General features: G+C 49.6%; 1 protein-coding gene, 2 non-coding genes and 1 pseudogene across 3 annotated transcripts; all 4 read left to right on the plus strand.

The window, feature by feature from the left end:
* Positions 1-41,179: 41,179 nt before the first annotated feature.
* Positions 41,180-44,751, plus strand: LOC100279903 (AT-hook motif nuclear-localized protein 14). Its single transcript, NM_001152855.1, has 5 exons — positions 41,180-41,589; positions 41,686-41,753; positions 42,550-42,672; positions 42,772-42,921; positions 43,330-44,751. Exons 1-5 carry the CDS (start codon positions 41,184-41,186, stop codon positions 44,302-44,304), a joined length of 1,722 nt encoding a protein of 573 aa, NP_001146327.1. The 5' UTR covers positions 41,180-41,183; the 3' UTR covers positions 44,305-44,751.
* Positions 44,752-49,899: 5,148 nt separating this feature from the next.
* Positions 49,900-50,081, plus strand: LOC111590207 (small nucleolar RNA Z112). The gene has a single exon (XR_004852918.1). It is a non-coding gene; the product is annotated as a small nucleolar RNA Z112 (small nucleolar RNA).
* Positions 50,082-50,137: 56 nt separating this feature from the next.
* Positions 50,138-50,278, plus strand: LOC111590217 (uncharacterized; annotated as a pseudogene).
* A 203-nt stretch (positions 50,279-50,481) lies between these two features.
* LOC111590246 (small nucleolar RNA SNORD14) lies at positions 50,482-50,599 on the plus strand. Its single transcript, XR_004852945.1, has one exon. It is a non-coding gene; the product is annotated as a small nucleolar RNA SNORD14 (small nucleolar RNA).
* Positions 50,600-60,948: the final 10,349 nt, after the last annotated feature.

Here is a 60,948-nt window from a genome sequence, read left to right on the forward strand (position 1 = left end):
TTAGCTCCTGCTGCTGAAGAAATGACTGCAACTGGCCTTGCTGACATTGATCCCAATGGGTGTTCTCCGCCTGCTGCTGACCCTAATGAGGATGCTGTTTGTGCTGTTGCTGTGGAAGATGAAGAGGAAGAGAACGAAACTCCATTAACTCGGAAAAACAGTCGGCGGTTCGTTGCTAGCGGTGGTAGTAGTGGGGTTCCTTCTCCTGCCTTGTCTGCTCTTATTGGTCTGCAAGAACTGTCCATGGCCAATTTTGATCAAGCTCTAGAGGATATGGTCCCTGAGAACTTGCTGTTGGAACCTGCAGACGCTGATGCAACAGAAACTTGTGCAGCCGTGCCAGATGCTGGGTTGAGGTCGTCCCGTGCCTCGTCGACCTTAGAGCACGATCTCGAGGGCCGGGATGATGACTTGGATCGTCCTGATCCTGTGGAAGTAGCTGAAGGCCCGTCGACCTTAGAGGTGGTCACGGCAGAGAGCTTGGATCCTTTGAATAGTGCTGACATGTGCCCAGCCCCCGAGGGTGTCGCCGGGGAGGACTCAACTCAGGCGAGGAGTGTAGGCCACTACCCAGCCCCCGAGGGTGTTGCCGGGGGTGACCCGGCTCAAGTGGGCAGTGCCAACCTTGACCCAGCCCCCGAGGGTGTCCGAGCGGGGTCTCCCTCCTGCACTTCTATGGATGTTCATGTGGGTTCACCTCCACATTCTGGCGGCATGACGGTGGCTCGGACTCCGGATCAAGGGGTCGCTTTGGAGGGCAGCATCCCCACTGGTCTGGAGTTGAACTCTGCTGAATGTACTGAGCTTGTTCCTGCTGGTCTACTGCGAGCTGCTTCGGGTGGTGGTCTGATACCTGATTATCAGCTGATTTCTCCTGACCTGGGGATCCCTTCGTTCTTTTCCAACCTCCAGGTGCTGTGCCGTGCTTTAATTTGATCTCTATGTTGCATGAATTGCTGTCATTATGCTCATCTGTTCTTCTCGTCAGGCTTTGGTGAATGGATTGGCCAGTCAACTGAAATCACAGGGTGCTTCTACCCCAGAAGTGGCATCATCTCTCGAGCGTTGGAATCCAGTGTTGCTTCGTCGTCGTGTATCTGAGTTGGAGGCCACCAATGCTGGTCAGTGTCCTTTCTTCTTCTTCTTTATTCTTGCCCGTAGGTTGTTTTACCTTCTGACCTCATTTTGTTTGAATACTTCTTGATAGGGATGACTCGGCAGATCACAGTTCTTGAAGAAAAACATTCTCAAGATCAAGCTGAAATGACTCGACGATGCGCTGACTTCGAGGAGAAGTATTCTCAAAGTCAGATCGAGTTGAGTCAGGTCTCTGCGGCTTTGGATGATGCTAACGCTCTGAGTTCTTCTCTTCATGTCCAGCTTAACTCTGAGAAGGTAGCTTACGAACCTGTGCTTTGCCTTATCATGCTCTTGGATTCTGAATGAGTTTGATTTTTGCTTGTAGGAAGAAAAATGTATCCTTGCTGCTTCTCGCGACAACTTGGACAGATTGTACCGAGATTCCAGTAGCTCGCTGACCATCTTGGAGAGGAGCCACCGCTTTACGATGGAGGAGCTTGACAATCAGCGCCGTCAACTGCAAGAATCTTCGGACGAAGTGGCCCGCCTTACACAGTTGCTATCAGCAAAGGATGCCACCATCAAGGAACTCCGAGCTTCCAAGAAAACCATTGCCCGGGAGTTAGAAACTGCTCAGCAGGCTGTTAAAGTTGCTGAAGAAGCTGCTGTCACTTTCAAAGCTCAGCGCGATAAGGCCCTGGACAAGGCCATTCGGGCGGGACGAATCTTGATGAGAAGACCTGGTGTGGTTGTCCCCGAGGATATAAGAGCCGACGTGGTTGCTGCCCCTGATTCCTCGAATCGCCCTTCTTCGTCAGTCGTTCCTGAGAGAGACATTGGAAAATAAAGAAACAGTTCGCGTGCTCTGAGCGCGCAGTTAGCATGAGCAAGCATTCATTTAGAGGACATAAGCTTATCATTCGAATGTTATGATTTCTTTCTTATCGTATCAGAATTTATTAGTTTGCAAATTTGTGGTAATGCTACATGATAATTATGAAGTTTGTTTGTGGGGTATGGAGATCATCCCTTGAACTGCATAAGCGTGAGTATGCTATACTGGTTCAAGCCATCAATTACTTTTAGCCGGTAACTTCCGTTAGTAGGGCATAGTGGTCACCCCCGGTAGGGTAAGCGTGAGCACGTTGCACCGCCTTAAGTCGTTGCCGACTTAAGTCGATTGCTCCGTTTGTAGGGCATAGTGGTCACCCCGAGTTAAGTAAGCGTGAGCATGTTGCACCGCCTTAAGTCGTTGCCGACTTAAGCCGATTGCTCCGTTTGTAGGGCATAGTGGTCACCCCGAGTTAAGTAAGCGTGAGCATGTTGCACCGCCTTAAGTCGTTGCCGACTTAAGCCGATTGCTCCGTTTGTAGGGCATAGTGGTCACCCCGAGTTAAGTAAGCGTGAGCATGTTGCACCGCCTTAAGTCGTTGCCGACTTAAGCCGATTGCTCCGTTTGTAGGGCATAGTGGTCACCCCGAGTTAAGTAAGCGTGAGCATGTTGCACCGCCTTAAGTCGTTGCCGACTTAAGCCGATTGCTCCGTTTGTAGGGCATAGTGGTCACCCCGAGTTAAGTAAGCGTGAGCATGTTGCACCTCCTTAAGTCATTGCCGACTTAAGCCGATTGCTCCGTTTGTAGGGCATAGTGGTCACCCCGAGTTAAGTAAGCGTGAGCATGTTGCACCGCCTTAAGTCGTTGCCGACTTAAGCCGATTGCTCCGTTTGTAGGGCATAGTGGTCACCCCGAGTTAAGTAAGCGTGAGCATGTTGCACCGCCTTAAGTCGTTGCCGATTTAAGCCGATTGCTCCGTTTGTAGGGCATAGTGGTCACCCCGAGTTAAGTAAGAATGCAAGTCAATCAAGTATCTTTGAAATCTCTCTTTATTGATGACATATTTCCACTTTACAGAGTACATGGCCGCCCCGGCTGCTTTGAAGTACAGCTAGGGGTAAAACTTTCTGAGGTGCTCTATGTTCCAAGAGTTCCCGACTTCTGTACCATCCGTCTGGGTGAGGCGATACGATCCGGGCCGAGTGACCTCTGCTACTATGAAGGGTCCTTCCCATAAGGGTGATAGCTTGTGTCGTCCCTCCCCCGTTAGAATTCGGCGGAGGACGAGGTCCCCTACTGAAAAGAACCTTTGCCGCACAGCCTTATCGTGATAGCGCCTTAGAGTCTGCTGGTATCGCGCTGATTGTATTACTGCATTCAGTCGTTCTTCCTCAAGTATATCAATATCCTCCAGCCTGGTGGCCTCAGCTTCCGCTATGCTTTCGAAAATCAATCTTGGCGCCCCAAACTTGAGATCAGCGGGTAGCACTGCTTCCGACCCATAGACCATGAAAAAAGGAGTGTTTCCATGCAGGGCCCGGCTAGGTTGAGTTCTCAAGCTCCAAACAACATAAGGCAATTCTCTTATCCATTTTCCTGCGAATTTTTCATTTTTATCAAAGACCCTTTTTCTGAGTGCCTCCAATATCATTCCGTTGGCTCGCTCAACCTGCCCGTTGGCTCTCGGATGGGCTACAGATGCATACTTGATCTGAATGCTTTTTTGCTCGCAGAAGTCAAAGAATTCTGAACTGGTAAAGTTGGATCCCAAGTCAGTGATGATACTGTTTGGTATCCCAAATCTGAATATTATGCTTTGTATGAATTCCACGGCTTTAGCAGAGGTTAAAGAGGCAATGGGCTGGAACTCTATCCATTTAGTGAACTTGTCAATTGCCACCAATACATGGGTGTATCCTCCTTGAGCTTTCTTGAAAGGTCCAATCATATCCAATCCCCAGCATGCAAAAGGCCAAGTTACTGGTATGGTTTGTAGCTGCTGTGCTGGCAGGTGCTGTTGTTTTGACAGGTACTGGCAAGCTTCGCATCTCTGAACTAGCTCAGCTGCATCATTCTTTGTTGTCGGCCAATAGAATCCTGACCTGAAAACCTTCCCGACTAATGTTCTGGATGCTGCATGTATTCCGCACTGCCCTGCATGGACTTCCTCCAGAAGCTGCTTCCCGGTGGACGGGAGAACGCACTTCATGAGGATGCCTGACGCGCCCCTCCGGTATAATACCTCCCCAATGAGTGTGTAGTGAGCTGATTGTCTGGCAATGCGCTCTGCTGAGTTCTTGTCATCTGGCTCTTCTTCATTCTTTATATACTTAATAATCGGTTGCCTCCAGTCATCAGAGTCTGACTCGGGTTGGTCTATGATGTTGCACTCTTCTATTTGATCCATCGAGATGCTCGGCTGAAGGATTTCTTGCACGAAGACCCCGGGCGGGACTTGAGTTCGACCGGATCCGAGCTTGGACAGTATATCAGCCGCCGTGTTCCGATCTCTTTCTATATGATGAAACTCCAGACCCTCGAATTTATCTTCTAGCTTTCGGACGGCGGCGCAGTATCTCCCCATTGAGTCACTTGAACAATCCCATTCCTTGTTTATCTGACTGATGACCACCAGAGAATCCCCATATACCATCAGTCTCTTGACACCCAGCGATATGGCGATGTTTAATCCGTGTATCAAAGCTTCATACTCGGCTGCGTTGTTAGAGGCTGGGAATAACAATTGGAGAGCGTACTTGAGGTGTTCGCCTCCAGGTGCAGTGAAGAGAATTCCTGCTCCTGCTCCCTGCAGCTTCAGCGAGCCATCAAAATACATTCGCCATACTTCTGCGGTTTCTGGATTATCCGGCACTTGCTGTTCTGTCCACTCTGATACGAAGTCGACCAGTGCTTGAGTTTTGATGGCAGTGCGAGGTCGGAACTCGATATCATGGGACCCCAACTCGCAAGCCCACTTGGCTATTCGGCCAATGGCTTCCTTGTTGTGAAGAATGTCCCCTATTGGAAAACCAGTAACTACTATGACTTTGTGGTCGTCAAAGTAGTGACGCAACTTGCGGGCAGTTAGAAGTACTGCATATAATAGCTTCTGAACTTGAGGATACTTTTTCTTCGATGGGCCTAGAACCTCACTGATGAAATAGACGGGATGTTGAACCGGGTAGGCATGCCCTTCTTCCACTCGCTCGACTACCAACGCGGTGCTTACCACGTGAGTCGTGCAAGAGATATATAACAGCAAATCTTCAGCCGGCTGAGTCGGCGTAGCTCGCCGGGGCGGTTTCAATACTGGCGGTGTTGTCAGGAATTTCTTCAGTGCGTCTAGAGCTTCTTGTGCCTCTGAAGTCCATTGAAACTTATCCACCTTCTTCAGCAGTTTATAAAATGGCAGACCTTTTTCTCCCAGCCTGGATATGAATCTGCTCAGGGCTGCCATACATCCAGTGAGTCGCTGAACCTTCTTCTGCGATCGAGGAGCTTCCATCTTCATGATGGCTTCAATCTTATCTGGATTAGCTTCAATTCCCCGGTGGCTGACAATAAATCCGAGTAACTTTCCTGCTGGTACCCCGAAGACGCATTTCTCAGGATTGAGCTTCCATCTATATCTTCTCAAGCTGTTGAAAACCAGCTGTAAGTCTTCGATGAAGTTTTCTGGGTTCTCCGTTTTGATCACCACATCGTCCACGTAAGCTTCCACACGCTTGCCCCAGTGATCGGCTAAGCATGTTTGAATAGCTCTCTGATAAGTCGCTCCAGCGTTTTTGAGGCCAAACGGCATGGAGGTATAACAGAAAGCACCGAATGGGGTGATGAACGCCGTTTTTTCCTCGTCTTCTTTTGCCAAACTAATCTGATGATACCCGGAATAGCAATCTAAGAAAGACAGCATCGAACACCCAGCGGTGGAATCCACCACTTGATCTATCCTTGGGAGCCCGAAGGGATCCTTCGGACAGTGTTTGTTGAGATCAGTATAGTCGACGCACATGCGCCAATCCACTTTATTCTTTTTGAGTACAAGAACAGGGTTGGCTAACCACTCGGGGTGTAATACTTCTCTAATAAATCCGGCCGTGACCAAGCGAGCTAACTCGGCACGAATGGCCTCTCTCTTGTCGGGCGTGAAACGACGCAGCTTTTGCCGGATTGGCCTCGCCTGGGGATAGACCTTCAATTTGTGCTCGACCAGTTCTCTTGGGACTCCCGGCATATCCGCAGGTTGCCACGCGAATACGTCTCGGTTATCTTGCAGGAACTGGACGAGCGCGCTTTCCTATTTGTCACTCAAACTGGAGCTGATGATGGCCGTCTTGCGCTCATCAGCGAAGCCCAGGTTGATCCGCTTGGTGTCTTCAGTCGGCCGCATAGAGGTCGCGGCCTGAGCTTCGTTTGCCGGCACGGCGAGGTCTTCATCAGGCTTAGAGTTCGCCGGTGTAGAAGGAATCGCTGATGGCTTGGTGGTGAGGGCTGCTTGGATGGCCACTCGGAAACATTCTGCGGCGCCTTGGAAGTCGGCGCGCACAGTTATGATTCCTTGTGGTCCTGGCATCTTCAGTATCATGTACGTGTAGTGTGGAATGGCCATGAACTTGGCCAGCCCTGGCCTCCCGACGATGGCGTTGTACCCGCAGTCGAAGTTCGCCACCTCGAACCTCAGGAACTCGGTTCTGTAATTATCTGGAGTCCCGAAGGTGACCGGCATGTAGATGTGGCCCAGCGGATACTCCCCTTCCGTCGGCACGATGCCGAAGAAAGGAGTGTCTGACTCGTGGAGCTCTTTGAGGTGAACTCCCAAGCCTTGAAGCGTACGGGGGAAGGTGACGTTGATGCTGCTCCCCCCGTCCACTAGCACCTTCTTCACCCGGCTCTCTCGGATCACCGGATCGACGAGGAGCGGGTATTTGCCTGGGTGGTCGAAGTTGAGCCATTGATCCTCCCGAGTGAACGTGATTGGGTGCTCCGACCACCGGTACGGGGCGGGAGGGCCGGTGGTCGCCACCAGTATCTGGCGGTCGTTGAGCTTTTGTTGTCTCTTGTTCTCCTGCGACCCATGCCCGCCGAAGATGACGTTGACCTCCCTGTCAACGCGCGGGAAAGCTCCACCTCCCCCCTCCTCCGGCTGATGGGGTTGTCGTGGTTCATCTGGTCCTCCCCTCGGCGGAGGAGGTGGTAGAGGTTGGAAGGGTCGGCCATGCCCGACGGAGTGCTTGAAGTCCCGGCAGTTGCGGAGAGTGTGGCACATATCCTTGTGGTATGGGCACTGGGCGTCGAGGATGTCGTCCAGCGTGCGTTCGCCTCCACGAGGTCCTCCTCGGGCGCGAGAGGCGGGTGGTCCGGCGGCGTGTACCTCTTCGCGAGGCCTCTTCTCCCAGCGCTTGTCGGGCGGCTGGTTCGCGTCGCGTCGTGGTGCCGCTGGTACGGGTTTTGCTCCTCCGATGAGGTCCTGGGCCCGCTCGTCAGCGGTGATGTAGAGGTCGGCTTCCCGGAACAGCTCCTCGGAGGTGGTTGGCGCCTTTTGCAGTATGGTTCGGACGAAAGCCGAGTCATTAGATCCTCTGTAGAAGTCCTCGATCACGGCCGCCTCCGTGACCTCGGGGATGCGGTTTCTCATGGTCTGGAACCTTTTAAGGTATGACCGGAGAGTCTCATCTCCCCGGCGCTTGATGGATTTGAGGTCCCATGGTTGCGCTGGCTTGTCGGAGAGAGACTGGAAGTTGGCGGTGAAACGTCGGCTGAAGTCTCCCCAGTCGTCGATGCAGTGTCGGGGTAGATGCCGTAGCCACTGCAGTGCGTCTTGCCCGAGGACGATGGGCAGATACGCAGTCATGACGTCCTCAGATGCCCCGGCAGCCCGAGCGGCGGTGGTGTAGACGGCTAACCAGCCCCCTGGGTCCTGCTTAGGTTCATATTTGTCGACATTGGATACCTTGAAGTTTGGAGGCCATTGGATGGCCCTAAGGCGCGGAGTAAGAGCAGATACTCCGCACGTGTCCTCCTGTCGTCGAGGATGTCGCCTGTCCCGGGGAGGGGAGTGGCGGTGGTGGTTCCTCGACCGTCCCCGGGTGGTTCCACCAGTTGAAGCCGTTGCCGACTCAGTTTGGGTGGCCTGGCTTTGAGTCGGGAAGCCATGATCTCGGTCATACTCCTCCCGACGGCGAATTTCGTTCTCGTGCCGCCGTTCGCGCGAAGCATTGATAGAACTTCGCGCGTCTCGGCGACTGTTGATGGCGTGTCGCAGATCGTTCGGCGGATGGGCGAGCGGTAGAAGATGATTGGCTGCCTGAGTGAACAGGCGCCGGTATCCCTCGGCATCGGGGGTCCGAGGAAGTCCGTCGGCTATCCGGGCCAGAACGCCTCCGACTTCGCTCGGCGTATTCATAGCTCGGGCGAAGTCGGGGTTCAGGTTGCGCCCGAAGAGCGGATTCTCGCGTCGTTGCCTTGCATCTTGCTCGGCTTGCTCCTGAGTCCGACGGCGATCTCGTCGTCGGGTGTTCCTTCGTTCCCTGAAGACGCGTTCTTCCGGAGTTTCTCCTATCTCTGAGACCTCGTCTCGCGAGACAGGCTGCTCCGGATCCCGTTCTCCAGCTGCGTGATGTCGTCGAACGTTCCTGCGTCGGTTCCTTCGTCGGCGGGATTCTCGCTGAGGCGGTTCTTCTCCGGGCGCAGTCGGTTCATCGTCGGAGACGGCGGGCGATTCTGCCCTCCCGATGAAGAGGACGTCGGGGTAGAACGGCATTGCCGCCGCGGCGAATTTCTTTCCGTTCTCCTTTGAGGTCGGAGGAACGGGAAGAATGACTGGCCTCTCCCTGATCTCCTTCCTTCTCATGACCTGTGTCCATTCTTTCGTCGGGGAAGTAGACAGCGGAGTCTTCCGGGTCAGCGAGCTTCTAGCTCCAGCCCCCCCGGAGGCGATCTTGTTCCGAAGAGCCGGAGGTAGCGTTTTTCCAGCATTTTCGGAGTTTGTTGGAGGAGACTTCTGTTCCGGTAGATCCGCGAGGCGGTGTAGAATTCCCTCTTCGTCCGCCACGGATGAGATTGTTCCGAAGCAGAATGTGGATCCGGGACGCATGGTAATCTTGCTGTGGAAGGTGACGGCCATTGAGCTAGCTTGGATCGTCGACACACCCCCTACCTGGCGCGCCAGCTGTCGGTGTTTTGGGTCCGACCGCACACCCGGGGTTGCCCCTCAAGGTGCTTTTAGGAGTAGGACGGTGTCGACGACTGTAGCAAAATGGTTCGTGCCGATCGCACGAGGGACAATGGACAAGGTTTGCAGGTTCGGGCCGCTTAGAAGTGCGTAACACCCTACGTCCTGGTGAGTATATGAGCGTGGTTACAAGAGGATTCTCTGGATAGAGGGCGCAGAGAGTTTTTGTGGGTGGCTAAGTAGAATAGGGTCGATCGATCTGAAGGGGTGCCCCCTAGGCCTTATATACTCGGCCGTGGAGCATTACATATGATATGATAGCAACAAGTAGCTGAAAGATAGTGAACTTCTTGAGCTTATCCCTACGTAACCTCCGCCGGCTTATCCTCGCATGGCTCCGTTGCATGGGGGCTTCAGCGCGGGAAAGTCGGGTCTCTGTTTGTGATTCATTCGTTCGACGTTGTGGGCCGCCTGTGTTTGCACTAATCAGTCCCGCGTCCTCTTTATTGGTTGTCTTTCCCTAGGCCCACGAAAGAATGACCTTACGAATTATTGGGCCCTTGGGCTTTTCGTGAGGCCTTTTACTTCTTTAGTGGACCCAGGGGATATCTATCCCCCACATGGAGCCTGAGGACGACGCCGAGCCGGGCCACGGGTTTCACGCCGTTCTTCCTGGTCTACGGGGCCGAGGCCGTCTTGCCCACAGACCTGGAATATGGCTCACCGAGGATGAGGGCCTACAACGATCAAAGCAACCAAGCTAGCCGAGAAGACTCGCTGGACCAGTTGGAAGAGGCTCGGGACAAGGCCTTACTACACTCGGCGCGGTACCAGCAGTCCCTGCGACGCTACCACGCCCGAGGGGTCCGGTCCCGAGACCTCCAGGTGGGCGACCTGGTGCTTCGGCTGCGACAAGATGCCCGAGGGAGGCACAAGCTCACGCCTCCCTGGGAGGGGCCATTCGTCATCGCCAAAGTTCTGAAGCCCGGAACGTACAAGCTGGCCAACAGTCAAGGCGAGGTCTACGGCAATGCTTGGAACATCCAACAGCTACGTCGCTTCTACCCTTAAGATGTTTTCAAGTTGTTCATATACCTCGCACCCACGCAAAGTTTAGTCATCAAGGAAGGGTCGGCCTCGCCTCGGCAAAGCCCGATCCTCCCTCGGGGGCTAAAAGGGGGGGAACCCCCTCTGCGTTGAAATTTTCCTCGAAAAAAGATCTCTTCTGCCAGAATATCTTTCGTGCTTTTTGACTGCTTCGAAAAGTGGATGCTGAAAACGACGGAGTACACGTAAGCAGCCAAGGCTGACCGAGCTGAGGGACTCCTACGCCTCCGGGATACGGATACCTCACTCATCACCTTCTGCAATAAGTAACTCGCGTTCGGATAAAGTGATTCCGCGGACCGAACAAGTCTTCACGTCCGGAAGTTCTTCTTCCGAAGTGATCCTTCGAGCCTTCTCGACCGAGTCGGTGACAGAGCCTCATGGATGGGTAAAAGTGCGCGTAAGCGGCAAGGCCGACCGAGCCGAGGGACTCCCACGCCTCTGGGATACGGATACCTCACTCATCACCTTCCGCGAGAAGCAACTCTCGCTCGCACAAACAACCCTGTTACCGACAAAAAAGTCCAGATACTCGAAACAAGAGGAAAAGAGACACAACTTTACAACACAGCGAGGGTGTGTGTTCTTGCCTCGGCGACCGCAGAAGGCACACGCTACAAGACAATCTGATCCTGCAGGCTCGGGTCTTGACGCTGGAAGGGGGCAGCAGCACCCTCGGCATCTACGACAACTTCGGCGAGGTTCGACCTAGCCTCGGACGGCGACGCGGTCCGAAGACCTCCACTCCGAAGGACGACGTCATCACCACGCCCGGGCCATCGCCGCCAGGGTCTTCTCCGGGAATCCGGCCCGAGCAGGCGGCTCGGCTGGTCACCTCTGGGGCCTCGGCCAACCATCTTCCAAGGGCGCCAGCCCGACCCGAGGCCTCGGCTGGTCAACTCCGGCGTCGGTCCCGCTAACGAACAACCCGGCTAGGCTCCGGCCAACCAGGTTTTCATTTTCGAGCCAACTCCGCCTCTGTTCATGCTGATATCGCTACCCCTGGCCTCGGCTCGTCGAAGAGCGACCAAGGGGTCCCTTTAACTAAGCTAGAGGAGCCTCAGACAACAAGGCCGACCGAGCCGAGGGACTCCTACGCCTCCGGGATACGGATACCTCACTCGTCACCTTGACACGGGGCGACTCACGCTTGGTGAAGCGGTTCAGGCAATCAACAGACGAGTTTTAGTGCTCAAAAATGAGGAAAAAACACGGCTCCGTGCCAAAATTACATACATGTTCAGGCCTCGACAGCCACGATGAACAAAAACACTGGCATTCAAAGTGCCATTACAAACGGAACTCCGGTTCCCCCTCCGCAGGTACGAACAACCCCACTCCATGGGGGAGGGCCTGCGGAGCAACATAAGACTGACGAGCGGCTCGCCGCCGCCCGCTCTGACTACGACGGCAACGACCCCCGCTCGGGTGGCCGAACTGCAGCAGTGCAGGCCTCAAGGTGGGCGCTGCTGCAATCTTGCCCAGGCCCACGCGTCATGCAACCGGCGCGCCGGATGCTTCATGCAAGCAACTGCACCGCCACTTGCGCCACCACCGCGCCTCCTCGATTGCGGAACCAATACCGCGACTCGAGGCGACCCAGCGCATGACCCAGCAGCGCCAGCCTAGCGCGGCAGTCAATGCGGTCAAAAATGGGCCGGCAGTAATGACGGTGGCAGGCGGGCGGGAGCAGCGGTCACGTCGTCAGCCTAGCTCACGTCCCATCCGGGGGCAGCAAGAGAACCCCCTCTCACGGCGTGAAGACAACGCGCCCGTGATCCGTTCCTCGAACGGCTCGCGCACGCGCAACGGCCGTCCCGCCAACCACTCGCCCCGTCGCATTAACTCTGCGGCGGGACAGGCGGCACCTCTGGCAGGAGAAGCGGGCGACGCTTCGCCTTCGCCGAAATAACCGCGCCAAAAAAGGTACGCCGCGTCGTTCGATTTCGTATCCTTTTCCTTTTTTCCTCTTTTTCTCTCTCTTGCAACAGGGACCGAGAAAGGGGGATACCCCGAAAAGGATCCTTCCCCGTGAAGGAACCGGGCTCCGAGCCTCCCTACTGATCAGAGGTTCGAAGGCTGGCCCCCCGAAGGGTTCGACAGCCGCCTCAGATCGCGTGGGCCCTACACCCACTACTGGTCAGAGGTTCGAAGGCCGGCCCCCCGAAGGGTTCCACAGCCGCCTCAGGCTACTCGGGCTCCATGCCCATTACTGATCAGGGGTTCGAAGGCTGGCCCCCGAAGGGTTCACAGCCGCCTCATACGCCGAGCGAGGGATGACCATGGGTACGTTCGATACATAACCAAGGCTCGGGCTGCGCTCCCGAGGTACCCTAGGACATTTCTGAGACCAGCGGGAGCGATCTTGTAACAGAATCCCATCAGAGGGAGGCATCGAGCCCTCGGACCCCGTCGCCAGGGGACCGGGTCTGGCAGATCACCCGCAGGTACTTTTGGGCGTGCCTCTGGGCCCCTAGCCGACCCCTAACGAACGGGGCACGGACGTCCACTCGTTACCTGCTTGCAGCTCACCGGAGACACCATGTTCGGCGCCCATCGAGGGCAACATGGCGCTTTCCCCCCTCCTCCTTGCGGAACGGCGACACAGGGGCGTAAATAAAAAAGTCGAGTCTGTCCCTGATCGCCCTCTCGCCCTGTGCAGAGGCTCGGGGGCTGCTCTCGCAAACCCGGCTCCGGCCGAACCGTTGACAGCGTCAACATACCAGCCCGAGAACTTGGGCCCCGACCGTACACCCAGGCTACGGCCAGCTCGCATGAGGGAACAACCAGACCAGCCGAAGCATTACCCAAGGCATTAAGACCTCGAAGGAGTGAAACCACTCCTCCGAGGCCTCGGGGGCTACACCCGGCGGGTGCGCTCGCGCGCACCCACCGGAACAAAATGCAACCGAGAAAGGCTGGTCCCCTTGCAAAAAAGTGCGACGAAAGCCTCCAAGCGAGTGCTAACACTCCCTTCGAGGCTCGGGGGCTACTGTCGGGGACCATAATTAGGGGTACCCTCAAGACTCCTAATTCTCAGCTGGTAACCCCCATCAGCATAAAGCTGCTAAGGCCTGATGGGTGCGATTAAGTCAGGGATCAGTCCGTTCGAGCGACTCGATCATGCCTCACCCGAGCCTAGCCTCGGACAAGGGCAGCCGACCCCGGAGGATTTCCGTCTCGCCCGAGGCCCCCCTTCCGATGGCGAACATATCTCCGGCTCGCCCGAGGCCCTGCCTTCGCTAAGAAGCAACCCTGACTAAATCGCCGCACCGACCGACCAAGTCGCAGGAACATTTAATGCAAAGGTAGCCTGACACCTTTATCCTGACGCGCGCCCTCCGGCAGAGCCGAAGTGACCGCCGTCACTTCGCTGCTCCACTGACCGGCCTGACAGAAGGACAGCGCCGCCTGCGCCACTCCGACTGCAGTGTCACCTGACAGAGTGAGACTGACGGGCAGTCAGGCCCTGCCAAAGGCATCATAGGAAGCTCCGCTCCGCCCGACCCAGGGCTCGGACTCGGGCTAAGCCCCGGAAGACGGCGAACTCCGCTCCGCCCGACCCAGGGCTCGGACTCGGGCTAAGCCCCGGAAGACGGCGAACTCCGCTCCGCCCGACCCAGGGCTCGGACTCAGGCTTAGCCCCAGAAGACGGCGAACTCTGCTCCGCCCGACCTAGGGCTCGGACTCGGGCTAAGCCCCGGAAGACGGCGAACTCCGCTCCGCCCGACCCAGGGCTCGGACTCGGGCTAAGTCCCGGAAGACGGCGAACTCCGCTCCGCCCGACCCAGGGCTCGGACTCGGGCTCAGCCCCAGAAGACAACGAACTCCGCTTCGCCCAACCCCAGGGCTCGGACTCCGCCCTGGCCTCTGCCGACGACCTCCGCCTCGCCCGACCCAGGGGCTCGGACTCGGCCTCAGCCATAGAAGATAGACTCGACCTCGGCTTCGGAGGAGCCTCCACATCGCCCAACCTAGGGCACAGGCCAGCCACGTCAACAGGAGGCGCCATCATCACCCTACCCCGAGCTGACTCGGGCCGCAGGGAACAAGACCGGTGTCCCATCTGGCTAGCTCCGCCAGATAAGCAATGATGGCGCCCCGCATACTCCGTGACGACGGCGGCTCTCAGCCCCCTTACGGAAGCAAGAGGACGTCAGCAAGGACCCAACCGCTCCGACAGCTGTCCCTCCGCCAGGCTCCGTCGCTCCTCCGACGGCCACGACATCACACCAGCTAGGTGCCAAAATCTCTCTGGCTGCCACATCGGCATGTACTTAGGGCGCTAGCTCTCCCCCGCTAGACACGTAGCACTCTGCTACACCCCCATTGTACACCTGGATCCTCTCCTTACGCCTATAAAAGGAAGGACCAGGGCCCTCTTAGAGGGGGTTGGCCACGCGGGGACGAGGACGAGACAGGCGCTCTCTTGGGGCCGCTCGCTTCCCTCTCCCGCGTGGACGCTTGTAACCCCCTACTGCAAGCGCACCCGACCTAGGCGCGGGACGAACACGAAGGCCGCGGGATTCCCACCTCTCTCACGCCGGACTCCGGCCGCCTCGCTCCTTCCCCCCTTCGCGCTCGCCCCCGCGCTCGACCCATCTGGGCTGGGGCACGCGGCGACACTCACTCGTCGGCCCGAGGGACCCCCCGGTCTCGAAACACCGACAGCCGGCTACACGCATAGTGTCGCTTCGTCTCCAGTCCACCCTCCTGGTAAGCACCTTCGCTCCACCACCAGCAGTATCTCAACACCACATGACACAGATTCTACTCAAGACTCTACCCATCCATATATCGCTATTCTGACCACTAAATATTTGTTGGTATACTTGTGAGAGCACCTAGAGGGGGGTGAATAGGTGATCCTGCGAAAACTTAAAACTTAAAGACACAAAACTTGATTAAGTCTTAGCACAATAAAATCAAGTGGCTAAGGACCAAGCTCTTGTGAAACACAATAGTCACAGTGAGAACAAGCACAAGAGACACGATGGTTTATCCCGTGGTTTGGCCAAGTATAACACTTGCCTATTCCACGTTGTGGCGTCCCAATGGACGAGTGTTGCACTCAACTCCTCTCAAGTGATCCAATGATCAACTTGAATACCACGGTGTTCTTCTTTCTTTACTCTTTCCCGTTTGCGAGGAATCTCCACAACTTGGAGTCTCTCGCCCTTACAATAAAGATCAAAGTGAAAGCAATAGAGTAAGGGAGGGAAGCAACACACACAAAACCGCAGCAATACGCACACACACAGCCAAGACTTGAGCTCAAATGAATAGCACAAAGTTCACCACTAGAACAGAGCTCAAATCACTAAGAAAGTCAATCGAGTGCGCGAAGACGGAGTGTGAATGATTAAGAATGCTCAAAGTATGCTTGGATGACTCCTCCATGCGCCTAGGGGTCCCTTTTATAGCCCCAAGGCAGCTAGGAGCCGTTGGAGGCATTCTTGGAAGGCAATTCTTGCCTTCTGTCGGGTGGCGCACCAGACATCCCCTGTTCACTGTCCGGTGCAGATCGCCTTCCTAAATTGGCGCAGCCGACCATTGAAGATTTGGAGCCGTTGGCACACCAGACAGTCCGGTGCCCCCATCAGACCGTTGGCTCGGCCACGCGTCACGCGCGGATTGCGCGGCCGACCGTTGGCTCACCGGACAGTCCGGTGCACCACCGGACAGTCCGATGAATTTTAGCCGTACGCCGCCGACGAATTCTCGAGAGACCGGACAGTCCGGTGCACCCAGACTGCACAGAGTCTTGGCTGTTTCAGCCAAGTCTTTTTCCTTTTGTATTTGCTCTGATTCTAGCACTTAGACAAATATGTTAGTACACAAAAACCAATGTACTAAGTCTAGAATCATACCTTTGTGTTGATTTGCACTTCATCCACCATTTGGCACAATTTAATACTTGAACCATTTGTGTTGGGCACTTAATCACCAAAATACTTAGAAATGGCCCAAGGGCACATTTCCGTTTCAATCTCCCCCTTTTTGGTGATTTTATGCCAACACAACAAAAAGCAACACATAAACGTGCAACATTAATGCAAATAAGAACAAGAATTGTTTTTTATTCAAATTTGGCATATTTGGATCATTCTTTGCCACCACTTGGTTTGTTTTTGCAAATCAAATTCAATTTCCTATCTCTAAGTCAAACACACTTGTTGAGGCATAAAGAGAGGTATTCCAAGAGAAATTGATCAAAGATTCAAAAACTCCCCCTTTTTCCCATAATCAAACATTCTCCCCACAAGAGACCAACTTTTGACAAAAAGAGACAATAAGAGTATTTTGACAAAACAAAAGTTCTTACTCTACTATTTTCAAAATTCTCAAGTGGTAGCTGATCCATTTGCTTGCTTTGACCTTAATTTCTCCCCCTTTGGCATAAAGCACCAAAACGGGATCATTGTTGGCCCTTTAACCCCATTGCCTCACCAAAATTGTCAATTAAGAGCAAAAAGGCAATAAGAGCAAGGAGATGAACTTGGAGTAAATTACCCTCTTATCAGAGTGCAGTGGAAGTCTTTCATGGTCCAAGTCCACCTTTCCCTTTCAATCCACTTTTGAGACTAAGACAAGTAAACTCAAACACAAGGTTAGTCTCAAAGTGTCAAGTTGTAGCATGCCTCCCCCTAAATAAGTGCATCACTTGCAAATGGACTTGTGAGGTCCGAGGATCATGTGTACAACTTGAGCACCATAAATAAGCAACAATATGCATAAAGGAACATGATCAAAGGCATAAATACATGTATGCTATAGATCAATCCAAGTTACGCGAATCTAAGACATTTAGCTCACTACGCAGCCTGCAAAAGGTTGACTCATCTAGAGGCTTGGTAAAGATATCGGCTAGCTGGTTCTCGGCGCTAACATAAAACACTTCGATATCTCCTTTTTGCTGGTGGTCTCTCAAAAAGTGATGCCGGATGTCAATGTGCTTCGTGCGGCTGTGTTCAACAGGATTATCCGCCATGCGGATAGCACTCTCATTATCACATAGGAGTGAGACTTTGCTCAGATTGTAGCCAAAGTCCCTGAGGGTTTGAGGGTTTGCCTCATCCAAAGTAATTGCGCGCAACACTGTCCTACGACAACATACTCGGCCTCAGCGGTGGATAGGGCAACGGAAGTTTGTTTCTTAGAACTCTAAGACACCAGGGATCTTCCTAGAAATTAGCACGTCCCTGATGTACTCTTCCTATCAACCTTGCATCCAGCATAATCGGAGTCTGAATATCCAATTAAGTCAAAGGTAGACCCCTTTGGATACCAGACCCCGAAGCAAGGCGTAGCAACTAAATATCTAAGAATTCGCTTAACGGTCACAAGGTGACACTTCCTTGGATCGGATTGAAATTTAGCACACATGCATACGCTTAGCATAATATCCCGTCTACTTGCACATAAATAAAGCAAAGAACCTATCATAGACCGGTATGCCTTTTGATCAACGAACTTACCTCCTTTGTTGAGGTCGACGTGTCCGTCGGTTCCCATTGGAGTCTTTGCGGGCTTGGCGTCCTTCATCCCAAACCGCTTGATCAAGTCTTGCGTGTACTTCGTTTGGGAGATGAAGGTGCCGTCCTTGAGTTGCTTTACTTGAAACCCAAGGAAGTAGTTCAACTCGCCCATCATTGACATCTCAAATTTTTGAGTCATCACCCTGCTAAACTCTTCACAAGACTTTTGGTTAGTAGAACCAAATATTATGTCATCGACATAAATTTGGCACACAAATAAGTCACCTTCACAAGTCTTAGTGAATAAAGTTGGATCGGCTTTCCCAACCTTGAAAGCATTTGCAATTAGAAAGTCTCTAAGGCATTCATACCATGCTCTTGGGGCTTGCTTAAGTCCATAGAGTGCCTTAGAGAGCTTACACACGTGGTCGGGGTACCGTTCATCCTCAAAGCCAAGGGGTTGCTCTACGTACACCTCCTCATTGATTGGCCCGTTGAGGAAAGCGCTCTTCACATCCATTTGGAACAACCTAAAAGAATGGTGAGCGGCATAGGCTAACAAAATACGAATAGACTCTAGCCTAGCCACAGGAGCAAAAGTCTCCTCAAAGTCCAAACCTGCGACTTGGGCCTAACCTTTTGCCACAAGTCTCGCCTTGTTCCTTGTCACCACCTCGTGCTCGTCCTATTTGTTGCGGAACACCCACTTGGTTCCCACAACGTTTTGCTTGGGACGTGGCACCAGTGTCCAAACTTCATTTCGCTTGAAGTTATTAAGCTCTTCCTGCATGGCCAACACCCAGTCCGGATCTAGCAAGGCCTCTTCTACCCTGAAAGTCTCAATAGAAGAGACAAAAGAGTAATGTTCACAAAAATTAACTAATCTAGAGCGAGTAGTTACTCCCTTGCTTATATCACCCAATATCTGGTCGATGGGATGATTCCTTTGAATCGTCGCTCGGACTTGAGTTGGAGGGGCCTGTGGTGCTTCTTCCTCCATAACATGATCATCTTGTGCTCCCCCTTGATCATACGCCTCTTCTTGATGAGCCTGTCCATCATCTTGAGTTGGGGGGTGCACCATTGTTGAGGAAGAAGGTTGATCTTGCTCCTTTTGTTCCTGTGGTCGCACATCTCCAATCGCCATGGTGCGTATTGCGGCCGTTGGAACATCTTCTTCATCTACATCATCAAGATCAACTTGCTCTCTTGGAGAGCCATTAGTCTCATCAAATACAACATCGCTAGAGACTTCAATCAAACCGGATGATTTGTTGAAGACTCTATACGCCTTTGTATTTGAGTCATAACCTAACAAAAACCCTTCTACAGCTTTGGGAGCAAATTTAGAATTTCTACCTTTCTTTACTAGAATATAACATTTACTCCCAAACACACGAAAGTATGATATGTTGGGTTTGTTACCGGTTAGGAGTTCGTACGACGTCTTCTTGAGGAGGCGATGAAGATAGACCCGGTTTATGGCGTGACAAGCCGTGTTCACAGCTTCCATCCAAAACCGTTCGGGCATCTTGAATTCACCAAGCATCGTCCTTACCATGTCTAAAAGTGTCCTATTCTTCCTCTCTACCACACCGTTTTGCTGTGGTGTGTAGGGAGCGGAGAACTCGTGCTTGATTCCTTCGTCCTCAAGGTGCTCTTCCACTTGAAGGTTCTTGAACTCGGACCCGTTGTCGCTCCTTATCTTCTTCACCTTGAGCTCAAATTCATTTTGAGCTCTCCTTAGGAAGCACTTGAGGGTCCCTTGGGTTTCAGACTTTATCCTGCAAAAAGAATACCCAAGTGAAGCGGGAAAAGTCATCAACAATAACAAGACCATACTTACTTCCCCCGATGCTGAGGTAGGCGACGAGTCCAAAGAGGTCCATATGCAGTAGCTCCACGGGTCTTGATGTAGTCATCACATTTTTGCTATGATGAGAGCTTACCACCTGTTTACCTGCTTGACAAGCTGCACAAGGTCTATCTTTTTCGAAAGTTACATTTGTTAGACCTAACACATGTTCTCCATTTAGAAGTTTGTGAAGGTTCTTCATCCCCATATGTGCTAGGCGGTGATGCCACAGCCAGCCCATGCTAGTCTTAGCAATTAAGCATGCATCTAGACCGGCCTCCTCCTTTGCAAAATCAACTAAATAGAGTTTGCCGTCTAGTACACCCTTAAAAGCTAATGAACCATCACTCCTTCTAAAGACAGACACATCTACATTTGTAAATAAGCAATTATAACCCATATTACATAATTGACTAACGGACAACAGGTTATACCCGAGCGATTCAACTAAAAACACATTTGATATAGAATGCTCCGATGAAATAACTATCTTTCCTAGTCCTTTAACCTTGCCTTGATTCCTGTCACCAAATATGATTGATTCTTGGGAATCTTTGTTCTTGACGTAGGAGGTAAACATCTTCTTCTCCCCCGTCATGTGGTTTGTGCATTCGCTGTCGATAATCCAGCTTGAGCCCCTAGATGCATAAACCTGCAAGGCAAATTAGGCTTGGGTTTTAGGTACCCAACTCTTGTTGGGTCCTACAAGGTTAGTAACAATAGCCTTAGGGACCCAAATGCAAGTCTTGTCTTCCTTGCATTTGGTCCCCACCTTTTTTGCAATCACTTTTTCATTTTTGCATGAGAGAACAAATTTAGCATTGCAAGCATGAAAGACAGTGGTAGATCCATTACACACTTTCCTAGGAGCATGAGACACAAAATTTCTCGTAGGCCTACCATTAAACTTGGAACTTGATGCAATCATGGCATGTGAGTCAAAAGCATTATAACTCCTATTATAATGAGCATTTCTAGAATATTTCCTATCATGGTACATGAAAGCATGGTTCTTTTTACTATTACTAGTCATAGGAGCCTTCCCTTTTTCCTTGTTGAAAATGGGAGCCCCTTGACTTGTTAAGTTCTTGGCTTCCCTCTTAAAGCCAAGCCCATCCTTAATTGAGGGGTGTCTACCAATAGTGTAGGCATCCCTTGCAAATTTTAGTTTATCAAAGTCATTCTTGCTAGTCTTAAGTTGGGCATTAAGACTAGCCACTTCACCATTTAATTTTGCAATAGAAGTAAGGTGTTCAACACATGCATCAACATTAAAATCCTTACACCTATTACAAATTACTACATGTTCAATACATGAGCTAGATTTATTTGCTACTTCTAACTTAGCATTTAAGTCATCATCGACACTCTTCAGACTAGAAATAGACTCATGACAAGTAGATAATTCACATGAAAGCATTTCATTTCTTTTAACTTCTAAAGCAAGAGACTTGTGTGCACTTACAAATTTATCATGCTCTTCATATAAAAGATCCTCTTGCTTTTCTAGCAATCTATTCTTCTCATTTAACGCATCAATTAATTCATTGATCTTATCAATTTTAGTTCTATCTAAGCCTTTGAATAAACTTGCGTAGTCTACTTCATCATCACTAGATTCATCATCACTTGAAGAAGCATATGCAATAGTATTTCGAGTGCTTACCTTCTTCTCCTTTGCCATGAGGCAGGTGTGATGCTCGTTGGGGAAGAGAGACGATTTGTTGAAGGCCGTGGCGGCGAGTCCTTCGTCGTCGGAGTCGGACGAAGAACAATCCGAGTCCCATTCTTTTCCAAGGTGTGCCTCACCCTTAGCCTTCTTGTAAACCTTCTTGTTCTCTCTCTTCCCATTCTTTCCTTGTTCCTGGTCACTATCATTATCGGGACAGTTAGCAATAAAGTGACCAATTTTACCACACTTGAAGCAGGAGCGCTTTCCCTTCGTCTTGCTCTTGTTGGGATGCTCCTTGCGACCTTTTAGCGACGTCTTAAAGCGCTTGATGATGAGGGCCATTTTATCCTCATTTAGCCCGACCGCCTCAACTTGCGCCACCTTGCTAGGTAGCCCCTCCCTGCTGCTTGTTGCTTTGAGAGCAACGGTTTGAGGCTCATGGATCGGCATTGGGCCATTCAACGCCTCATCAACATATCTTGCCTCCTTGATCATCATTCGCCCGCTTACAAACTTTCCGAGTATTTCCTTGGGCGTCATCTTGGTGTACCTAGGATTTTCACGAATAGAGTTTACAAGATGAGGATCAAGGACAGTGAAGGACCTTAGCATAAGCCGGACGACGTCGTGGTCTGTCCATCTCGTGCTTCCATAGCTCCTGATTTTGTTGACCAGGGTCTTGAGCCTGTTGTACGTTTGAGTTGGCTCCTCCCCCCTGATCATTACGAACCTTCCTAGTTCGCCTTCCACCAACTCCATCTTGGTGATCATGGTGGCGTCGTTCCCCTCATGTGAGATCTTGAGGGTGTCCCAAATTTGCTTGGCATTATCCAAGCCGCCCACCTTATGATACTCTTCCCTGCACAAGGATGCTAAAAGAACAGTGGTAGCTTGTGCATTTTTGTGAATTTGTTCATTGATAAACATGGGATTATCTGTTCTATCAAATTGCATTCCATTTTCTACTATCTCCCATATACTTGGATGAAGAGGGAACAAGTGGCTACACATTTTGTGACTCCAAAATCCGTAGTCCTCTCCATCAAAGTGTGGAGGTTTACCAAGAGGAATGGAAAGCAAATGAGCATTGGAATTTTGCGGAATACGAGAATAATCAAAAGAAAAGTTTGAGTTGACCGTTTTCTTTTTCTCGTCGTTGTCATCTCTTTGGGAAGAAGAGGATTCGTCGCTGTCGTAGTAGACTATCTTCTTGATGCGCCTCTTCTTCTTCCCATCCTTCTTCTTATGACTTGAGCCTGAATCAGTGGGCTTGTCGTCTTTTGGCTCATTGATGAAGGACTCCTTCTCTTTGTCGTTGATCACCATCCCCTTTCCCTTAGGATCCATCCCTTCGGGCGATTAGTCCCTTTCGTTAAGAGAACGCCTATGATACCAATTGAGAGCACCTAGAGGGGGGGTGAATAGGTGATCCTACGAAAACTTAAAGACACAAAACTTGATTAAGTGTTAGCACAATGAAATCAAGTGGCTAAGGACCAAGCTCTTGTGAAACACAATAGTCACAGTGAGAACAAGCACAAGAGACACGATGGTTTATCCCGTGGTTCGGCCAAGTATAACACTTGCCTATTCCACGTTGTGGCGTCCCAATGGACGAGAGTTGCACTCAACTCCTCTCAAGTGATCCAATGATCAACTTGAATACCACGGTGTTCTTCTTTCTTTACTCTTTCCCGTTTGCGAGGAATCTCCACAACTTGGAGTCTCTCGCCCTTACAATAAAGATCAAAGTGAAAGCAATAGAGTAAGGGAGGGAAGCAACACACACAAAACCGCAACAATACGCACACACACAGCCAAGACTTGAGCTCAAATGAATAGCACAAAGTTCACCACTAGAACGGAGCTCAAATCACTAAGAAAGTCAATCGAGTGCGCGAAGACGGAGTGTGAATGATTAAGAATGCTCAAAGTATGCTTGGATGACTCCTCCATGCGCCTAGGGGTCCCTTTTATAGCCCCAAGGCAGCTAGGAGCTGTTGGAGGCATTCTTGGAAGGCAATTCTTGCCTTCTGTCGGGTGGCGCACCGGACAGTCCGGTGCACCACCAGACATCCCCTGTTCACTGTCCGGTGCAGATCGCCTTCCTAAATTGGCGCAGCCGACCATTGAAGATTTGAAGCCGTTGGCGCACCGGACAGTCCGGTGCCCCCATCAGACCGTTGGCTCGGCCACGCGTCACGCGCGGATTGCGCGGCCGACCGTTGGCTCACCGGACAGTCCGGTGCACCACCGGACAGTCCGGTGAATTTTTGTCGTACACCGCCAACGAATTCCTGAGAGCGGCCAGATGACCAGACGCCAGCCTGGCGCACCGGACACTGTCCGGTGTACCACCGGACAGTCCGGTGCACCCAGACTGCACAGAGTCTTGGCTGTTTCAGCCAAGTCTTTTTCCTTTTGTATTTCCTCTGATTCTAGCACTTAGACAAATATGTTAGTACACAAAAACCAATGTACTAAGTCTAGAATCATACCTTTGTGTTGATTTGCACTTCATCCACCATTTGGCACAATTTAATACTTGAACCATTTGTGTTGGGCACTTAATCACCAAAATACTTAGAAATGGCCCAAGGGCACATTTCCCTTTCAACTTGTTGGTTTGTATGTTTGCTTGTTCATGTTGCATAGTTATCGGAGCGTTCGTGCCGTCTCGTGGAGGCCAGATCTGCAAGTCTACGCCAGGCAGTGGAGCTAGAAGCCAGTTCCGCGAGCTCCTCTTCCCCCTTCGCTGAATAAGCACGGCAAGCTCACTGGATCCCTTTGATGCATAAATACCTATGATTTTTCAACCACAACCCTCAGCCTATTATTTTATGCATGATATGGTTTTGAGACAAGTTATTATGCCCACCCAGCCGCTTGCCACAATCAATTCCTGATATATTTGTTACAAATGATTTGAGGAAAGGTGTGAGTTTTCAAAAGAAAATGCTTTTCAAAATGTGTATGATGAAGGGTTTTCACCCTTATCACCTTTGAGTAGGGATGATCAGGGACTCCCTGGTTTAGGGGAGGGCCTAAGGTGATGGCTCAGCCGGTTTAGGTGTGAGCAGAAGGATTGTCCCCTCACATAAGGACCAGTTTGTTATCCTTCACTACATGTACTCATGATAAGTACAACCACTCGAGACTGTGTGGGCAGTCACTCAATCTGAACTCGTACGGTCCAACCCCAGGGTTATGAAGGCTGGGGAGCACCAAGAGGATAAGGAGGGGGAATGTTTTGTCCGGTTTGGACATGGCGGTGTCCTGACTCCTTCCGGTATAACCATTAATGTTAGGACGTGCGAGGAAAGAAAGAGATTCGGCATTCGGGTCTCATGACAGTGAGATCGCAGAAACCGGACTAGTGGGTAAAGTATACACCTCTGCACAGAGTTTGAAAACCTATTCGAATAGTCCGTGTCCACAGGAATGGACGAGTCTGGTGTGGTATGACAATTACTGTTTTGTTTTCAAAAAAAAGGTGCATTTGAGAAAAATGGTTTTTAAAAGGTCCGGCGGTTGAGCCGTGAGCTGTGGTGGATGGGAAGTCCAGTAGTTGTTTTTGAAAATGAAAACCAGTGGGAATTTGCTGAGATACCTGGATGGTTTAGTCCAGGGGATTTTGTTTTATATTGAAAAACTTCCTGCTCTTTTGGGAGAGGATGCGCTTTGCAAAGTACAAAATGTTTTACAAAACAACCCTGCATAAAATATTGTTGTTTCTGCAAAATATCCTGAGCTCCAGATACTCCATGCATTATATCTGATTTCCCATTCCACGGGTGAAGGTGGGCTGCTGAGTACGTTTGTACTCACCCTTGCTTATTTTTTTCAGAAAAAGGAGATCGGGTAAGAGTTACGACTGTTCCCAACCTTGCCTGTGGTTGTTGGACCGCTGATTTGCTTCGTTGCGTATATCGGGCTACTTCAGCTCCACTCTGATGATATGTCCTGAGTTGTGGACCAACTCTTAAAGTTGATCGCCACCTTTATAGGTTTGTCTCGTTTAAGCAGATCTAGAATCATCTGTTGTATAAATGTGTTTACTAGCCTCCTAGGACTAGTAATTGTATCACATTTGAGTCCCAGAGGATTGGGGCGCTTCACTTACCAACCAGTAAAAAAATGTTGCGTGCCCCTAACCCAGATGGGTGATGCAAGATGACACAAGTCGCTTTATCCTGGTTCGGGTGAGAGAGTGCCCTACTTCGAAGAGAGGGAGGATGAGATTTATATTTCTTGCACCTAAGTGCTTGTAGTAGGGAATACAAGCTGACCAGGAGAGGGAAGGATCCCAAGTCCCTGGGGTTGATTGAGGCAAGTGCCAATATCGTGGTGGGGGTGAAAACCGTGAAGTGTTCGCCTGCCCCCTTGAAACCGTAGGCTGCCCTATTTATAGCCCCTAGGAGATCCACTAGGAATACCAAAGTTGGCCGCGTACGGTGAGGAGGCGTAACCGAGCCCCTATAGACGATATGGCCTGGAGCATGGGCCCTGTACTTGCTATTGACTTTTGCTTGGTGGAGACGCCCGATTTCCGCCGAGAGCCGAGGCCAGGGCTGAAGGATCGGTCACGTACCCGATCCCCCTGACAAGGAGGTTGCCCATGCCATAGTGGTTAACACAATACTGAGTATGGGAAAATCCCTATAGTAATACGTAAACTCTGCTGTTTATGGTGACGTCGGACGCCTTTTTGTTGCATATATCGAGGTCGAAGCCGGGCTTGGGCGAGGCAGAAGTCCGCCCGAGGTCGTGTCCGAGCCCGCTTCAGGATTCAAAGACATGCGTGATATAGTTGAAGGAGTGACCTCCTGTAGGATTCACGGAGAGCATGTATCCGAGGTTGGGCTCGAGCAAGGTGGAGTTTGTCCTGAGGCTGAGGTCGACTTTGGGCGAGGTAGAGTTTGCGCCCAAGGTGAAAGGGAAATGTGCCCTTGGGCCATTTCTAAGTATTTTGGTGATTAAGTGTCCAACACAAATGGTTATGTGTTAAACTATGACAAATGGTGGACAAAGTGCAAATCAATACAAAGGTATGGTTCTAGACTTAGTACATTGGTTTTTGTGCACTAACATATTTGTCTAAGTGCGAGAATCAGAGAAAAGACAAATGGAAAAGACTTGGCTCGAGCAGCCAAGACTCTGCTCAGTCTGGGTGCACCGGACTGTCCGGTGGTGCACCAGACAGTGTCCGGTGCGCCAGGCTGGCTCTGGTGAAAAGGCCGCTCTCGGGATTTCGTCGGCGGCGTACGGCTAAAAATCACTGGACTGTCCGGTGGTGCACCGGACTGTCCGGTGAGCCATCGGTCGGCTGGGCCAACGGTCGGCCGCGCAATCCGCGCGTGACACGTGGCCAGGCCAACGGTCTGATAGGGGCACCGGACTGTCGGGTGTGCACCGGACACTGTCCGGTGCGCCAACGGCTCCAAATCGTCAACGGTCGGTTGCGCCAGAATAGGAAAGAAATCTGCACCGGACAGTGTCCGGTGGTGCACCGGACTGTCCGGTGCACCAGTCGACAGAAGGCAAGAATTGCCTTCCTGGATTGCTCTCAACGGCTCCTAGTTGCCTTAGGGTATAAAAGGGACCCCTGGGCACATGAAGGAGTATACCAAGCATTCTTTGATCATCTCTTAGCACCAAGACATCTCTCTAGCGCATTTGATTCGTTGTGATAGCAATTTGAGCTCCTCTTGAGTTGAGAACTCCGTGTGTGATCTTAGAGCTCAAGTTGTGACTTGTCTGCGTGTTTGTGCTCGTGCTTTGAGGCTTGTGTGTGTTGCTTTTCTCACTCTTACATCTGTGCTTCTTTGTGATCATCTCATTGTAAGGGCGAGAGGCTCCAAGTTGTGGAGATTCCTCGTAAACGGGAAAAAGTAAAGAAAGAAGAACATCATGGTATTCAAGTTGATCATTGGATCACTTGAAAGGAGTTGTGTGCAACTCTCGTCCATTGGGACGCCACAACATGGACTAGGCAAGTTTTATACTTGGCCGAACCACGGGATAAATCCTTGTGTCTCTTGTGCTTGTTCTCACTGTGTCAACTATGGTTCACAAGAGCTCTCTTTAGCCACTTGATTTCATTGTGCTAACACTTAATAAAGTTTGTGGCTTTAAGTTTCAAGTTTTTACAGGATCACCTATTCACCCCCCCTCTAGGTGCTCTCAATTGATATCAGAGTCGTTCTCTTCACGAAAGGGACTAATCGCCCGAAGAGATGGATCCTAAGGGAAAGGGGATGGTGGTCAACGATAAGGAGAAGGAGTCCATCTTCAACGAGCCGAGGGACGACAAAGCCACTGACTCCGGCTCGAGTCAAAAGAAGAAGGACGGGAAGAAGAAGAGGCAGATCAAGAAGATAGTCTACTACGACAGCGACGAGTCTTCCTCTTCCCAAAAGGACGACGAATACGAGGAGAAAAAGAAAACGGTTAACTCGAACTTTTCTTTCGATTATTCTCATATTCCGCAAAGTTCCAATGCTCATTTGCTTTCCATTCCACTTGGTAAACCTCCTCACTTTGATGGAGAGGACTACGGATTTTGGAGTCACAAAATGTGTAGTCACTTGTTCTCTCTCCATCCAAGTATATGGGAGATAGTAGAAAATGGAATGCAATTTGATAGTACGGATAGTCCCATATTCATCAATGAACAAATTCACAAAAATACACAAGCTACTATTGTTTTGTTAGAATCATTGTGCAGGGAAGAATATCATAAGGTGAGCGGCTTGGACAACGCCAAGCAGATTTGGGACACCCTCAAGATCTCGCATGAGGGGAACGACGTCACCATGCTCACCAAGATGGAGTTGGTGGAAGGCCAACTAGGAAGGTTCGCGATGATCAGGGGGAGGAGCCAACTCAAACTTACAACAGGCTCAAAACCCTGGTCAACAAAATAAGGAGCTATGGAAGCACGAGATGGACGAACCACGATGTCGTCAGGCTTATGCTAAGGTCCTTTACCATCCTTGATCCGCATCTTGTAAACTCTATTCGTGAAAATCCTAGGTGTTAAATGACGCCCGAGGAGATACTTGGAAAGTTCGTAAGCGGGCGAATGATGATCAAGAAGACGAGATATGTTGATGAGGCGTTAAATGGCCCAATCCACGAGCCTCAAACCATTGCTCTAAAAGCAACAAGTAGCAGGGAGGCGCTACCTAGCAAGGTGGCGCAAGTTGAGGCGGCCGAGCTAAATGAATATGAAATGGCCCTCATCATCAAGCGCTTCAAGACCGCGCTCAAAGGTCGCAAGGAGCATCCCAACAAGAGCAAGACGAAGGGGAAGCGCTCCTGCTTCAAGTGTGGTAAGGTTGGTCACTTTATTGCTAACTGTCCTGATAATGATAGTGACTAGGATCAAGAAAAGAAGAGGGAGAAGAAGAAGACTTACAAGAAAGCGAAGGGCGAGGCACACCTTGGCAAAGAGTGGGACTCAGATTGCTCTTCATCCGACGACGAAGGACTTGCCGCCTCGGCCTTCAACAAATCATCCCTCTTCCCCAACGAGCATCACACCTGCCTCATGGCAAAGGAAAAGAAGGTATGCACTAGGGATACTATTACATATGCTTCTTCAAGTGATGATGAATCTAGCGATGATGAAATAGACTATGCAAGTTTATTCAAAGGTTTAGACAGAACTAAAATTGATAAAATCAATGAATTAATTGATGCTTTGAATGACAAGAATAGATTGTTAGAAAAGCAAGAGGATCTTTTGTATGAAGAGCATGATAAATTTGTAGATGTCCAAAAATCTCTTGCTTTAGAAGTTAAAAGGAATGAAATGTTTTCTTGTAAATTATCTACTTGCCATGAGACTATTGCTAGTTTAAAAAGTGTTAATGATGATTTAAATGCTAAGCTAGAAGTAGCAAATAAATCTAGTTCTTGTGTAGAACATGTAGTGATTTGCAATAGGTGTAAGGACTTTAATGTTGATGCATGTGTTGAGCACCTTACTTCTATTGCAAAACTAAATGGTGAAGTGGCTAGTCTTAATGCCCAACTTAAGACAAGCAAAAATGAATTTGATAAACTAAAATTTGCAAGGGATGCCTACACTGTTGGTAGACACCCCTCAATTAAGGATGGGCTTGGCTTTAAGAGGGAAGCCAAGAATTTAACAAGTCATAAGGCTCCCATCTCCACCAAGGAGAAAGGGAAGGCCCCTATGGCTAATAGTGTTCAAAAGAATCATGCTTTCATTTATAGTGATAGAAAATTCTCTAGAAATGCTTATAGGTATTATTCTTATGATTCATATGCTATGCCTGCTTCTAGTTCCTTTATTGTGCATGATATGCCTAAGAAAAATGTTATTCATCATATGCCTAGGAGAAATGTTGTTCATGTACCTAGGAAAGCAAGTAATGAACCTTCTACAATTTATCATGCTTGCAATGCTTCCTTTGCAATTTGTAGAAAGGATAAGAAAGTGATTGCTAGGAAATTAGGGGCAAAATGCAAGGGAGATAAAACTTGCATTTGGGTCCCTAAGGCTATTGTCACTAACCTTGCAGGACCCAACAAGAGTTGGGTACCTAAGACCCAAGCCTAAATTTGCCTTGCAGGTTTATGCATCCGGGGGTTCAAGCTGGATTATCGACAGCGGATGCACAAACCACATGACGGGGGAGAAGAAGATGTTCACCTCCTATGTCAAGAACAAAGATTCCCAAGATTCAATCATATTTGGTGATGGGAACCAAGGCAAGGTTAAAGGACTAGGAAAAATAGCAATTTCATCCGAGCATTCCATTTCTAATGTGTTTTTAGTAGAATCGCTCGGATATAACTTGTTGTCCGTTAGTCAATTATATAATATGGGGTATAATTCCTTATTTACAAATGTAGATGTGTTTGTCTTTAGAAGGAGTGATGGTTCATTAGCTTTTAAGGGTGTACTAGACGGCAAACTCTATTTAGTTGTTTTTATCAAAGGCGGAGGTCGGTCTAGATGCATGTTTAATTGCTAAGACTAGCATGGGCTGGCTGTGGCATCGCCGTCTAGCACATGTGGGAATGAAGACCTTCACAAACTTCTAAAGGGAGAACATGTGTTAGGACTAACAAATGTGACTTTCGAAAAAGATAGACCTTGTGCAGCTTGTCAAGCAGGTAAATAGGTGGGAAGTGCTCATCACAACAAGAATGTAATGACCACATCAAGGCCTCTGGAGTTACTTCACATGGACCTCTTCGGACCCGTCGCCTACCTAAGCATAAGAGGAAGTAAGTATGGTCTTGTTATAGTTGATGATTTTTCCCGCTTCACTTGGGTATTCTTTTTGCAGGATAAAACAGAAACCCAAGGGACCCTCAAGCGCTTCCTAAGAAGAGCTCAAAATGAGCTTGAGCTCAAGGTGAAGAAGATAAGGAGCGACAACGGGTTCGAGTTTAAGAACCTTCAAGTGGAGGAGTACCTTGAGGAGGAAGGAATCAAGCACGAGTTCTCCGCTCCCTACACACCACAGCAAAATGGTGTGGTAGAGAGGAAGAACATGACGCTCATTGACATGGCGAGGACGATGCTTCGAGAGTTCAAGACTCCCGAGCGGTTTTGGTCGGAAGCCGTGAACACGGCTTGCCACGCCATAAACCGGGTCTACCTTCATCGCCTCCTCAAGAAGACATCGTATGAACTCCTAACCGGTAACAAACCCAATGTGCCATACTTTCGTGTTTTTGGGAGCAAATGTTATATTCTAGTGAAGAAAGGTAGAAATTCTAAGTTTGCTCCCAAAGCTGTAGAAGGGTTTTTGTTAGGTTATGACTCAAATACAAAGGCATATAGGGTCTTCAACAAATCATCGGGTTTGGTTGAAGTCTCTAGCGAAGTTGTATTTGATGAGACTAATGGCTCTCCAAGAGAGCAAGTTGTTGATCTTGATGATGTAGATGAAGAAGACGTTCCAACGACCGCAATACGCACCATGGCAATTGGAGATGTGCGGCCACAGGAACAAAAGGAGCAAGATCAACCTTCTTCCTCAACAATGGTGCAACCCCCAACTCAAGACGACGAACAGGTTCATCAAGAAGAGGCGTGTGATCAAGGAGGATCACAAGATGATCATGTTATGGAGGAAGAAGCACAACATGCCCCTCCAACTCAAGTTCGAGCGACGATTCAAAGGAATCATCCTGTCGACCAGATATTGGGTGATATTAGCAAGGGAGTAACTACTCGCTCTCTGTCACACCCGGTTTTAGAAGGTAAACCGAATGCGAACCATGTATGTGCCAGGATCAGAAATTCACGTACACAGCGATTACATAAATGATTCATCATAGCACAATGCTTCGAATAACAATAAAGAGTAAGTAATAATATAAAGACTAGAGTCATTTACATAATATAATCAAAGTACACAGAATAGAAACGTAGCCAACGTAAATAAACCCACATTGTGATATCCTGGCCCCTGGGATGGGATGTCCTGGCCCAAGGCTTAATAGAATTAATAGTGTAATCATACCAACAAGGTGCATCTTCTTTTTCGGAAGCCTATCTCGAAAGAACCTCCAAGTTAAGCGTGCTTGGCTTGGAGCAATTTGGGATGGGTGACCGACCGGGAAGTTTTCTCGGGTGCGCATGAGTGAGGACAAAGTGCGCACAAAAGACTCGTGTTGGTCTGTGGGGACAATATATGATCCTAGAGAGCTGCCAGGAGTAAGTACCGCCGGTCCAGGGATTGGACGGGGTGTTACAAGTGGTATCAGAGCCGACCCTCGCGGTTTCACGGGCGTGTGTGGGCTAGGGGGTTCGGGTATATGGCGCATGGCGCATGTGGGCCCGGTGTGGTCACATGGCATGGCATATGACGATACTAGACATACAGACGTGGCCAAGAGGGGAGGATCCTGGATTGGGGTTGACCGACGAGGGCGTCGGTCTTCTAAGGGGGTGGATTGTGATATCCTGGCTCCTGGGATGGGATGTCCTGGCCCAAGGCTTAATAGAATTAATAGTGTAATCATACCAACAAGGTGCATCTTCTTTTTCTGAAGCCTATCTCGAAAGAACCTCCAAGTTAAGCGTGCTTGGCTTGGAGCAATTTGGGATGGGTGACCGACCGGCAAGTTTTCTCGGGTGCGCATGAGTGAGGACAAAGTGCGCACAAAAGACTCGTGTTGGTCTGTGGGGACAATATATGATCCTAGAGAGCTGCCAGGAGTAAGTACCGCCGGTCCAGGGATTGGACGGGGTGTTACACTCTCGATTAGTTATTTTTTGTGAGCATTACTCTTTTGTCTCTTCTATTGAGCCTTTCAGGGTAGAAGAGGCCTTGCTAGATCCGGACTGGGTGTTGGCCATGCAGGAGGAGCTCAACAACTTCAAGAGAAATGAAGTTTGGACACTGGTGCCACGTCCCAAGCAAAACGTTGTGGGAACCAAGTGGGTGTTCCGCAACAAACAGGACGAGCACGGGGTGGTGACAAGGAACAAGGCACGACTTGTGGAAAAAGGTTATGCCCAAGTCGCAGGTTTGGACTTTGAGGAGACTTTTGCTCCTGTGGCTAGGCTAGAGTCAATTCACATATTGTTAGCCTATGCCGCTCACCATTCTTTCAGGTTGTTCCAAATGGATGTGAAGAGCGCTTTCCTCAACGGGCCAATCAAAGAGGAGGTGTACGTAGAGCAACCCCCTGGCTTTGAGGATGAACGGTACCCCGACCACGTGTGTAAGCTCTCTAAGGCGCTCTATGGACTTAAGCAAGCCCCAAGAGCATGGTATGAATGCCTTAGAGACTTTTTAATTGCTAATGCTTTCAAGGTTGGGAAAGCCGATCCAACTTTATTCACTAAGACGTGTGATGGCGATTTATTTGTGTGCCAAATTTATGTCGATGACATAATATTTGGTTCTACTAACCAAAAGTCTTGTGAAGAGTTTAGCAGGGTGATGACTCAAAAGTTTAAAATGTCGATGATGGGCGAGTTGAACTACTTCCTTGGGTTCCAAGTGAAGCAACTCAAGGACGGCACTTTCATCTCCCAAACAAAGTACACGCAAGACTTGATCAAGCGGTTTGGGATGAAGGACGCCAAGCCCACAAAGACTCCAATGGGAACTAACGGACACGTCGACCTCAACAAAGGAGGTAAGTCTGTTGATCAAAAAGCATACCAGTCTATGATAGGTTCCTTGCTTTACTTATGTGCTAGTAGACCAGATATTACGCTTAGTGTATGCATGTGTGCTAGATTTCAATCCGATCCAAGGGAGTGTCACTTAGTGGTCGTGAAGCGAATTCTTAGATATTTAGTCGCTACGCCTTGCTTCGGGATCTGGTATCCAAAGGGGTCTACCTTTGACTTAATTGGATATTCAGATTCCGATTATGCTAGATGTAAGGTTGATAGGAAGAGTACATCAGGGACGTGCCAATTCTTAGGAAGGTCCCTGGTGTCTTGGAGTTCTAAGAAACAAACTTCCGTTGCCCTATCCACCGCTGAGGCCGAGTATGTTGTCGCAGGTCAGTGTTGTGCGCAACTACTTTGGATAAGGCAAACCCTCCGGGACTTTGGCTACAATCTGAGCAAAGTCCCACTCCTATGTGACAATGAGAGTGCAATCCGCATGACGGATAATCCTGTTGAACACAGCCGCACAAAGCACATAGACATCCGGCATCACTTATTGAGAGACCATCAGCAAAAGGGAGATATCAAAGTGTTTTATGTTAGCACCGAGAACCAGCTAGCCGATATCTTTACCAAGCCTCTAGATGAGTCAACCTTTTGCAGGCTGCGTAGTGAGCTAAATGTCTTAGATTCGCGGAACTTGGATTGATTTATAGCATACATGTGTTTTATGCCTTTGATCATGTTCCTTATGCATTTTGTTGTTATTTATGGTGCTCAAGTTGTACAAGCACTCCCCGGACCTCACAAGTCCATTTGCAAGTGATGCACATATTTAGGGGGAGATATGTTACAACTTGACCCTTTGAGACTAACCATGTGTTTAAGCTTGCTTGATTTAGTCTCAAAGGTGGATTGAAAGGGAAAGATGGACTTGGACCATGAAAGACTTCCACTGCACTCCGATGAGAGGGTAACTAACTCTAAGTTCATTTCCATGCTCTTATTGCCTCTTTAATCTAAGTTGAAGATTTTGATGAGGTAATGGGGTTTAAGGGCCAAAATTGATCCCGTTTTGGTGCTTGATGCCAAAGGGGGAGAAAATAAGGCCAAAGCAAGAATTGGATCAGCTACCACTTGAGAATTTTGAAAATAGTAGAGTTAGAATTTTTGTTTTGTCAAAATCCTCTTAATGTCTCTTCTTGTCAAAAGTTGGTCTCTTGTGGGGAGAATGTTTGATTATGGGAAAAAGGGGGAGTTTTTGAATCTTTGATCAATTTCTCTTGGAATACCTTTCTATATGCCTCAACAAGTGAATTTGACTTAGAGATAGGAAATTGAGTTTGATTTGCAAAAACAAACCAAGTGGTGGCAAAGAATGATCCAAATATGCCAAATTTGAATCAAAACAAATTCTTGTTCTCATTTGCATTGATGTTGCACTTCTATATGTTGCTTTTTATTGTGTTGGCATAAATCACCAAAAAGGGGAGATTGAAAGGGAAATGTGCTCTTGGGCCATTTCTAAGTATTTTGGTGATTAAGTGTCCAACACAAATGGTTATGTGTTAAACTATGACAAATGGTGGACAAAGTGCAAATCAATACAAAGGTATGATTCTAGACTTAGTACATTGGTTTTTGTGTACTAACATATTTGTCTAAGTGCGAGAATCAGAGAGAAGACAAATGGAAAAGACTTGGCTCGAGCAGCCAAGACTCTGCTCAGTGTGGGTGCACCGGACTGTCCGGTGGTGCACCGGACAGTGTCCGGTGCGCCAGGCTGGCTCTAGTGAAAAGGCCGCTCTCGGGATTTCGTCGGCGGTGTACGGCTAAAAATCACCAGACTGTCCGGTGGTGCACCGGACTGTCCGGTGAGCCATCGGTCGGCTGGGCCAACGGTCGGCCGTGCAATCTGCGCGTGACGCGTGGCCGGGCCAACGGTCTGATAGGGGCACCAGACTGTCCTGTGTGCATCGGACACTGTCCGGTGCGCCAACGGCTCCAAATTGTCAACGGTCGGCTGTACCAGAATAAGAAAGAAATCTGCACCGGACAGTGTCCGGTGGTGTACCGGACTGTCCGGTGCACCAGTCGACAGAAGGCAAGAATTGCCTTCCTGGATTGCTCTCAACGGCTCCTAGCTGCCTTGGGGCTATAAAAGGGACCCCTAGGCGCATGAAGGAGTATACCAAGCATTCTTTGATCATCTCTTAGCACCAAGACATCTCTCTAGCGCATTTGATTCGTTGTGATAGCAATTTGAGCTCCTCTTGAGTTGAGAACTCCGTGTGTGATCTTAGAGCTCAAGTTGTGACTTGTGTGCGTGTTTGTGCTCGTGCTTTGAGGCTTGTGTGTTGCTTTTCCCACTCTTACATCTGTGCTTCTTTGTGATCGTCTCATTGTAAGGGCGAGAGGCTCCAAGTTGTGGAGATTCCTCGCAAACGGGAAAAAGTAAAGAAAGAAGAACACCGTGGTATTCAAGTTGATCATTGGATCACTTGAAAGGAGTTGAGTGCAACTCTCGTCCATTAGGACGCCACAACGTGGACTAGGCAAGTTTTGTACTTGGCCGAACCACGGGATAAATCCTTGTGTCTCTTGTGCTTGTTCTCACTGTGTCAACTGTGGTTCACAAGAGCTCTCTTTAGCCACTTGATTTCATTGTGCTAACACTTAATCAAGTTTGTGGCTTTAAGTTTCAAGTTTTTACAGGATCACCTATTCACCACCCCTCTAGGTGCTCTCACAAGGGCTAGCTCGCGCCTTTGTCGTATGTGCGTTCCATCGGGAGTTAGCAGATGGTGTGTGGGAACAGTGGCCACATGCATCATCATAGTTGGTGAACCTTGATAGGACCACTGTCTTGTTGCTCCTATTCACCTGCAACTCTTTATGGGGGTAGGTATGCACATTGAATGCTCCTGTCCCCTGCGGACTTCAGTTGAGTCCTGCCTCAGGGTTGTCTTCCTTACCCGAGACGGGCTCAGGCGAGGCAAAGACATCGATTTTGGGGAGAGGGGACCTCGGCCAGGACGAGAATTCTCCTAAGAATCATACCTTGTTCGAGGGCTGGCTTCGAGCGAAGCGAAGCTATGGTGACCCCCGAGAGGGGCCTCGGGTGAAGTGGGGTCTGCACTCCCTTGTCTTCGGGGAACGTGTCTTGATGGTGGTCTTGGGGTTAATCGTGTCTTAGGGGCGTAATCCAGGTACCCCTAATTATGATACCCGATAGTAGTCCCTGAGCCCTCGAAGGAAGTGTTTTGACACTTTTTTGGAGGCCATTCTGTCTCTGTGTGGGTGTGCTGCTTAACCCTAAGAGGTGGTATACTTGTTTCCGATGGGTGCGCGCGAGCGCACCCGTCGGGTGTAGCCCCCGAGGCCTCGAAGGAGTGGTTGACTCCTTCGAGGTCTTGATATTTCCCTTTGTAGATGTCGTTGACTTCGTCCTTTGTGTTTTCACCTGGTCGTGGCCTAGGTGCAAAGGCAGCCCCTGAGTTTCTACACCGGGTTGCTGGAGTTTCCAACAATTCGTGTGTAGCATGGGCGCAAGGGCAGGCCCCGAGCCTCTGCTCAGGGCGAGAGAATGATCGAGGGATGCCTTGACTTTTTGGTGATACACCTCTTCGTCGCCTTTCCACAAAGAGGAAGAGGGGGAGAGCGCCATGCTGCCCTCGGTGGGCAACGAGCATGACGTCTCCGGTGAGCTGTTATCGGGTAATCCGAGCGAAGGCCCGAGCTCTATTTGATAGGAGTCGACTAGTGGTCCGAAGACGTGCCCCAAAAATTACCTACAGGTGATTCGCCTCGTCCTGAGCCGGTTTGATGGGGTTCGAGGGCTCGATGCCTCCCTCTCTAGGATACCGTCACGAATTGCTCTCGAGGATATCAAATATGTCTTAGGGTACCTCAGGATTGTAGCCCAAGCCTTGGCCATGTACGGATGTATGCATAGTCATCCCTGACTCCGTGCTCTGGGGTGGTTTGTCGAACCCTTCCGAGAGGCCAACCTACGAACCCCCGATTCATAAAGGGCTTGGAGCCCATGTGCTCTAGGGCAGTTTCCTGAACCCTGTCGAGGGATAAACCTTCGAACCCTTGATCAGTATGTGGCCTTGCCTTACTTCCTTCATGGGGAAGGAAGTCCGAGGGGGCATCCCCCTTGCTACTTGTGGAGGAAATCGAAAAAGGAGAGAGAGAGAGGGGCACACCTTTTGATGCGCTTACTCGGGGAGGCGAAGCGGCGCCCGTTGCCTTGCGTCAGCCGAACAGGGGATGTGAACCGCAGATGAGAATTAATGCGATGGGACACGACTGCCCAAGGTCCGTCTGTTGTGGCGCACATGTGCGTTGAATTCGAAGAGACCAAGCCCACTCTCGGATTTGACTCGGGGAGGCTCGGCCCATCCCTCGGTGAGTCAGCCTAGTCCCTATATATTTTTCCGACAGGGGATTCTCTCGATTTCTTACCTTTCCTTTTCCTTCCAGCCCTGGCCACCTTTGCCTTCCTTAGCAGTAGAAATAGAAAAGTGCTCGTGCACCCTCCTTCGTCTTCCTCCTCGGTTGCAATGGCTGAGAAGCTTAGTGTTCTTCCTCCCCTCGATCGTGGCCCATTTCCTCCATCATGGACAAGAATCTGTAGGCCTTGGTGGATGGAGGACTGCTCCGCCCTCATTCCCAAGGGGCACACCCCGAGTGGTTCACTCCGGGGGACGAAGAGGAGCCGACCCCGCTCGCGGGCTATGTGGTGAGCTTCACCTCCATCCATGAACAGGGGTTCGGGGTGCCCGCGAGCCGCTTCATGCAAGCGCTCCTACATCACTACAGGGTGGAGCTCCACAACTTCAACCCTAACTCCATCACCGAAGTGGCCATCTTCGTCGCAATCTGTGAGGGGTATCTGGGGATTGAGCCTCACTAGGACCTGTGGCTCCACCTCTTATGTGCGGAGCCGTTCTCCCTCCCCACAGACGTGAAGAAGTTGCACCACGTGGTGAGGGCCGGTGGTTGTACGCTCCAGCTGCGCTTGGATCGAGTGCAGCTCTACATCCCTGCTACCCTGACCTCATCGAATAAGGGGTGGTAGAGCCACTGGTTATACCTCTACAACGACGACGAGCGGCTACGACGTATACCCAGTGAGTCGTCTTCGCGACGGGGGAACATTGGAGATGGGGCGCGCCGCGAGAGCACCAGGCCCAGTTGCAGCCATTGCTGGATGCTCTATGGAGGCTCTGAGACCGAGGGCTTACAGCAGTTGGGGTCGTCGTTGCCTTCTACCGTAGGAGGAGGGTGTTGCCACTGGTGGAGCGTCGGCTTCGCCTAGACGAAATGACGCCCAAGGCCTCCTTGGAGAGTTCCCAGATGGCCTCAGCCGCCCTCTCCATCGACGAGCTCCTTCGGTGGGTGAAGGGGACGGTGGGGAAGGTGGATTACACCGTCCCCGTCCAGATGCGCCTCGACCAGGGTTATGTGTCCCTAGTAAGTTTCAAGCTTCGTTTCAGCTCCCACTCTTTCTTCTTCGTCTCATCCTACTTTCTCCACCATCATGATGTTCTTTAGATGCTTTCCTCCTCCAACCTGCTTCCCTGCTTAGCAAGCTACATAAGGTCTATCTTTCTCGAAACAGACATTCGTTAGTCCCAAAACATGCTCACCCTTTAGTAGCTTATGAAGGTTCTTCATCCCAACATGTGCTAGGTGACGATGCCATAGCCAACCCATATTGGCATTGGCAAGTAAACATCCATCAAGTTGGGCAATATCATTCGAAAAATCTACTAGATAAAGTTTTCCTTTAAGTACATCTTTAAATGCAATAGAACCATCACTTCTTCAACATTGGTAAATAAGCAATTATAACCAACAAAACATAGTTGACTGACAGATAACATGCTATAATCTAAAGAATCTACCAAAAAACATTTGAAATAGAATACTCGGTAGTTATAACAACCTTACCCAACCCCTTTACCTTGCCTTGATTCCCATCTCGGAATATAATTGCATCTTAGGAATCCTTGTCCTTGACGTAGGAAGGGAGCAAGTGCTTCTCCCCTATCATGTGGTTTGTGCATCCACTGTCGATAACCCAGCTTGTGCCCCAAGATGCATAAACCTACAAAAAAGATTTAGGCTTAGGGTTTAGGTACCCAACTAGAGTTGGGTCTTGTTAGTCACATACACTTTTGGCACCCAAATGTAAGTCTTACCATTCTTGGGCTTGGGTCCCACATGTGAAGCAACAACTTTGCTAGATTTGCAAGAAAGCACATATGATGCATCAAACATATGTATGAAATATATGATCCATTTGATGAAATCCTAGCCTTAGGCACATTAATAGATCTAGCATGAGAAATATTGTGCCTAGTTCTACCATGAACAAAAGATGAACTAGAAGAAGCAATCATGGCATCAGGTGAATAAACATCATGACACACATCATGGACAATATGATCAACACAAGCATCATGAATATTGCAAGTAGCTTGGTGAACATTCTTAGCATGAGCATAAATATAAGCATGATTCTTGCAAGAATGAACATACTAGCCATAGGTGCCTCCCCCTTTTCTTTGATGAACTTGGGGGCCTCATGACTCGTTTTGTCTTTGGTTCCCTTTTGGAAACCAAGACCACCCTTAATTGAGGGATGTCTACCACATGTGTAGGCTCCCCTAAGAAATTTAATTTTATCTAATTCATCGTTTGCAAGTTTAACTTGAGTATTTAATTTTTCAATTTTAGTATCCAAATGAGCAATCATAGCAATATTTGTAACACAACTATCAACATCAATATCCTTGCATCTATTGCAAATAATAAGATGCTCAAGAATCACCTTGATCCAAAGGGCTCCTGAAATCTTTAAAGAGAAGAAGGATCTATAAAATAATGACGTTGCTCTATTATTGTTGTTTTTCACAATTTATAAAATAATGTTGTTGTGCCATTATTGTTCTTTTTAGAATTTCAACAGGTAACTCAGAATCCTCTTCAATGGTACCCTCTATGTCTATCCTTTACAAACTCCTCTAAAAGATTACCCTCAATCTCAATTCTCTCCAATAACTTCTTTTGTATCTCGACATCTATATATCATAGGCTCATATAAAAGATATATTTTGCTATAAATTTCTGTACATATTGTTTTTGTTATACCATCAAATGTCTTGTATCACTTAATTTGTTATCTAAATATAAAAATAGATAAAAAATAAAGATAATATATGTATATAGAGAATGCACAAGTATTTTCTATATTTAGAGGACACTATTAGAGACTGAATCTTCTAACTTTATATCTATATCAGTACTATATTTAAGTGAGAATAATCTGTCTTCTACTACTGGGCTAGATGCTTTGCTATGTCATATAAATACTAGATATTATTAATATACACACTAATAATTTAAAATAAAAAATATGATTGTGTTTAAATAAATATCTCAACTAAGTAAAATCTGCCTATATGATATATAGAAACCATAACAATGTACGGATAACTAATTATATTTATTTATATTTTTTTTCTATTTATCTACTATATTTAAAACACCGATTTCTGTGTTCCACTGTGTTCATTATTATATATTTAAATGGTAAAAACTACAATTATATATAAATAGAGATTTAAATCATAATTGTTGATTTCAAACTTACCTAGTTAAAAGATACACATGTTTTTTTGTGTTTTATGCTTTACACTCAATTATAAAGAAAAATTGTAGCAACTTACGATCACACTTTACTAGTTTGGAACATAAGGACGATATAGATGGTGTTGTTGCCTTGTTGGAGGCCGTCTAAAAACAGAGCTCAAAGAAGCGGCAGCATAGGAAGATTACTGATACGAAAAGAAAATGAAGAAGGAAGTAGAAGAGGTGGAGGGCCACGGTTATGGCGCCGCCACTCCCATGACGCCGCCGCCGTCGTCGCTCGGTCTTCCTTCCCCCTCGGTCTCGACATTGACCTCCGCCGCTGCCGCTAGGGTTTTGGCGCGGCCAATGCCCGCCTCGGTCCCAAGCTTGCGGGCGCCTTCCCCCTTCGTGCGGGCCATGCGCACCCGCGTTGATCCGCCGCCGCCACAGCCGCTCACGGCCCCTCCTCTTCTTCGTCCTCGTCCGGTGCTACCGCCGCCGCCGATACCAGAGAAGCAGCGGCGGGGGCGCCCGCGCAACTGCGACCGACTCCTCCCGCCGCCGCCGGGCTTCCACCTTGCTCCGTCCGCACGGGCACCGCTGCCTGCCCGCGGCCAACCTTCATCTAGTAACCACTCTTAACTGCACTTGTCTTCCTTTCTGATTTGTTGTCTGTCCACTAATTTGCTGAATTCTTCTGGTGTGTGTGTGCCGCCGTGGGCAGGGGGGCATCCCTTTCGCGGTCAATTCGGTGGGCTCCAGTTGCACGTGCTCAAAATACATGTGGGAGAGGTATGGTTTGCTTTGCTTGCTCCCCCATGGACATCTTCTTCATCTCTCCTGGGCAGTGCAGCCATCCTTCCTTTCAATAGCTAGCTGCTAGGTCAGGGGGTTCTTGTCTATGGATTTGGGCATTGTGGAATGCTAACTGGATTGTTCAGTCTCAGCTTCCTGAGCTTGTATTCATTTTACCTGTCAAAACTAGGAATTATGAGTGATGGCGCTACAATTTCTTAATAGCACTACCCAGGTGTCTATTGCTGTCAAATCAACGAATTGTCTTGTTTGCCACAACTGCCTCAGTGGTACAAGACCATGTTCATGTTCAATTTCTGTGTTGCAGCAAGTCTTGCTTTTACTTGTGCTCGTGCATCTAGCAATGTCATTGTCTTCTAAGTTGCAGCTCAGCTACATTCTGGAAACAAACTTGCATAACTTGAGGAACATATGATAGTGTCAGTCACCTTTCTACTTAACCTGGCAGGGTTTTAAGCCATCAGATTATTAGTTTACGGTCATAAGGCCATATAGGGCATAGAACTATAACGTGGATGGTTGGACTAGTAGAGCCATGACACTGCCCAGAAAGGTGTAGCTTTGTTTATGTTGTCGGCATTGCATATCAATCTTTTTTTGCTGTGTACTTGATCATGCCAACTATGCATCTGCCCTTACTGATCCTGTTGCCTTTTGTATGTACTTTATGATCTACATGTCCAATTCCACAGCTAATCACCAAATAGTTGCTATAGTTGTTTTTCTATCAAATTGACCTATGGAATTTGATTATCTGAAAATGATTTTGCAGGATATCGTATCAAAGATTGTGCAGGTCTCGAAAATAACTGGGAAGGCTGTCTGTGTTCTCTCAGTGTTTGGGGCCGTTCAGGATTGCTATCTGCTCCACTCTGCTGTCATCTTAAATCACAAGGTTTAAACATTTACTCTATTAAATAATGTCACATACTCACATGCCCAACGTTTTTAACTTCCACATGCCGCATTGTTCATTGATTTCTAATCTTTGCAGGGTCCTTTAGAAATCATTCATGTGTTTGGATCCATTTTGACATCTGATAGTCCTGGATTTGGGTGCTTATCTGCGACTCTTGCTTGTGGTGATTGTTCTCTTGTCGGTGGCATTGCAGTTGGACCTCTCATAGCTGCAACACCGGTGCAGGTACATTCAATTGTTCAGACTTTCGAGTTATTCAATACTTTTGATACATGAACCTGTGGAGACTATTGCAAACAGTTTCTTTTGTCTTTAGAATTCTTTTATGTCGGAGAATAATGTGAATATATGTAGTTGTTTTTTCCTAGCTGCTTAGTTATTCCATTTTTCTAGATAAATGTTGTGTGTTTCATTCCTCCATGAAACATATGTGTAAATAGTAGACCATAGCTAACTTAATATTTGGATACGTGAATCTGTTAAGAATTGGAGAAGGAACTTTTTATCTGAGTTAGCTCTGGTTAACCATAGATGTAATAGTTCTTTCTTCTGGGTTCTGAGTACTTGTCTACAGTAGCCCCACGCGCACCCACACCAAAAAAAAAAAAAACCTAACCAGTATACACCTTGCAGGCAATTGTTGGGAGCTTCCACAATGATGCTTTCCAGGCAAACAAGAAACCTAAGCTCGTTGCATGTTACCCCAGTTCTCATGTTACCGCTGGCACTGGGGGCATGTGTTGCGTCAATTCTAAGATTACCATTGGCAGTTTGAGAAAACATGATACCAGTTCTTGGTTTCCCATTGGCAATGGAAGCACAACTCATTCCAATTCTCAAGTTACTGTTGATGATGGAAGCACAAATCACCCCAATTCTCAGGTTACTGTTGGCAGTGGAAACACACATCATCCTAATTCACAGGTGACCATTGACAGTAGGAGCATGTGTTGCCTCAGTTTTGAGGCTGGCATTGGTAGTTGGAGTAAAGATGATCCAAGTTCTTGGTTTCCCATTGGCACTGGGAGTACAGATCACTCCAATTTTCAAGTTACTGTTGGCACTGGGAGCACACAATACCCCAGCTCCCAGGTTCCCACTGGCATTGGGAGTGCATATCAATCTGATTTTCATGTCACATTGGGTGACAGAAGCGCAAGTATCCCCGATTCTCAGGCTACTGTTCACTATGGGATTAAACATCAACCCAATTCCTGTGTCAGTGTTGGCAACGGGAGCACAGGTAGCGTCAATTCTCAGGATATTGTTGGACACGGAAGCACATATAACCCTGAATCTCTGCCTGCCATTGGCGACGGGAGCATGCATAACACCAATTTTGAGGTCGTGGTAGGAGTTGGGAGCACAGACAAGGGCAATTCACAGGACACCCTTGTTGATGGGAACCTGAATCGCCCCAGTTCTATGGTTTCTGTTGACAACGGAAGCTCCTGTTACCCCAATTGTAAGGATGCTGTTGGCGATACGTGTGCTCCATCCTCTGAAGGCTCTAATCCAGAATATGCATCCTGCACTGTAGTAGTGGAACAGAGTAGATTGAGCAGAGACAGATGTGAATCTCTCGCAAGTGATGGCTTCTTAACGTAGCAACACTTTAGGTGATTGTTTATGTTTTTTCTCTGAAGACAGTAGCCAAGTACATGTCCTTGGACAGCGAGGGTGACTCCAGCAGTTCATCCAAAGTTTATCCATAAGCACTGTTATGCACTGAAGACTGCACTGTTCGCAGAGTGGAGTTTGAATATAGCTATGTGTATGGGTAAGCTGTTGGAGATAGTGTTATGCTTTTGTGGATGACCGCCAAAGTATCCTTTTGGGATGGTAGGAAGTTTTGAAGTCCAGCAGTAGTTGCGTTCTTTGCAGGGACATGGCAGTGTTGAGAATTGTGGTGCAGTCTGTTGTAGCTTTAGTTGCTAACAGTGTTGGATTTGTGCTGAGGTCTGTCAGATGAGAAATCCTAACATAGCAGAAGGGTTCGTTGAGCTTTCAATATATATGATACTGATGAGATTTTATGAGGCAAGTTGTCGGGTATATCTCGTGCAGTAAAGCAGAATCAAGGCTCCACTGCAACAGAAACTGATCATGTGAGTGTATGATAGATGTCATGGCGTTAGACCAACGATTTGAAATTGAAATGTTGCTACCATGTAGAAAGATGTGATATGTTTAGCTAGATGGTCTCCAGCAGCTCTTCTATTACATTATCTATTCTACCTCCTATTTCAAACTTCAATCTATCTGCAGTTGCACGACCATAAATACGATCTGTCAAACTTCGCTCTATCTACAGTTGCACGACCATAAACACGATCTGCTGGACTGGATACCTGTAGTCGATGTCATTGTTTTTCTGTGTGTAACTTTAGAACGGCCGCCTCGGTAATGCAGCTAGACGTGGAATGAATGAAAACTAGTGTTTTATGATACAACTAGTCATATATCCGTGTATTGCTACGGTTTTTATATATAATATATGATAAATTTTGTTTTAATATAACACAAAATATATATTTTCTATTTATTAGGTGGATGTAAATGTGGAGCCAACAATCAAGGTTTAAAAACTCAATTATACATAATTTTATCTTATTTTTTACATAAACTCTCCTATTATAGTAGAGAAGAGATGATAGGAGTGCGGTTTGATTCTAAAGAAATATAGGGTTTTTTAAAAAAATATTGACATGGAACGACCGTTAAAACTGTTGCTTTAATATAATAGAGATAGATATTAATTATTGCTCTATTGTCTTGGAGTGATCGAATTATTGCCGCTTGATTACTCCATATGGGAGTGGAAACCTGAAAAGTTGGCTTGTTTCGTTTCCAGATCGCCGAGCCAACATGCCTCGTCATAAGCGTGAACTCGCACTCTAAATTTCTCTACTACTTATTAAGGCAGTAAGGGATAGGCTGTCATTCCGTGTTCTACCATTCTCATTCTCTGTTCTGTCTTTCCGATTCCCCTCTCCCCGCACAGTTCATTCTGTTCGGAACCGATTCCCCTCTCCCCGCACAGTTCATTCTGTTCGGCCTTTCCGATTCCCCTCTCCCCGCACAGTCTCCATTCTCATGTTCGGTCACCATTCCCTATTTTCTTTCTCATTCTCCCCTCCCCACAAAGTCTATTCCCATTTCCACGTACATCCCACGCCTAGCTAAAATTAAATTAAAAAAACAAGCCTCAAGGGAATTTGAACCCACAACCCCTCAAGCAAATGTGCTTGTAGCTACCACTACACCACATGTGTGTTTATGTCTATATCTATTATAGTAAAAACATATACTACATCTATCTCGAAGCCCATCTGCTACCCTTGCACAATGTGTAGTAGTAGATAAGTATCACCGAGATTATTAAATTATATTTTCGGATTGAGGGAGTAGTATTTAAAGAAGAGCCTTGCATGCAATTTCTTTTGTTTAAATAATGTTTTCAACTTAAATTCCTTTTTTTGCATGTGTGACATTTATTCTCCGTAATATTTTTCCATAGATCTGACTTATAAGTCATTTTTATAAACCAATGCCAAAGATGAATCCATGTTTCTTACTTGGAAACCCCGAACAAACACCACTAGCACGAGGCGCTCGCGTTGGCGTCGCTCATCGACGACGAGAAGAAGCTTGGCGACTGCCAGTTTGACCTCTGAAAGCAGTCCTACGTGGCCCATGCGTCGCTGTGTACGGCAAGCTCCGGCGCAGCCGCCGCTTGGACGCGGTCCAGAGCGGCTGCACCGCGCTGTCCATCGTCAAACAGGGGGACCTCATGGTCGTCGCCAATGCCGACAACTCTCGGGTTGTTCTGGGCACCGCAACCGACGACGGCGCCATCACGCCGTCCATAAACACTATCCACCTGAAGCCCAACCTGTCACGTAAGTCGCTACAGACCGACCATAAATTCTTGTGCGCTGGGATGACGGCCATTGTTGTTGTTGTGTGAGTGTCCTCGAACAAGATGTATGTAGAGGAGTAGCACATCCAGTGGTGCAACGACCAGGTGTACTACCTCGCTGATGAGCCCGGGGTGCACTTCATTTGGCAGCCCAGCCAAGAGTCATCGATACTCACCATGTCGCGCGCGTTCGACGACTACTATATCAAGGATTGTAGCGTCATCTCGGCGCCGGAGGTGACGCAGAGGAGGACCGACAACAATGATCACTCGCCATCGTCGGGGTAGCTTTTGTGCCGGCCTGCCTTTAATTATCTTCGCAAACACACACTTGCCTTTTTGTTTAAGCAAGAGTGTATGGTGTTGTGTGCCTGATGACTAACGATGTACGACGGAACTTCTACCGGCAGATGTGACACGTGCTCTCCAATGATGACCATACAAATCATGATATATATCGAAGTCTGCATGATACTGATGATTGCAATGTAGTAGTGAAACAACTAACTTAAAATAACAAAATTTATGTATGGCTAGGATCACAAATGGATTATGAAACATTTTCTTATAACAATATAAGACACGTTTTGTATATAAGTTATCATGATATTATATGTTCCCGTTGCAACGCACGGGTACTCACCTAGTAATGTAAAATCTTCAAAATAATTTAAGTAACATAATTTAAATCAGTAAAACAAAAATAGTACTAATATAATGTAGAAAATAAATTAATTTTATATAGTAATTTCAAATAACATAAACTAATCGTCTATTTGATACTAACATTATATGCTAATTACAATTTTATGTAACAAATTCTTGTTGGGTTGAGCCAACTCGCAAGTCACAGCGAGCCAAGACTGGCTGACTCGCTCTTTTCATGAGTTACAGAAACATGCTTGACTTGGGCTCGTTCTAAGCGTCAAGCCTCTTCGAGCCGAGCCGAGTCGCTCCAAACCCGAGCCGACTTATCGAGCTCGGGCTTTTTTTCTAGCCCTAACTTCATGCATAGGGTCTATTTGGGGTAAGGAATACAAGAGAATTCATTATTTTTTTTTCATTTCTCACTTCTTTTTATAGTTCAAGTATGGAACAAAATGAATTATTGGTGTACACGAAGATTATTTCTTGATTATTTAAATGCTCATAACACTCAACATGAACATTGGAATGACACATTTAGTTTTTTTGGCGCTGTTAAACAATATCGTTGCAATATATTGTGTTGATCTATTTGTATATACAACTTCTATTTATATATACAACTGCAAAGGTTCACTGTCATAAATCACGGTACCAATCAGCAATTAATTAGCTAAGAAAGAAAACTATATGATCAATTAGCTAAGAAAAAACAAACCAATCATATATATCAATTAGCTAAGAAGACATACTAATCAATCAACTAAAAAGGCTTTCTACGACGTCCTCTCTTCGATAATCCTCGTCAATGATCACTTTATCATGAAGCGTGATCATGAAGACAGCCGTGGCGACCGCCTCTCCACCCGGCGTCCACTTGGTCTTCAACATGTTTCTGAGTAGGCTTGGGCACTCAGTTAATCGATTTTTTCGGTTCAGTTTTTCGTTTATTTAAATTCGGTTTTTAAATAAAAGCAACCGAACTTTTATATATATATATATCTACTAATCCTTAAGACAATAGTGTAGACTAGGCACAACCATGCCCCCGCCTCCATCTCGATCGTCCGATTGCCAACCCCGCCTCCATCCCAAACCGTCCGATTGTCTCGCTCTCGCTCTCCTCCCGCTCCCGCACCCGCCGCCACGGGCACCCGGCCATGCGCGCAACCGCCCCAACCCCCGCTCTCAGGCGTCGTGGATTCTGCCACCCGCCCCCGCAAACGTTGCCATGGATGTCGACCGCATCCACGGATTCTACCCCCCCCCCCACAAACGCCGCCATGGATGGCGGCCGCATCCTCGACCCGCTGCTCTCGGGCGCCATGGATTCCGCCTCCCTCCTGCGTTCTCATCCCGCTCGGCCCCCTCCTCGCACAGCCAGCCGCATGCCGAGCATGGCGGACCCGCCTCCCCATCCGCACCCTAACCACTTGCTCCTCGTGGCCTCCACCATCCCATTCGTGGGAGCCGCATCCACGGCCGGGCCAGCCTCCCTCATCATCGGCCCCTACTTAGTACCGTTCCTCCTCCCCACTTCCGCCTCCGCCTCGCCGGCCACGCTCGCGGATCTCAGCCGCGCTCGCGGATCTCAGCCACGCCTACCAATCTTGCCCAGCCCCGTCGTGCCCCCGCTCGCGATTGTCGTTCGACATTCTCGCCCGCGAGATGCGTTGTGCCCCCCCTAACCCAAGCGAGGCATGGCGACACAGAGCTAGATGGGCGCTGCTGCGAGGTTGTCCTTGGCGAGAGGGTAGGGGCTGGGAGATCGGTTTTCGATGGGGGAGCCAGCGCGGTGGCTACCGGGGCGGAGGTAGCGGTCGTGGAGGAAACGACAGTGGGGGCACCGACTGATGTGGCGGTGCATGCCGCGGCCGATGGCGGGGAGGATGCGTTGCGGATGGAGGCTGGTTGTACCTGTTCCGATCCAACCTATTTGGGATGCAGTACTCGCGCAAGCGCTACTTCGTGCTCGAGGACGCCGTGCTCCGTTTCTTCAAGTCCATGTCGTCCTCCAAACGCGAGGTACCCTATTGCCACCATTGAATAACTATAGGCCCCCTCTAATCTTGTTTTGTTGTTTTTCCCTGGTCCATAATTTGATTTAGTTGTTTTTTGTGCTCTGTGATTTGATTTTGGATAGTGAAGATAAACTGATGCATAATCCAGCACTTGATCCGAGGCCGGCTTCTGTCGAGCGAGTGATGCACAAACATCCTGTAATGGTTTTGACCATTGTTTTCTATTCTTGTGCTGTTGAATTGCATCTCTGTATTTTTATTTGTAGTATCTGATGGCGAAACCTCGAAACAATCTTAGGACACCTTTGGACACATTGCTAGCAGCACTTTGAGTGATAAGTATATTATTTTCTGATGATAATGCAATTATGCTTCAATTCTGCCTTTTATTTATGTTGTTAGGTATTTTATGTTCTTTAGCATTGTTTGCTCTAGGCAGTTTCTTTATAACGTTGCACTAGCATTTAATCTGTACGTGAGCCAATGATGATTACCTATACATCTGGAGTTACTTACGACGAAAATTGTCTGCCTTACTAAGGCTGAAGTATATGTATTGTACATCTCTTTTGCTCATGTACTCATGATAGTTTAATCTTTGTAGGCGCAGTTGTAGTTCCAATGATGATTTCAAGACCTAGCAATAGGAAGTGTCGTTTGTCACTGTAAACAGCAGCTGCTTCTTCAACTGCTTCACGTGTCTATCTCTCGATCATAACCAATTTGGTCTAGGATACAACCCCATCTGTAGTTGTTGGATTCAGTTGTGGTGTGATTTAAATCGTATCTATGCAAATTACTTGTTAGCTTATTCAACACATTTTAGTTTACGAACTGAATGTCTTGAAATTTGGGCCTGATGCCACGTCTCTGATAGCCATACCAGAGATGCTATGATTATGTCGGAACAAAGTTGTTCCAACATTTCACATGTTGATAGGATCCTGGGGACTGCTTCTATGTGTCCACAAAGTCGGTTATTGTGATTACATTTTCCTGCACGTAGACTATTTTTAATTAGTTTGCATTGTGTATAGGTTTGTTTCTCAACATTTTCAGTAGCCCTCCAATAGCTTTTGCCCTACCAGACTTGAGAGCTACTGCTGTTAATTCCTTGGATGTATGAGCCATTCATATTTCTGTGTAACCTTTTTTTCTTCCTTAAGTGTTCCATTCATTGTTTGTCATATTTTGATTGCAAATGATGATGAAAGCAAGGCTTGTTTCTCTACATTCTTAGTTGCCGCCAAAGAGCTTTCGCCCTGCCAGGCTTGAGAGCTAATGCTGCTAATTCCTTCCTTGGATGTGTGAGGGCAATTTTGCTTTGCAATCTGTTAAATCTTTATTGTGTGCTTCATTTTTTAAAAATTATTATCAGTGTATTATTGGAAGAATTTGTAAGTATATGCAAGCATTATGGCAATATAGAATTATAGTATTTTTATACGTTATTGTTTACAACAGTATTTTTATTCGTTTCAGTGTTATTGGGGGGCTCTTCATCATTGCTGACCTTTACCTGGTCACTTGGGCTCGCTACAATGAGGCTCAAAGCACTCTGGTGGGCAGTTACCCGCGACTTCTTCTCATGGAGGGTGGTCTGCCAACAGCCACCAAGACAGAAGGAAGGTCCTTCAAGGGGCTCCATTGATACTTCACACCGAGAGAGGCAGATGGATTTTGCCCCGAATTGTTTCTCTAGGACAACAATAGCACATCATCATATTTATTTTCATGTCTTTGTTGTATGATACCAATCTTGCATATATATGCATAGTTAGTTAGTTACTACCATTTCAAGCATTCTAACAAGGTTCCATTGCCAGGAAGAATCACAGGGTACTGTAGAAAATATCATATCCTAAACATTATTTTTTAGTATCCTAATCGACATTTTTGGTCCCAGACTTTTCGTTGTCCTTTCGACTCCAACAGATCTGCATGTATAGGTTCAAGGCTAGCTACAACTAGATTAATCTCACCAATGAAAGGTACTTGCCCTGATTTATTTTGTCTGTTGTTATTGCACAATTTTCTATGATTTTTTCCCTATCTTGAGCTTATGTTTTGCCTTTGCAGAATATCTTTTTTATGCCTAAGAATTGAAGCTACAACACGCTAGAGCTATCATGCTCATGGCAAGACGAACCCTTCTTCTGCGATGATGGAATCCAACCCGTTCCCGCATTCTAAGGCATCCTTACAGAGTTATGTTGCTAGATGGCTAATGCAACAGTATGCATCTTACTGTGCAAGGAGCAGCTCACCTGGAGGCTATCCAAGTTGGACCAGTGCGTGCAACTGAAGCTCACAAGAAAAATATGATACACAAGAAGCCCACACGCAAGTCTGAAAAAGGACCTGTGCTGCAGGGATTGTGGGGAGGCATGATCGGCGGTACCCTCATCCAAACACTTACTTTGTTCTAGATCACGCTGAGGACTGACTGGAACAAGGAGGTAATTTTAAGCCACCGTAAAATTTCTTCATGTCACTAACAGATGGTCCTCAAATCCATCACGTGTGTTGATGTGTTCATCTTCATCCACATGCTCAGTCATTCTTTCCAATCTCGTGCTTGTGTTGTGTGGCCATTTCTTCTGTCCAATTGGTCTTCTATGCATTTTGCATTGATTTTTTTGTGCTATAGTTTATATGTTCTTTTTTCTTGGCATCTGAATGTAGGTCGAGGGAGCGCGGAAAAGATTGGATAAGTGGGACGATACAAGGTGGCCTCTTCTCGCCATGTGGGGAGCTGGACGTCCGTTCAATCAGTCTACATGTGGCCATGACGTTGGCATTGCTCTCGTAGTACAAGCGACCATGCCATTAGCTTTTTTGGCTCCAGTAGTTTTGGTGCCTGCCTTGCCCGTATTTTTTTGGCTCCAGCTGATTTGCTATGTACTATGACATTTAAGTATTTAACGTATCAATAAGAAATTGGTTGTTTTATTAGTTAGTAGTACTTGGATTGATTCACATGCAACATTAATACCATCATGTTTAATGTTCTGTAATTTCCTGCCATCATGTCTGAAATAGAAAATAATCTTCATGGGGCTTTTAGATCGTCAAACCAAGTTTGGAAACAAGAACTCCAGTCTGGTGCCTCACATTTGATATTGTTGTTTTAACTGCTACTGCTTATGTTTGTGCCTGATACTACTTCCTTAACTGGGGTGGAATATGAGAATATTGTGTCCAATGACAACAACCTGCAAGTTGCTGGTGTTGGCAAATATTATGTAGTAGCATCTTTTGCTTAGATATGTACTTTTGAGTATGGTTATGAGGATTTTCATGGGTCTGGTTTTGCTTTTCATGTTATAATTCTATTAGTCTTCCTGTTTGCATGAGAGTAAAGCAGTTGTTACCCCCAAGAACCATATGCTACCTGGTCAAGAAAGCTGAGAGAGGGTGGTGGCCAAGGCTGCTGAAAAAGGAGGCCAAGGCACCTGTGTTCTTGAAGGCTGACTAGGACAAATGGCAGGATGAGGATGATCAAGATGTTGGATGTTAGTATTTCAGTTTTGGCTGATTCTATTTTTCTTTAGTTGCTACCATACTGTTTATTTTAGCTTGAAGCTACATATAATTCAAAAGTACATGGATTTTGCAGCGGACGAATGCTCGCTTGGTGTAGAAGCCATGGAGCTCTTTGGACCAAGGTGACCATCTGATCGACCGGATCGGCCATCGCACAGGTCGCATAGGTGTATTGCCATATCAAGCCTATATTATTGTTGTATTACATTGGACGCATAGGGAAGGGGAAAATCTGGTGGATTGTAGGGTTACATTGTATGCATGCTGCCACTGTCGTCGTCCCCAGATCCGTGCTGTTCTTCCCTGTCCAGCCGATACACCCTTCCCTCTGCTCCCTTCCTTCAACGGTATTACATGTTCCTGTTGCAACGCACGGGCACTCACCTAGTATATATATAAGGGAAAACCAATCTCTCGATTAATCGAAAAGTTTGGTTCGGTTTTCGGTTAAACCGAAAAATCCGAACATGTAGACAGCTTGCGCTTGATGAGGCCGCAAGGGCAGACGACGAAGGCAAGCTGGTGCTCAGTTTACCAATGGCGAGGACGATAGACGAAAGCAGGTAATAATATGGCCGCCGCAGGGGTGAGGGCAAGGATGCGACCGACGGCCGGTTGTGGGTTGCTAGTGCTAGGTTCGCTGGGCGTTGTCGTCGCAGGCGCGCAGCGAGCTGTTTCTGTCGCTGCATGTGTAACGGTTGACGGGACTGAGTGTCTACCGCCTAGGGCGGCAGCCGGCAGGACATGATGAGGAGCCTAGTGTGTCGTGGGCCAATATTTTGGTTAGTTCGCTTTAAACCGATTAAAAACCGAAAATCAGAATTTAGTTCGGTTTTTGAGAAATAGTAATGGTTGAGGTCTGCTTCGTCGCCGAAGGTTCTGTAAGAAGAAACACCTTCGAAAGGCCAGAACAGGAACAATGCCGAAGCTACCAGTCAGGGAGCTTCGTAGCGTATTTCTAAATGCACCGACTTAAAAATGAAATGATCAATCAGCCCATAATAACATGTGTTATGATTGTAATCATTTGTAGAGGACATGAATGTAAATTCATACAGGCTGCGCCCTGTGTCTATAAATAAGTGAACAGTACCCCCGTACTGTTCACGCTTTCGCATCTTACTTTTGTCTTTGCCCTCAAGGTGAAAATGTAATTTGATATTGCTTTTATGTACTCATGATTATTTTATAATAATGTTTATATTATGATATCATATAATTGTTTATGTTGTTTCCATATGTTTCATAAGCTTCATCCTCTGTTTATACATGTCATATTTATGAAGGTATGTCCTTCATAACCTTCGTCTGAAGATCATTATATCCTAAGGAAAATAATGCTTCGAAGGACGAAGGACATTGACATTTAACATTTTGTGTTGTCTTGTTCTTAATTCATAGCTGTCGGCGTTTCGAGACCGGGGGGTCCCTAAGCCGACGAGTGAGTGTGCCGCGTGCCCCAGCCCAGATGGGTCGAGCGCGTGGGCGAGCGCGAAGGGGGGAAAACGAGGTGGCCGGAGACGGACGTGAGAGAGGTGGAAATCCTGCGGCCTTCGTGTTCGTCCCGCGCCCAGGTCGGGTGCGCTTGCAGTAGGGGGTTACAAGCGTCCACGCGGGTGAGGGAAGCGAGCGGCCCCAAGAGAGCGCCTGTCCCCGTCCTCGTCCCCGCGCGGCCAACCTTTTTCTAAGAAGGCCCTGGTCCTTCCTTTTATAGGCGTAAGGAGAGGATCCAGGTGTACAATGGGGGTGTAGCAGAGTGCTACGTGTCTAGCGGGGGGGAGAGCTAGTGCCCTAAGTACATGCCAATGTGGCAGCCGGAGAGATCTTGGCACCCTGCTGGCGTGATGTCGTGGCTGTCGGAGGAGCAACGGAGCCTGGCGGAGGGACAGTTGTTGGAACGGTTGTGTCCTTGCTGACGTCGCCCTGCTTTCGTAAGAGAGCTGAGAGCCGCCGTCGTCACGGGGCTAGCGGGGCGCCATCATTGCCTATCTAGCGGAGCTAGCCAGATGGGACACCGGTCTTGTTTTCTGCAGCCCGAGTCGGCTCGGGGTAGGGTGATGATTGCGCTTCCTGTCGACGTGGCTGGCCTGTGCCCTAGGTTGGGCGACGTGGAGGCTCCTCCGAAGCCGGGGTCGAGTCTGTCTTCCATGGCCGAGGTCGAGTCCGAGCCCCTGGGTCGGGCGAGGCGGAAGTCGTCGGCAGAGGCCAGGGCGGTGTCCGAGCCCTGGGTCGGGCGAAGCGGAGTTCGTCGTCTTCCGGGGCCTTAGCCCGAGTCCGAGCCCTGGGTCGGGCGGAGTGGAGTTCGCCGTCTTCCAGGGCTTAGCCCGAGTCCGAGCCCTGGGTCGGGCGGAGCGGAGTTCGTCGTCTTCCGGGGCCTTAGCCCGAGTCCGAGCCCTGGGTCGGGCGGAGCGGAGTTCGTCGTCTTCCGGGGCCTTAGCCCGAGTCCGAGCCCTGGGTCGGGCGGAGCGGAGTTCGTCGTCTTCCGGGGCCTTAGCCCGAGTCCGAGCCCTGGGTCGGGCGGAGCGGAGTTCGCCGTCTTCCGGGGCTTAGCCCGAGTCCGAGCCCTGGGTCGGGCGGAGCTTCCTATGGCGCCTTTGGCAGGGCCTGGCTTCCTTTGCGTTAAATGCTCCTGCGGCTTGGCCGGTCGGTGCGGCGATTTAGTCAGGGTTGCTTCTTAGCGTAGGCAAGGCCTCGGGCGAGCCGGAGACGTGTTCGCCGTTAAAGGGGGGCCTCGGGCGAGACGGAAACCCCTCGGGGTCGGCTGCCGTTGCCCGAGGCTAGGCTCGGGCGAGGCGTGATCGAGTCACTCGTACGGACTGATCCCTGACTTAATCGCACCCATCAGGCCTCTGCAGCTTTATGCTGATGGGGGTTACCAGCTGAGAATTAGGCGTCTTGAGGGTACCCCTAATTATGGTCCCCGACAGTAGCCCCCGAGCCTCGAAGGGAGTGTTAGCACTCGCTTGGAGGCTTTTGTCGCACTTTTTTGCGAGGGGACCAGCCTCTCTCGGTTGCGTTTTGTTCCGGTGGGTGCGCGCGAGCGCACCCGCCGGGTGTAGCCCCCGAGGCCTCGAAGGAGTGGTTTCACTCCTTCGAGGTCTTAATGCCTTGCGTAACTTTTCAGCAGGTCTGGTTGTTCCCTCATGCGAACTGGCCGTAGCCCGGGTGCACGGTCGGGTCCCAAGTTCTCGGGCTGGTATGTTGACGCTGTCAACGATTTGGCCGGAGCCGGGTCTGCGAGAGCAGCCCCCGAGCCTCTGCACAGGGCGAGAGGACGATCAGGGACAGACTCGACTTTTTTACGTACGCCCCTACGTCGCCTTTCCGCAAGGAGGAGGGGGGGAGAGCGCCATGCTACCCTTGATGGGCACCGAACATGGTGTCTCCGGTGAGCTGCAAGCGGGTAATCCGAGTGGACGTCCGTGCCCCGTTCGTTAGGGGTCGGCTAGGGGCCCAGAGGCACGCCCAAAAGTACATGTGGGTGATCTGCCGGACCCGGTCCCCTGGCGACGGGGTCCGAGGGCTCGATGCCTCCCTCTGATGGGATTCCGTTGCAAGATCGCTCCCGCTGGTCTCGGAAATGTCCTAGGGTACCTCGGGAGCGCAGCCCGAGCCTTGGTTATGTATCGAACGTACCCCTGGTCATCCCTCGCTCGGTGTCTGGGGCGACTGTGAACCCTTCGGGGGCCAGCCTTCGAACCCCTGATCAGTAATGGGCACGGAGCCCGAGTAGCCTGAGGCGGCCGTGGAACCCTTCGGGGGGCCGGCCTTCGAACCTCTGACCAGTAGTGGGTGTAGGGCCCACGCAATCTGAGGCGGCTGTTGAACCCTTCGGGGGGCCAGCCTTCGAACCCCTGACCAGTAAGGAGGCTCGGAGCCTGGTTCCTTCACGGGGAAGGATCCCTTTCGGGGTATCCCCCTTTCCTGGTCCCTGTTGCAAGAGATAGAGAAAGAGGAAGGAAGAAAAAAGGATACGAAACCGAACGACGCGGCATACCTTTTTTGGCGCGGTTGTTTCGGCGAAGGCGAAGCGTCGTCCGCTTTTCCTGCCAGAAGCGCCGCCTGTCCCGCCGCGGAGTTAATGCGATGGGGCGAGTAGCTGGCGGGGCTGCCGTTGCGCGTGCGCGGGCCGTTCGAGGAACGGATCACGGGCGTGTTGTCTTCACGCCGTGAGAGGGGGCTCTCTCGCTGCCCCCGGATGGGACGTGAGCTTGGCTGACGACGTGACCGCTGCTCCCGCGCGCCTGCCACCGTCATTACTGCCGGCCCTCCTTTGGCCGCGTTGGCCGCCGCGTCAGGCTGGCGCCGCTGGGTCGCGCGCTGGGTCGCCTCGAGTCGCGGTGTTGGTTCCGCAATCGAGGAGGCGCGGTGGTGGCGCAGGCGAGGCAGTTGCTTGCATGCAGCATCTGGCGTGCCGGTTGCGCGACGCGTGGGCCTGGGCCTCCATGCTGGCGTGTCGGGAGTCGGAGAAGTGCGTCCACTTGGCGCGGTTGCATGCCGCCTGCATGGCTGCCCGCCTCTTTCGCCCGTTGGTCTGGGCAAAGGTGGAGGATCACTTGTAACCGCTGGGCGGTTGCGTGCACCACGCACGGCGGTTTGGCTTCTCCTGCTCGGAGCCGGTCTGCATGACATGCGGGACCCAGTCCCCGCGCCGCAGGGGAGGGCTTTGAAGCGTGTTGGAGAAGACTCAGCCCGTGACGGTTGGGAGCGCAAGCAGGGAGAGTCGCCTTTAAAAGGAGGGCGACCCCTTTCGTAAGGCGACCATGTCTTCTCGCGCCGCGCCTTTCTGCCTTCCAAACCCCCGGATGGGGGGAGACCGCCGTCTTTTCGCCTCATCATCGGAGGAACGCAACTCCGTGGGAGTTGGTACCTTTCAGCCATCGTTCGACTTCAAGGATTTTCATCACACAGCCCGGCTGCACCCCTCCACCGGCGGTCACCCAAGACGGTGACCTCCGGCTTGATGGTGGGGGAAAGCGAGCCGGGCTGCGGCCTCTGCCTCTACCTCGGCCTCAAGGATTTTCGTCATCCAGGCCAAGAGGGAGGATGAGGCGAGTCGGGGGGCCGCCTCCGTGGGGGTCGGTTGCCCTCTTCTTCCCCGGGCGTCTGGGGGAGAACGACATCCTCCAGCTCCACGGAGACTTCCTCCAGCCATGCCGGGAGAAGCGGGCCGTCGTCACTCAGCCAAGGCGCAGCACCACGTCCTCCGTCCGGACGACGGTAGCCCTGGGCCTCCGTCTCCCGGCTTGAATGGCTGGCTCTCGTCCTCGGTGGGTGAGAGTCCTTCTGCCGTAGCACCCGCCCCGAAGCCACCGCTGAAGCTGCTTCGTTGCTCAGGGCAAGGGTGGTTATCGCTGTAAAGTTGCGTCTCTTTTCCTCTTGTTTTGAGTATCTGGACTTTTTGTCGGTAACAGGGATGTTTGTGCGAGCGAAAGTTGCTTCTCGCGGAAGGTGATGAGTGAGGTATCCGTATCCCGGAGGCGTGGGAGTCCCTCGGCTCGGTCGGCCTTGCCGCTTACGCGTACTTTCACCCGTCCGCGAGGCCCTGTCACCGACTCGGTCGAGAAGGCTCGAAGGATCGCTTCGGCAGAAGGGCTTCCGAACGTAAAGACTTGTCTGATCCGCGGAGCCACTTTATCCGAACGCGAGTTACTTATTGCAGAAGGCGATGAGTGAGGTATCCGTATCCCGGAGGCGTAGGAGTCCCTCGGCTCGGTCAGCCTTGACTGCTTACGTGTACTCCGTCGCTTCCAGGACCCACTTTTCGAAGTAGTCAAAAAGCACGAAAGATATTCTGGTAAAAGAGATCTTTTTTCGAGGAAATTTTTGACGCAGAGGGGGTTTCCCCCCTTTTAGCCCCCGAGGGAGGGTCAGGCTTTGCCGAGGCGAGGCCGACCCTTCCTTGTTGACTAAACTTTGCGTGGGTGCGAGGTTTATGAACGACTTGAAAACATCTTAAGGGTAAAAGCGACGTAGCTGTTGGATGTTCCAAGCGTTGCCGTAGACCTCGCCTTGGCTGTTGGCCAGCCTGTACGTTCCGGGCTTCAGAACTTTGGCGATGACGAATGGCCCCTCCCAGGGGGGCGTGAGCTTGTGCCTCCCTCGGGCGTCTTGCCGCAGCCGAAGCACCAGGTCGCCCACCTGGAGGTCCCGGGGTCGGACCCCTCGGGCGTGGTAGCGTCGCAGGGATTGCTGATACCGCGCCGAGTGTAGTAAGGCCCTGTCTCGAGCCTCTCCCAGCTGGTCCAGCGAGTCTTCTCGGCTAGCTTGGTTGCTTTGCTCGTCGTAGGCCCTTGTCCTCGGGGAGCCGTATTCCAGGTCAGTGGGCAAGACGGCCTCGGCCCCGTAGACCAGGAAGAACGGCGTGAAACCCGTGGCCCGGCTTGGTGTTGTCCTCAGGCTCCAGACCACCGAGGGGAGTTCCTTCATCCATCGCTTGCCGAACTTGTTGAGGTCGTTGTGAATCCGAGGCTTGAGCCCTTGTAGAATCATGCCGTTGGCACGCTCTACCTGCCCATTCGACATGGGATGAGCCACGGCGGCCCAGTCCACCCGGATGTGGTGATCCTCGCAAAAATCTAAGAATTTTTTGCCGGTGAACTGGGTGCCGTTGTCGGTGATGATGGAGTTTGGGACCCCAAAGCGATGGATGATGTTGGTGAAGAACGCCACCGCCTGCTCGGACCTGATGATGTTCAGGGGTCGGACCTCGATCCACTTGGAGAATTTGTCGACGGCGACCAGCAGGTGCGTGTAGCCCCCGGGCGCCTTCTGCAAGGGACCGACGAGGTCCAGTCCCCACACAGCAAAGGGCCAGGTGATAGGTATCGTCTGCAGAGCCTGAGCGGGCAGGTGGGTCTGCTTCGCATAGAATTGACACCCTCCGCAGGTGCGGACAATTCTAGTGGCGTCGGCCACCGCCGTTGGCCAGTAGAAGCCTTGCCGGAAAGCGTTCCCGACGAGGGCTCGAGGCGCTGCATGATGGCCGCAAGCCCCCGAGTGTATCTCTTGCAGGAGTTCCTGACCCTCGGCGGTGGAGATGCATCGCTGGAGGATGCCCGAGGGGCTGTGGTGGTAGAGCTCCTTCTCATCGCCCAGCAAGACGAACGACTTGGCACGTCGCACTACCCGCCGAGCCTCGGCTCGGTCGAGGGGTAGCTCTCCTTGTCGGAGATATTGCAGGTACGGGGTTTGCCAGTCTCGGTCAGGCGTGGCCCCGCTCCGCTCCTCCTCGATGCGCAGCGCCTCGCCTTCGGGGGCCGAGGGTACCTCGGGTTGAACCAAGAACGCCTCGGGCTGGGCCGAGGGTATCTCGGGCTGGACCGAGGGTACCTCGGGCTCGGGCGTGTCGTTGATCTTGACGGAGGGTTGGTGCAGATCCCGGGAGAAGACGTCCGGGGGAACCGTCGTCCGCCCCGAGGCTATTTTTGCCAGCTCGTCCGCAGTCTCGTTGTAGCGCCGAGCGATGTGGTTAAGCTCGAGCCCATAGAACTTGTCTTCCAAGCGCCGAACCTCATCGCAGTAGGCCTCCATCTTCGGGTCGCGGCAGTGGGAGTTCTTCATGACTTGGTCGATAACGAGCTGCGAGTCGCCGCGAGCGTCGAGGCGTCGGACCCCTAGCTCGATGGCGATTCACAATCCGTTGATCAGAGCTTCGTACTCGGCCACATTGTTGGACACCGGGAAATGGAGGCGTAGCACGTAGCGTAGGTGTTTCCCGAGGGGCGAGATGAAGAGCAGGCCCGCGCCGGCTCCCGTCTTCATTAGCGACCCGTCGAAAAACATGGTCCAGAGCTCCGGTTGGATCGGAGTCGTTGGTAGCTGGGTGTCGACCCATTCGGCTACGAAGTCTGCCAAGACCTGGGACTTGATGGCCTTCCGAGGCGCGAACGAGATGGTCTCGCCCATGATTTCCACCGCCCACTTCGCAATCCTGCCCGAGGCCTCTCGGCACTGGATGATCTTCCCCAGGGGGAAGGATGACACCACAGTTATCGGGTGAGACTCGAAGTAGTGTCGCAACTTCCGCCTCGTCAGGACCACTGCATACAGTAGCTTCTGAACTTGTGGGTAGCGGATCTTGGTTTCGGACAGTACCTCGCTGACGAAGTAAACTGG

Source organism: Zea mays, chromosome 9, assembly GCF_902167145.1.
Source record: "Zea mays cultivar B73 chromosome 9, Zm-B73-REFERENCE-NAM-5.0, whole genome shotgun sequence".
NCBI classification, from domain to species: Eukaryota; Viridiplantae; Streptophyta; class Magnoliopsida; order Poales; family Poaceae; genus Zea; species Zea mays.

Bases quoted from the DNA above. Each gene is read 5' to 3' on its own strand.
- LOC100279903 (NM_001152855.1), top strand. From the start codon at position 41,184: ATGAAGAAGGAAGTAGAAGAGGTGGAGGGCCACGGTTATGGCGCCGCC. The intron at 41,754-42,549 runs GTATGGTTTGCT...ATGATTTTGCAG, and splicing joins TCAAAATACATGTGGGAGAG to GATATCGTATCAAAGATTGT. The intron at 42,922-43,329 runs GTACATTCAATT...TACACCTTGCAG, and splicing joins TAGCTGCAACACCGGTGCAG to GCAATTGTTGGGAGCTTCCA.